The following is a 68,139-nucleotide window of genomic DNA, read 5'->3' as shown; positions in this document are numbered from 1 at the left end:
TAACAAACACTAGAAATTATATTTTCTAAGAATAAATAACCTACAGGCTATAATACAAATACAGCTAGTAGTTAACAGAAGTTGCTACAACACACGCTAGCAGAACTGCCTTAATATAGATTATAAGAAGCATTACAGTATAAAGGGATTTAAAGGATTGAGTAAAGAGGGGACTTTTTTAGGCCAGCGCCTATAAGCCCTAGGGATTAATCTATTAATAGTATTAGGAACAATTACCTTATTAAGCTACCTATTAAACTAAATAGGGTAGCCTTAACAGCACTCTTTAACTTAGGAGCATAAGCAAGTTATATATCTAGAACAGCAATATAGTAAGCTAGACTTAGATTATATTATAAGGAGAACCCTTACTTACTCTAAGTAGCTAATAGAGAATCTATACTAGATAAACTGCTAATTATACTTAAAGTAATAGCAGCACCCCTATAGATATAGGGGCACTATAAGGAAATAAACCTAGACGTCTTTATAAAGGCCACGCAAAATGTTATATTAGGACTTCCCTAGTTATAAAAGTATAACCTAAAGATAGACTAGGTATAAGAAAGACTTTTATTAGAAGGATGTAAATGTGGCACTAATATATCTACGCCTACGCAGCGCACGCAGTAGCTAGTAGATAAGAAGGAGATTAATAATGTCTCTTTAACATATAAGACGTGCTAAGATAGAGTAGTTAACTCTATAGATGCTAAACGCCCTACAGATTACAAAGTAAGAGTTAAGGAGGAAAGAAGTACACCTCCTGCTATCCCTAATGTGTATAGACAGTACGCAGAGATATTAAGAGAAGAGCTTACTGTAAAAGCCCTACCTAAGTATAAACCCTAGGATTACAAGATTAAGCTCTAGGAAGGAAAGATACTAACTTTTAGGCTATTATACTAGTTATTAGAAAAGGAACTTAAAGTACTTTATAAGTACATTAAGGAGAACCTTAAGAAGAGATTTATTAGAAGATTAGAATTACCTACAGGGTACCTAATTATGTTTGTTCCTAAGAAGGATAGTAAGCTATAACCTTGCATTAACTTTAGGAAGCTTAATAAAATTACTATTAAAAACTGCTACCTGCTCCAAAAAATCACAGAGTTGCAGGACTAGCTAGCAGGAGCTTAGTACTTTTGTTAAATGACAGGTATTGGAGAAATGGGTGAGGCGATATACCTGCTAAGAAACTATGCAGAGGCCTCTACTAGAACCTAGATAAGACAAAAATCACCCTTATGTAGAACAAGAACACAATATTAATACATTGTTATTAACTTATTACTATTACTATGTAATCTAACAATTAAAAGTTTTACTGCTGCTACAATAAGCGCTAATAACAAGCAAAATAGCAACTAGCTAAAGCTAGAGGGACGCAACAGTTATTCTCACTAACTTAAGCGACTAGGTCTCCTAGTACTGCTAACTTAAAATTACGTGCTAGTTGTAAGATATATAGCTGCTAGCAGACCCTAAAGGGGTATAACTCTAACACATATAACTAGAGGCGCTACTACCTCTAGAAATTACATAATATAAACTAGTAATAAGTATAAGTAACACCTTAACTACGTTATTATAGACTATCTAAGCAGGTTAAAGCAGAACACGCAGAATAATATAGAAAGTAATAGACATGTTAATAACTACGCTGTAAACACCTATAATGCTAATATAGGTATTAGACCTCTTAGAAAAGGGACAAGAGGTATATAAACAAGATTGTAAAGACTATAAGCTTTGCCTTAAGTTATATAAGATACTTAAGAAAGACTATTAAGATAAGAAAAGTAAAATATTAAGAACAGTTAAGTACATTCTTATAACAGTAACACTACATCTGCACCTAAGCTGCTACGCAGAAAACATAACGCTGCGCAAATAGATACCTACTCTCTAAGACACTATTAGAGTAGATATAGACAAAGAACAGGTATAAGTATAAGAAAGATACTACACTATACTTAGACTAATATAAACAACTATAAATCAGGAGATATAGCTAAGTAAATATAAATAGGCACTAACTTAAGCGAAGACCCTTAAGGTAGCTAAGGTTATGTAAATACAAGCTGTTATTAATAATTTTCTAGGCTCTCTATCTAAGATGGCATTAACCTAGACTGTAGTGTTTTAAGGGCTAGGATGCTATAAGAAAGCTATAAACAGGAAAAGAATAATAAAACTCTTCTATAATTATATAAGCCTTTAATATCTACTAAGAGGGAAGCCTAAGAGTGCCTTTATAGTAGAAGAGGCATTATACGCAGTAAGTAGTAAATCTAACTTAAACCTATAAAGGGACGCCTTTAGTAGAGAACTAAGAGCGCTATCTAACAATAATTATTAAGGCTAGGGAAACCTTAGGTAAAGCAAAAGAAAGATAGATAGCTAAAGTGCCAGAACTATGTAGCTCCTAGAGAGGAATACAGTAAGAGCTAAAGATATATATCCTGCCTATAAATAGTGTTATAATATATCTAACAACTACTACGTAAATACAGCTAAGGCACCTAAGTAGTTTAAGCTAAATAGAGGCGTTGTAAAACTAGTAACGTACTCTACGGGTAAGCGGATCAAACGGGTAAGCGGATCACTCTGCCAAGACCACACTAAATTTCTACCCTATTATAGCTTATATTAGCCCACTTTAGCCTTGTATACAGTAGTGCAGTACATAATATTATTTAGAAACATCTTCTACAGCCTTCTTACATGTACGTAAGTTATGTCTAACGTTGTAGCACTTTGTACAGCGTCTTTAGGTTACTTCCCCTCCTTTAGCGCGCACTTGCTTCTTTACCTTCTTACTATCACCATGCGCCCTAAACTTAGTTAGAGTAGTTAATTAAAGGCCTTCCTTAGCTGTTAGGACTCTCTCCTGCTGTAATTGCTTTCTTTTATGCGATTTACGTCGCGTAGCAGCCTTATTTACTACTTAAAGCCCAGTAATCTCCCTTTAAGCTAACACTAGCTTATGCGCTACTATAGCTGCGCCTTTAGCAAGCTTTTTAAAGGCCTTAACAATTAAAGTTAGTCAGCTGCTTGCATGCCTTTGAATCCTCTCTTAAACCAGCGTTAATTACGACCCTAATTGCAGGGTAGTGCTTAGGGTTTAGGACTGCTAGGGCTTATCTTCTACAGTAGGTAGCGGTAAGGTACGTAGGCGGACATCAAGACCCATTATAACCCGTTCTGGGTTAAGGGGGACTATTCTAGCGCCTTAGAAGCCTTCTTAGATATTGCTAGAAGTAAATGTCTCCTTATAGGCGTCTATAAAGCATAGTAGAAACTTAGTTTTAGTAATATAAGTAATATAGTTGTATATAGGATTCTTAGCTTAGCGCCTATATAACTTCTTTAGAGGGGCAAAACAACCTACATCTAGTGGTTGTAAGAGGTAAGATAAGTGTAGAGGCATACACAGTGTAACAATCTTTGCTTCCTTACAGTATTATTAGAAGTTAAGGGAGTTGTAGCTCTTGTAGCTGTTAATAAGGAGCAGCTAGTGCACTCCTTAGGTGCGCGTCTTTGTATAGGCATTAAAGTGCTTTAACTAGTCTAGACTAAGCTTGTTAGTAGTCCATCTGTTCTTAGAGACTCTAATAACCCAGTTATAGGGCAGATTGTCCTCTTTGTACTAGGCAGAGAGGTAGTTACAGCCTTTAAAGATAATAAAGGGTGGAATAGCCTACCCTATGCTATTAATGCCCTATATAACTATTATCTACTTATAGTTACCCTACTACACTACCTTTAGCTATCTTTAACGCTCTAAGCCTGTAATAACTACTCCTGTTAATATCTAGCCTATTATAAAGCCTGTCTTATTAAAGTTATATATATTATTATCTTAGATACTATACTTAGCTTTAACATTTGCTACAAGCCTAAACCAGCCCCTAATAATCTCTAGATCCTTACAGAGGGCTCTCTTGTAGTTGTACTTACAATTAAACCTTACTTTAAGGTTAGGGCGGCGCTGAACAAACGTGTTAGGCTAGTTTATACTAACATAACCTATATTGTGCTTAGCACGTAAAGAATTAGCTATATTAGCTATAGCAGCCAGCTAAGGGGCAAATCCTTATGCATCTAGCTTAAGGATGTACTCAGCAATCACGTCCTCCTTAGTCTGGTCCATAATCTGTTGAACTGGCGTACAATTAGCTTGTGTAGGTTGTCATGTGTATTAAGCGTGTAGTATGCTATAAGGCGCGTTATATATAGCTGCAGCGCGTTACAGGGTAAGCATTACGTCTTATTTAATTGCCTAGAGCGCAAGCTGTATCGCAGCTTCTCTTAAGGGCGTAGATTGATGTTGTTGTTGAGGCATTGCGTGGTAAGGTGGAGGTTTGGTGTGGTCTTGGCAGAGTGATCTGCTCACCCGTTTAATCCGCTTACCTGTGGAGTACGTTACAGTATAAGCTTAAATATAACAGTAACTTATAAAAAAGAACACGACACAACAAAGCAAAATTTCGACATAGGGCCCTGCACACCGGAGAAACATTAGAATCTATCTTAACCTAGCGAGGATATACTATCCTAAGCTTCCTAGAGCCTTTAGGCGTCTAGTTGCTGCACGCTGCCTGGTTATCCAACCTAATCTGTTGTAAAAATTTTCGGATTTGCAGAGCACAGACCTCCCCTACAACAACATTCTTATCTTATCTTATCTCCTAAGATCTTACCTTAACGAACACAACAACCAACAAATCCCACCCCTACTAGATAGCAACAAGCCTTTCCTTAGCTTTCTGCTTTCAACCCCTTCTTTCTACTCCTAGAGGTCTACTAGTTAGGCCAGTAAGAATAGAAGAAAAGGCAAGAATAGTAAAGCTAAGACTGCCTTTTCCTTGTTTTTTAGCTCTAAAAAGCGGATAGAGACTAGGTACCTCTTTCTGTGCAAAAACAAGCTCTCTTCTAGTCATTTCTTAGTTATTTCATCTTAAAAAAGAGAAGGAAAACCCCACCCAGGACCAGGACCCAGGACCCAGGACTATGGAACCGGAACCACCACCTAATAGAGACCAATCTCCAAACACAGGGACAATGGAAATAAGCCCCCCTAGCTCCCTAACCCCTCTAGAAGAGATGTACCAGCCTATACTAATCCTAAGACCTATATCTATACCCTCGTCGTCTACACTACACCTATAATCTACTCTAGGAATACACTAACCTAGTATATTCAACAGAACTAAAACGTTACCTCTACCCTCTGCTCCCTCTAAACGACCAGCTAGTAGACCTGCTACTCTAACAGCACCTAGGCTTCCCCCCTTCTAGTTTAACATAGCTACTAGGCCTATAAACCAAGCTCCTATTGCTAAAACAGTAAAAGAAGCTCTATCTATTGCCAGGACAATGGTTATCTAGGCTTCCTCCCTAGCTACCTTAAACAAGGAACAATTAAACCTCCTAGACCTTCTAGAAATCTTTTAAGACTACACAGAAAACAACAGGATAAACAAACAAGGCCTCTCTATCCTAGCCTCCTAAGTATCTAACCTTAAAACAGTGTCTAAATCAATTGAAACAAGAGCAAAACTCCTTTAGAAACCTACCCTAGCTACTAAGACTCCTACTATTTAACCTTCTACTTAGCCTACTTTATACGCATCTGCAGCTTTAGCCAACCTCCCTAAGAACACAGACTAGCAAACAGTTATAAAGAAGAAGCAACCTACTATTATAAAGAACTCTCTAAGTGCACGCCAACTAGTTCTTACACTAGAGCAAGAACTACCCTCTTTTACCCCCCTAGAGATGCGTAATACTTTTAATAAGGCCTTTATAGATAAAGGAGTAAGCCTCCCTGTAGTTGCTTCTGCTAGCCTAAGTAGGAGGAACAACATTGTTCTTACTACAACACCCTCCTTCACTGCAAAATACCTGCTTGAAAACTAAGTAATCTAGCAATTAGTTACTACCTACAAGGAAGCCCTTCTAATAGAACTATGGCACAAAGTAATCCTACACAACATCCCCACGTCTCTAGAAACAAACCAGGACCTAGAGGTGCTTAAGTTAGAGATAACTACCTTTAACAAAGGCCTAACAATAGTAGGAAACCTATTCTGGCTAACAAGCTATAAAAGGAGACAGAAGCAACAACTAGGATCTGTCTGTGTAGCGTTTGTAATAGAAAAAGAAGCACAACAAGCTATACGCAATAGACTATACCTACTAGAAGCTAGCATAAGAACAGAGAAGTTTGTTCCTACGCCTCCTACTATACAATGCTAAAAATGTCAGCAATTTAGACATACAGAGAACAGGTGCCTTAATAGCACTATATGCAAAATATGCGTAGATAAACACCCTACAACACTACATAAGTGTAATATGTGTAGTACTACTAGTAAAGCCTACGTATATACTATACCTAAGTATATAAACTATAAAGAAGCACATACAGCAGATAGCATTTAATGTGCAGCCTATAAGGCTATAATAAACGCACAAACATACCTAGAATGCTAGACAACCTAAGGATTCTATAAGTAAATCTAAACAAGAGCGCACAAGCTATAGAGAGCGCCTTACAACTTGCAGTAGAACTTGCTATAGACCTTGTCTTAGTACAAGAACTGTAGCTTACCCCTACTTAATAACAACCTTTAGACTACTTAGACACACGCTCTGTAAACCACCCCTCCTTTATATAAATCCTACCCCTACTACAGGACTATAGCATAAGGCCACGCGTTCTAGCCTATGTCCTACGCTTAACACCAGTACAAATTACCCCAACAGCAGATGTAAACCCTAACCTAGACTTTCTAGCTATTATAGTCTAGCAGTCTAGGTTAAACTTTATAATCTATAATATATACAACTAAACAAACGCATAAGGAACAATAAGAGTAGAAAGAAAGCTTCTAAATAGCTAAACTCTGCCTAACTTAATCCTACTAGGGGACTTTAACACCTACTACCCTTAGTAGGACCCTACTATAACTACTATAACACTAAAAGCCAGTAGCTTTATTGCCTAGATAGAAGAGTAAAACCTAGAGCTACTAAACACTCCTAGTACAGGCACCTTCTACAGGCCTAACATAAGAAGGGAAAGTGTTCTAGACCTTACCTTTGCCACACACAGGCTTACAAACCAGATAGAAGACTAGCAAACCCTAGTAGGTATAGGCTTAGACCACCTAGGTATACTATTTACAATTACTATGCCTAGAACACAGCTTCTAAACAACCCTACCCCCCGGTTTAACACTAAAAAGGCAGACTAGGACCTATTTTAGAAGGAGCTAGCAAACAAATTAGGAAAAAGCGTTGCCCTAAACACTTTAAGCCCTAGACACTCTACTAGCACCTCTCTACTCCTAATCCAAGGAAAGGACAGAGAGCTAGAAAAGCAGCTTAAAGCAATAGGGAAGGAGCTTACTACAGCAATAACAAACGCAGCTAAAACTACAATCCTACAAAGCTCTACTAGTGCAAGAAGCAAACCTTAGTAGAACCTAGACCTAAAACTACTAAGGACAAACATGCTTAACAAACAACGCCTCCTATAGAGAGAACTAGCTAATAGCCCTACAACTACATACATATAGAAAAGGGACTACCTAATTACTAGAAACAACTACCTATAAACAGTAAAAGCAGCAAAACGCAACCACTAGAATTAATTCCTAGAAAAAGAGGACATAAAATTAATCTTTAAGGCATTATCCTATACTAGGACTGTAGGTAACTAAAGCATACCTGCTATACAAGGCCCTAGGGGAATAGAGAACTCCTTTTAAGGCAAGTGCTCAGCGCTAAGAGACACTCTCTTCCCTAAACTACCTTCCTCTCAGCCTATAGAATGGAGGACCTACTAAGAAGGTAGCTAGGAATAGCCACCCCTTACTAAAGAGGAGCTAGAACACGCCTGCTCCTCACAAATCCAAAGTAGCTCCCTAGAACCAGATGCAATAAACTAGGAGATAATTACTACAGCATACAAAGTAGAAACAGACATATTCTTCTATATATTCTCTACACTATTTAACTATAGATACCACCCTTAAATCTAGAAAAGAGCAATAGAAGTTATCCTAAAAAAGCTAAACAAACTAGACTATGCAGCCCCTAAAGCCTACAGAGTAATTGCTCTCCTTAGCTGCCTAGGCAAAGTTGCAGAAAGACTAGTTGCTAAACAGCTTAGAATACTTACTAAAACAACTACCCTACTACACCCTTCCTAACTAGGTAGAAGGGAATAAAAATCAGCTAGAGACGCCTCTATACTGCTGCTAAACTAAATATAAGAACAAAGGAAACTAAAGCGTACAACAACTACAGTGTTCCTAGACATTAAAGGAGCCTTTAACCACGTCTTACTAGGCTAACTACTTACTATCCTACAACAACTAAAGCTACCCTGCAGTCTAATAGCCTGGATCCAATCCTTCCTCTCTAGACGCCAACTACGACTGTCTTTTAATAGAGAAACAGAAGAATTCAGCAATATAAACGCTGGAATCCTATAAGAAAGCCCTGTCTTACCTATCCTGTTCCGGATATATATTAGACCTCTATTCTAGTTAATTACAAACTACTCGCTGTTCTACCTAGACAACCTAGCTATTACAGTATCATCTACTAGCCTAAAGAAAAACATCCGCCTACTAGAAAGAGATATAGCCAGCCTATTTGCAAAAGGATCTAGCTGTGTAATACAGTTTAATGCACTAAAAACTAAACTTATCCACTTTACTTTAAGCTAAAAAGCAGAAAACTACACTCTTACCCTGCTAGACAGGTCTACTATAACACTAAAAAAGACTGTTAAATGGCTAGGAATCTACTTTAACAACAGGCTCTCCTTTAAGGAGCATGCTGCCACAAGGATTAGCTAAGCAAGAAACGCCTTCTACAGAATGTGCAGACTAGCAAATAGCAGTAATGGCCTTACACCTACTGCTCTACGACAAATATACCTAGCCTGTGTTATAAGCATAGCAGACTATAGATGCCAAGTCTTCTAAAAGTAATAAGCTAGGATAGCAAAACAACTACAAGGACTACAAAACCTAGCACTTAGGAAAATCTTAGGTACCTTCCAAACCTCACCTATAATGCCCTAGGAGGTAGAGGCAGCACTAGCCCCTCCTACAATAAGGCTAAACACTGCAATAAGAAAGTACGCCTTTAGAGCGAGGAAGCTCCTAAAGAACAACCCTATCTACACTGCTACAACACAGCTAAAATCCACCCTACAAAACACGGACCTAGACTCTAGCACAGAGTAAAGAGAGGTTAACTGTACTAGGCTAAGAGTAGGACCTTCTATACAGCTTATGCAAATTATATAGTCTATAGAAAAAGCTATACCTAGCATAAGAGAAGAGAATCTAAAAGACTTCTACTTCTGCCCCTAGAACAAGGCTATTGCATACTAAACTGAAATCTTAAAAGTACTAAAAGAAGAAGAAGCAAAAGCACACAAAACACAGATACTATAGAAAGTAGGAAGTAATTTACTAGCTATCTACACAGACGCTTCCTCTGTAGAGGGAGGCCTAGGGATAGAAGTAGGAATCACAGTCCTAGACTACAACCAAGAGCTAAAGGAAATCCACACTATAAACTACAATATTAGTAAAGGCTAAATTGTATACAACGGAGACCTAGAAGGAATAACAAGAGGCATTAAAATTGCAGCTACTATAGCTACTACAGGACAGAACGTCCAAGTCTTTACAGACAACTAGGCAGCCATCCTAAGACTAAAAACTCCTTTAAACAAGCCTAGACAAGCTTAGCAAATACGCTGCATAAAGGCAGCTAAAACTATTAAAGATAAAGGAGCCACAATAAGCCTTAAATGGACCCCTGGCCACTAAGACATTGCAGGAAACAAGAAAGCAGACCTTCTAGCAAAAGAAGCAACAAAAAAGAGACCTACCTCTAACGCTACAAGCATTGCTATAACTAGAATCTGAGTAAAAGCTATTACAAAAGACAAATAGGTTTACAAACTAGTTACCTACAGAGCTAAAGCAATCCTAAGGAAAACAGACACCTATGCAGCAAAATACTGGCTAGGACCAACAAACAGGATAAAACTACCCAAAAATACCAAACAAGAGTTAGCAAGTGCCTACTACTAACTAAAACTAGGACATAGATATAATAAAGCATACCTCTATAACCTACAGAAGGTAGATAGCAACAGATGTATCTGCGGCCACACACAAACAACTTAACACCTCCTACTTAGCTGTAAAGAATACAAACAAGCAAGAAAAACAATACAGGACAACCTACAAGGACAACGACTCTTAATAAACCTACTACTCCACACAACCTAGGGAATTCTAGCTACTCTAGCTTTTATTTTAGACACCAGAGTAGGCACCCGCAAGTAGTACCTACAACAAACAACAGACACCTAAAAAATGCTGTTAACCCCCTAGAGCACAGGCTCTCACTACAGGACTCTGAACCCATATTTACTACCTTTTACAACCACGCTCCTTAAACTACCAGAGTAGCTTAACTGCTCTCGTCTTATATAGTCTTAGACTTACACAGGACGTTAAACTTATTAATTAATTAATTAATCATTATAAAAAAGAATATAGGCAATGTCTTAAGGGACTAAGTAACTGTAAAAAATAACAGCGTCTTAATTAATTACTCTATATATTAAGACGTCTTAAACACTAGACAAGATTATTAAGTAACTAGATACCTGAAAAATTGCTTAGGTTAATAAAGGTAGTATAAGAGTAGTATGTAGTATAAGTAATTAAGGATATCTATTAAAGGAGGTATTTCTTCTAGATTCTAGCTTAACTACGTATATCTGCAATAACCTCTTAAGACTTAGAGACGTACGCTAGCTAGCAATAGAAGATTATATCTAGACTAGGAACTCTAAGGTCTAGATATAAGGATATAGTACTGTTAATACATTAGCAGAGGGATCTTAAGGTAAATAAGTACTACGCTTAGACAATGTTGCGTAGTGCCTAGATTTCCTCTGTAACCTGGTATTATTTAGGTTACTTAAAAGACAAGGAATATAGTAGGATAACTAAGAAGATCTAACAACGCTATGTTAAAGAAACAGCAGCATTATAGCTATCCTAATAGAAAGCTTTAGATAGTAGGTTATTAAACAACTAAATATAGCTATAGCAGCACTCTATGTGCGTATAAATTGTAATAGAAGATTACTATAGAGAGCAACAGCTATAATGTAGCATAAGAGGCTTAGATATCTAGGACTATCTGCAATTAAGCACCTTATGTATTCATCTAAGGTGTAAAGATTAAAGGTATTATAACAGTGTAATATAACGTATGTAAATAATTAAAATTAAAGTATTAAATATAAAGAACCCTATAATCAAGTAATAAAGGCCTAGGTAAACAAATAGCTACAGACTTCTATAAATATAAAGCAGGAAGCTTTAACAAGGAAAAGAGTTAAATGCTTATTACTTGCTAACACTCTTAGTACCTGTAGGACTTCTACTTTAAGGACAACAGGCCTGTAAGATCTATTATTTGTCTACTTAGGATCTTTATCTAGTTCTTAAAGAAACAGTTAAATATTACAGTTAAGGTAATTAAGACAGATAATAAAATTGTTATAGTTAAATAAGAGGTTAAGAGATAGTGCATATCCCTCTTAATAAAACTTAAGCCTTCTGCTCTAGACATACAAGCTTAGAATAGAGGAGCTAAATGCTTAGGGGGTGTAATAAAAGAGAAGGCACGCATAATTTAACTAGACGCAAATCTACTATAGGAACTCTAGCTAGAAATTACTAGAACAGCAGTATACCTATACAATTAGACGCTAAATTATCTAAATAAGTAGAGATTTCTGTATAAAATATTCTTTACGCATATAGCCACTATAAATAGTATAGTTACTAGACCTTAAAAACTAAACTAGGCTTACTTAAGAGTATATAGATGCAAAGCATTCGCTATAACTAATAACACTTATTAAAAAAATTAAGGCTATAAAGACTAGACCTAAAGGTATAGATTAGATACTAAGTAGGATACTAGTCTACTAACATATACTAAATCTAGGTCCTATTAATAGCTAAAGTAATTAGTACCTGTAATATAGTGTTTAATAAAGAAACAATATTTAACAGTAAAATAGAGGATATTATAGATAACCTTATGCATAGTATATTAAAGAAAATTACAACTTAGATTAGTATAGTTAAACTTCTAGCTATATAGAGCTATATATCTAAAACTAAAATATTCTATAAGAATAAGACAACGTAGGAGAATACTCTGCGTGCTAAACAACCCTAATATTACTAAGGCAGAAAGATTGTAGAGGTATACCCAACGCCTCTACTAACTCCTCTCCTTGCAGTATTCCTAACTAAATAGATAAGCTATAATAAGACAACAGACTAACTTAAATAAGACTAAGGAACGTCTGTAACAACGCTGTAGGCAGCTGCATTTATAGCAGGCACTAAGGCAGGACACCTTAGTTAACATAAAGGAAAACCTTTTAATAAAGCTTAATTAAAGAGGATTATAGCGAAGGGAATTAAGCTGTATTAGAATAAACTTCTGCTATTACCTACAGCATACTTAAAGCTAGAGAAGCACCCTCTCTATAAGATATTTAAACAAGCAGAAAACAAACACCTGTAAAGCTATAAACAAATAGAGTTATAGACTAAGGTTCTAGCAGCTCTAGTTTAGAAGTCTGGATAATCAATACTTAACTGTATGTAGGTCTATATATATAAGTTTAACAAACACTACTACCTTAACAAGTGCAAAGTAAGGCTTGTAGTTAGAGGAGACTAACAAGGTAATATTATGTTATAAGACATATATACAGCAAAACTTACAGGCTAATTACTTAGAATGCTAATAGTAATTGCTGTAAAATATAATTTTAAACTAAAATAATAGGATGATATAAATGTGTTTATCTATACAGCTATTAACTGCAAAATATACATAAGCATGCTAAGAGGATACTAGAAGACAGGCACCTTACTAAAGGTACAGAAAGCCTTATATAAACTCTACATCTCCCCTCTACTATAGTGTAAACAGTGTATAAAGCAATTACAAGGGAGGATAGGGTTAAAGAGGAAAGCAGGTGTATTAAGGTACGTAGTGTGTAGTAACAAGACTAATTGCTAGAGTATTAGCGATAACCTTCTACACCTTTATATAGTCTAGGCTGGCTAGCACTATAGTAGCTTGCTAAGACAGGCAGAGGTACCTCTAGGCCCAGCGCCTAACAATACCTCCCTTTTCTAGATTGTTTGGCTTAAATAATGGTATAATTAGTAATACTGTATTATTTTAGCCTAGCTTTAGACGTGTTTACTCTGTCTGTCCCATTATAGCTAATTCTAACTAGGTTTAGGCGTTTTAGACGCCTTGTAAGGCTAGATAGGGCTTAATACTAATTCTGCCTTTACCTAGTAAAAGTTAAACAGAAATCCTCTCTTACCTCTTACTTTACCTCTAGGGTCTAGGCAGCCGTCTGTGCAGGCTAAAGCTCTAACTAGGTAGCTAGCAGCATATAAGATATCTATACCCCCAGTTTTATTAGTCACTACTATATCCTACTTTATTTTAGTAAGTACTAACCTATTCTGTCTAGCACTTTTGTAGGGATAGCTAAGGGATTTTCTAGGTCTTTCTAGCACGTTCTGACACGTTTTAGCAGATAGTACCGCACAACACGCCTTAGTAACTTTTTTAGACCACTCCTAACTACTACCACCTACTACTAACTGTTACTAACTGTTGCTAACTGTTACTAACTACTATTTACTATAGCTGTTATGTCTATGCCTGCTTACTGCAAGATTAACATTGCTAAGAACAGTAGGACTGCTAAGCAGTGCTGTATGCTCTGTCTCTACTACATTGCTAATAGTAATATCTATAGGGACTGTTATTTCTCTGCTAACCTAGCTTTATAGGGTAGCCTGCGTTATAGGGACACCTAGGCCTACTACTATAGAAAGTGTTATAATAGCAATAAGAATTGCCTATTAGTACGTGTTTTGTCTTCTTTTAGCTTATTTTAGCATCTTTTAACATATTTAGGGCCCTAATAAGTACACTAACAGCTATTTAAGGCTTTCTAGCAACATAGCGCGCCTTTACTCTAGTTGCTGCCTAGTTACTGCTGCTTATGCTGCTATTATTAATGCAGCTATCGTTAAGATTACCCCTACAACACCTGCTACTACTGCGCCTATGTCTATTAACAAGAAGACTATAATAGGCAAGTCTAATATTAACTAGGCCAGCTTGTTACTAGGTATAATTTAAGAGTATGCTCTATCTCTTTTTAGCTTATTATAGCATAATCTAACCTTTATAGGAACTATTTACTATAGAAAGAGCTACTTATACTCTATAATAGCAATACTTACACACGTAGGTTAACCTTATCTAGCATCTACATTAAAAAGTAAGATTAATCTAAGGCTAGCGCTGTTAAGGCTAAGATAAAGCGAAAGAAGATGTTAGAGGAGAGCAGTAGCAAATCTAATCTAGACACGCCTATTACCCCCTGCAAGAAGGAATTATAGCACATTTTAACCTATTTTAACAATATCTAACTTCTTTTATAGTTAAAGTACCAGATTATAGGTACTAGAAAGACCCTTAGCTAGCTCTAGGAGGAGCAAGAGGAGTAGGAGGCTGCTGAGCAGGCCGCCGCCGACGCTGCTGCTGCCGCTGCTGCTGCTAAGAAGCCTTATAGTAGTCGCAAGGCTGCTACTTATACCTATAGTAGCAGTTATAGTTAGTAGATATTCCTTATAATAGAAGGTTTAGATTAATAATACCTAAGTTTGTAGTTAGTAGACAGTTTTAGGCTAATATAGCAATTAGGTGCATTACACTCTTAGATAGTCTAAATAATACTAGAAAGGTGGTCTTCTATACTAATTCTCTTATATTTCCTTATAATTATAACTTTATAATATAGTATATAACTTTCTTTATCTTCTTATATTAGAAATAGCTATAATAGGCTAAAAGATGTCTGCTTTAGCTAGTCTGTATTTCTTAGGATAAGGTAGGGTTATATTTTCTCTTAGCATAAACTATTAAATACTTATTAATAAAAAAACCCCTATAGGGAAAAATCATAATCAAGTAAAGGTATTTAGCCTTTTTAGTCCCCCTCTTTTCTAGACTTTAACCTTAACGTCTTATTACGCAGTCTAAGCAGTTACTTTATTATTTTCTAGTATTGTTTTAGCGCTTCTTTAGATAGATTTATGCTAATTTCCTAGGAATTTTCTAAGTTAGGGAATTTGTCCTACTTAATAAGGTATTCCTACTGTCTCTTAGGTAGTTGCTTCTGTTAAGGACTTTTTCTACATCCTATACCTTCTCTTCCCCTTTAACTATAGGTTCTTATATTTATCTCTATATAATTAGGAGTTAACTTCTCAGTGTGTATAGGTCTAGCAGTAATACGTAGAATACTAGATAGATCCTCTTTATTCCTAGCAGGTCTACTCTGTATGCACTAGTGCCAATCTAGGCCTTAATAGTCCCAGGTCCTAGGTATTTCTAGTCTAGCTTCTTTTTTAGGCGTACTGTCCTAATATTCTTACTAGAGACTAGTACTTTGTTGCCTACTTTAAAGGGTGCTAGTATTTGTTTCTTGTCTAAGTGTTTCTTTTAATACTTATTTAACTTTTCTATGTTTACTTTACAGGTAGCCTATAAGGCAATGACTCTAGTAGCTAATTCCTTTATAAGGGGAGATTCTCTACCTTTTAATGCCAAAGTAGGCTAATCTATGCTCCTTAGATCTAAACTGTAACAGGCTTAGAAAGGTGTTATATTTATAGATGCGTAAATACTATTATTATACGCAAATTCCACAATTACAATCTATAGGGCCTAATTACCTTATTCTAGAGTATAATAGCAACGTAAGTACTGTTTAAGAGTCTAATTTTACCTTTCTATTTGGCTATCTGTCTAGGAATAATAGGCTAACATTGAGACTTGTCTTAAGTTTAAATAGTAGTTAAAGGTTTCCTACGTCTTTAAGTTTATTAGCAGCCCCTAATCTAAGATAGTTTATGCTAGCGCGCTGTGTAAGCAGATAATTTCCCTAATCTAGAAGTGTGCTAGATCTTTTCTATCCTAATTAGCCCTAGCCAGTATGTAGTGTGACATTTTAGTTAATTTATAAACTACTACTAGTATAGAGTTATACACTAGCCCAGCCACCTTACTAGAAGGTAATTCTGTAATAAAATCTATTATTACGTCCTCCTATAGTTAGCTTAGCACTAGTAAAGGTTGTAATAACCTGTACAGTTTGTGTTAGGCAGCAGTTAATCTCCTATATACTAAGCAGTTATAGTAGTAGTTAGATATATCCTTAGTAATGCCCTTCTAGGTATATCTGCGCTAAATCTTCTCTAAGGTCCTTTGTGCTCCAAAGTGTCCTAACATTAGGTTATTATGACGTTCTTTAATTACTTACACTTTATCTTTTAGCCTTATAAGCAAGATGCGCTTCTCCTTAGCTGTATTTTCTTTTCCTAGGTTATTTTGTCCTATTTTAACGCTGCTTAACTCTTTTTTAGTACTAGAGAGTTTGTCTGTGTTGTCTAAGTCTGTTATCAGCTCTATATAACTGTTCTCTCTTAATTCTTCTCTTTTAAGATTCCTTATATCCTTTCTTTCTTTTACAGACAAACAAAGGGTTATAGCCGCTACTAAGGGAGTATTAGGGTTTCTCCTAGTTAGGATCTCCTAAAGCAGTTATATAAAAGCCTTGTTATACTTTTATAAGAGGTCTTACGCCTCTCTTATATAATTAGGACGCTGTAAGGGTCTATCTGTAGGGTTTATAGACCCTAGGTAATAAGTAATTACAAAGTTAAACTTAGATAACACTAAGTATACCCTTACTTACTAATAGCTAAGAACCTTTATCTCTATAAACTATTTTAGGTTTTAGTAATCTGTTAGGATCTTAAAGAAGGTACTGTCTAAGTATCTTCGCTAATGCTGTAGGCTCTAGACAATTACAAGAAGTTCCTAGTTGTAAGTATTATAGTTGTACTCTACTTAGATTAGCTTCTTTAAATAGAAGTCTACAGGCCTCTATTAGGCCAGCTTCCTCTCCCTAGGGACTAGTTAACTAAGGATTTTTAAGATAGCGCCTCTAGAGGCATCTACTTCTATCCTAGTCTGTCTCTTAAGTATAAAATAAACTAAGATAGGTATATTAATAAATAAATCCTTTATATTCTAGAAAGCTTATAGGGATTCTTTGCTTAGCTTAAGAGGCTAACTCTCCTTCTTCCTTATTACTTAACTAGATTTAGCCAAATTTAGCCCTTTCTAAGTTGATTAGGTCAATAGCAGGGCTAATTTAGAGAACCCTACAATAAACCTCTAATAGTAGTTTATAAAGCCTATAAATTCTTAGATGTTACAAACTATGCGCAGGATTAGATATTCTTAGATTGTTTTAACCCTGTCTAGGTTAATGCTTACCCCTTTAGGCAAGACTATGTACCTAAGGTACTCTATATATTAACAGTACTATTTACACTTATCTAAGCGCATATAGAGGCTTGCTTTACAAAGCCTCTCTAAGACCTCCTTAACGTGTCTAACGTAGTCTTCCTCTGTCTTAGAGTATACCAGTATGTTGTCTAGATACACAATACAAGTTACATTAACTAATCCTATTAGTGCCATGCTTATATAGGCCTAAAATTAGGCAGGAGTATTTGTAAGTCTAAACAGCATTACTGTGTACTTAAAATGTCTATACCTAGTTTAAAAAGTAGTCTTCTACTTATCCTCTTTCTTAATTTAGATACAGTAATTTACCTTATATACATCTAGTTTAGTATAGAGCTTAGCTTACGCTAGTTATTCTAATAACTCTGTAATTAGTAGTAATAGATAGCAGTTTTTAACTATTATCTTGTTTAGACCTCTATAGTCTACACACAGTCGTAAGTTGCTGTCTTTCTTTTTTAAAAAGAGAATAGGCGCCCCTGCTAGCAACCTTAAGTGTTGTATCTAGCTAGATTATAGATATTCTGCTAGATACTTTCTAAGTATCTCTAATTCTATTGCAGATAGCCTGTATAACAGTTAGTAGGGGGAAGTAGCTCCTTCTATAATATTAATTGCTAGGTTGTGCTCTCTATACTCTAGTAACACCTAAGTATTATCCTTTAATCCTAAGTACGCATATTTGCGATACACTTCTAGAATTAGGCCCTTTTTAGCAGATATTAGGTTGTATGTACCTACTAAGTTTACTATACATATATAAACGTCTACTAAGGAACTTCTTATATTGCGTTTAAACTCTTTAGCATCTTCTAACGCTATTTTCTCTAGTTTAGGAGAGTTCCTATACTTCTTCTCTTAGAAGAGCATACGCTAGCCTAAAAAGCTTAGCTTAGGGTTTGTCTAGTTAATCTAGGGTAATCTAAGGTATATCTTGTACCTTTATAGGTCTGTAACCACAAAAGGTATCTGTTAGACCTCCTGTCTTCTACAGGAGTTAACAATAGATACTTCTGCTGTAGTTACTCTATAGATAGGCAATTCTACTCTGCCTACACCTTTAGCCACTATTTTATTTAATAGTGTAACCTCTAGATCCTGCTCCTTTGCTAGGAGAACTAAAATTAGGTTTAGTTGTAACCCTCTATTCATTAAGGCTTCCACGTTCTCTGCGTTGCCTATAGATGCTTTAACTGTAAGTAGGCATATATATTCAAGGTACACTGCCTTATAAAGAGAGATATTTTTCTTCTTCTTCTTAGATAATTTAATATAGGCTACAAGAGAGGAGATTAGCTCTTAAGTCCCTTGTCTTTTCCTAACTTATCTAGAGCAGGGTCTTTCTAGTTTAACTTTAGCTTTAGGTAGTTAGGGTAGTAGTAACTAGTTTCTCTACACCTAAGGCATGTGTTTTATGTCTTATATAGCACGTCTTAGCCCTTTTTACCCTTTACTAGCTCCTTACAGAACTTCTTAGACTTAAACAACTTTTTTAGGGTTTTTATGTTCCTTTCTAACCTAGAGTTACTAAATTAGCGCTTCTATAGTCCTTTGTTAGTTATCTTACCCATAGCTAGAGTCTTCTTAGGTAGCTGTTAGCTATAATAACCCAGTCTCTAGTTAGTAATATTAGCTCGTTCCTCTACCTTTAGGATTGTGTCTTTTTAATTATAGAGGATAAAGAATAAGTTCTTTTATATGCTAGGGAGTAATATAGTAATATATTCTGGGACTTAAAGCTCTAGCGTATATAAGTTGCCTAGTTCCTCCTATAGTAGATGTATAAAATCTAACAGATATATAGGAGACTAAGATTTCTACTGCTTATATTGCTTTAAGGATTTGTACGCCGCTTACTTACGTTTAGCTAGCATTTCTAGAGCATCTAGTATAATTTTTTTTAGCTCTTGCTACGTTAGTTCTTAGGTTAGCTAATTACAGTAGTTAGTTGTGCAGTAGGCCTACTATAACGTCTTTAGGTTCTCTAAGAGGTACCTTATGCTAAAGTTAATCTTTTATTCCTCTATAAGGAAATTAACTAGAGATTTAAGGACATATCTCTTATAATCTCTCTTCTAATAGTTATATTTAGCGCAGTTGGGCTTTATATACTTCTGTAGAGGTTTAGGTTATAGAAGATTTACAGATAGGGAAGATTATAGTTTCTCTACCTTTTCTAGTACTTTTTAGAAGGATAGAATTATTACTAGATTTCCTTTGTTGTATTTACGTCTAAGTTTATAAAGAGAGGAAAGTTCCTTATAGTTTTTTGTCTCTTACAACTATTTACGCAAGTTTTCTAACTCCTGTTATTAATTACCTACTTCTAGGCTATTCTAGCCTTCTTTAGCTGAAGCTGCCTTATAGACGCAAATTCTAGGGTAAGATGTACTACCTAGAGGACCTACAGATCCTCTTAAGGCACTATAGACACTTGGTGTCTGTTAAGGTATCTCCTTATCTGCAGAGGGAGGTGTTACCTCGCGCTCTACCGGCTCTCCTACAGATAGGTTGTCTTAGTCCCTCTCTAAAGACAGTAAGCCTAGATAATTTAGTTTAAGACTTATAGTAGCTTAGGTCTATCTTTAATTATGATATAAGAGTAATTAGAATGTAAAGAGTATACAAAGCAATTATAAGAGAGGATAGGGTTAAAGAGGATAGCAGGTGTATTAAGGTACGTAGTGTGTAGTAACAAGACTAATTACTAGAGTATTAGTAATAACCTTCTATACCTTTATATAGTCTGGGCTAACTAGCCCTATAGTAGCTTGCTAAGACAGGCAGAGGTACCTCTAGGCCCAGCGCCTAACATATAGCAGAAGGAAATTATAGCAACATTAGCTAGAATTAGATTTAAATAAGTACTATAAGAGCTTTACTGTATAATTAATGATAGAATAATTATCTTCTTCTATATAGACAATATTATAATTGCGTACCACCTAAAGCACAAACAAGAGGCAGATAATGCTATTAAACAGATATAGGAGCAATACCTATACACTAGAAGAGAGAATCTTCATAGTTCCTTAGTGTAGAAGTGTAATATAATAGATATTAATAGATAATTTAATTATTACAAGCAGCATACGTTAATAAGATTAGTTAATTAGCAACTATATAGGACGTAAGGCATAATACACTAATATCTAGAATGAAACTTAAGCCTAAGAACAGTCTAGCTAAACTACTAGAGATTAATTAATATCAGCAAAAGATTAGATCCCTGTTATTTGCAGTAGTAACTACTTAACCTAACATAGCGTTTGCCACGTTGCAACTTGCACGCTTTCTAGTTAACCTAAGTAACAAACACTAAGACGCTGCTAACTAAGTGCTTCTGTACCTATAGAAGATAAGGAATCTATTACTTTACTTTAGACAGGGTAAAGGACTTCAAGTTGCAAGCAATGTATTATTTACTAATAATACTGTAGACTAAAAGAGTTCCTAAGGATACGCTATTAAGCTATTTAGAGGTCTTATTGCCTAGAGAGCAAATAAACAAGATACTGTTACAACGTTAACTACTAAGGCTAAGCTCCTAGCACTGTCTTAAGTAGCTAAGGAAGTAATATTTACTTCTTAACTATTAAAAGAGCTTTAGGTAACCCTAAGTAATCCTATAATAACAATTAAATGTAATAATATACAGAGAATATGTCTAGTTACTATAGACGTTACTAAGATATAAACTAAACTTTAGCATATTAATATATATAACTACTAGTTATAATAAGAAGTTAACTGCAAAATAATTAAAGTAGAATATATCCTATCTAATAACATAATTGCAGATAGATTTATAAAGTTATTACTAATTAGCAAATAGGCTAGCTTTCTTAATTAGTTAGGACTTGTTAAGGGCTAGAAGGGTACATTAAGGGATATCCTGCTTAAGAAGATGCAAGAGCAACTAGAGGACCTTATGTTAAAGAGTTAATTAACTAGTTTGCGCAGCTTGCAATAGGACTCTAAGCTAAGGGGGTGTGTTAAATAAAAGGTATTAGAGAAATAGGTTAGGTAATATACCTGCTAAGAAACTGTGTAGAGGCCCCTACCAGAACCTAGATAAGACGAAAATCACCCTTACATAGAACAAGAACACAACATTAATACATCATTATCAACTCATTACTATTACCATCTAATCTAACAACTTTTTAGTGTTAGACCTATAAGGCACGTACAACCTTATACGCATAAAGGAAGGAAAAGAATAGAAAACAGCATTTAGAACGTAATATAGACTATATAAGTACCTAGTTATACTATTTAGTCTAACAAACACACTAGTAATATGCTAGGAGTTAATTAACATCGTCCTAAGAGCACACTTTAACAGAACTATAGTAGCATACCTAGATAATATCCTAGTGTACTTAAAGACACTAGAAGAGCATAAACAATATGTTACAGAAGTACTAGAATGCCTAAGGCAGGCAGACCTATAACCTAAACCTAAAAAGTACAAATAGTATAAGGAGGAAGTTAAATTCCTAGGGTACATTGTAGGACGATATAGAGTTAAGATTAGTCTAATAAAAGTAGAAGTAGTTAAGACCTAGCAGACGCTAAAAATAGTTAAACAGATATAGGAATTCTTAGGATTTGTTAACTTTAACTAACGCTTTATTAAGGACTACTCTAAGATTATAATCCTGCTAATAAAGCTTACGTAGAAGGATACACTATTTAAGTAGAGATAAGAACAGAATAATATGTTTAAGGCACTTAAGCAAGCCTGTATTAAACCTCCTATATTAATTATATTTTATAGTAGCAACCTAATACGTATAGAGACTAACGCCTTAGATCTTATATTAGGCGCATATATTATATAAGAAAAGAATAGACTATAGCACCCTATTACTTACTACTTATATAAGTTCTTAGGACCTAAAGAACACTATAATATGCATAATAAAGAATTACTTATAATTATATTAGCTCTAGAATATTAGCAACTATACGTAGAAAGCTGCTTAGAACTTACTTTCTACACTACCTATAAAAACCTAGTATACTTTACTACTACTAAGGTCTTAAATTAATAATAAGTATGTTAGTCTAAGATACTTAGGTAATATAAGTTTAAGATATTATATACGCTAGACAAAGATAATAGTAAAGCGAATACGCTTAGTAGATAATACAACCTTACTAGAGAAAAGACAATAAACTAGTTCGCAGTACTAGGAATTAACAATAATACGTTACTTAGACTATTGCAGTAACTAAATAATATAATGCAAATTAAAAATAAACAGCGTATTACATCAGACGTACTAGAGGATCTTTAAGATAAAATTATAGCTAATTACTACAATAACCTGCTATATAGACACCCTGGAATTACATATATAATAGAACTTATTAAGTAATACTACAAGTTTAGTAATATAAAGGACAAGGTTACTGAATATATTAAGAACTGTGTTAACTATTAGCAAAATAAACACAGTACACACGCAAAATACAGAGAAATGTAGGTAATAGAGCTACTAACAGCGCTATAGACAAACATTATAAAAGACTTTATTACACAGCTACCTATCTTAAGAGATATAGTAACTAGATATAACTACAACTTAATCTTTGTTATAGTTAATAGATTTACTAAGTACACTAAGATAATACCTTTTTATTATAGCTATACTGCAGAGCAGCTTATATAAGTGTTCCTAGATTAACATATAAGGCATTATAGTATACTAGAATTAATTTATAGTAATTAAGATAAGTACTTTATGTTAAATTATTAGATTACGCTCTTAGCAGCTATTAGTACTAAGAAGAAGCTTTTAACAGCCTATTAGCTATAGACAGACAGATAGACTAAAAGAAGAAATTAGACTATAGAAACATACCTACAGATATAGAGTAACTAGTAGTAAGATAACTAGGTTTTACTGTTACCTATAGCACAAATTGCATACAACAATAAATTATTAGAAGTAATAGAAGAATTACTGTTCTTCCTATATTATAGGATACACCTAAATCTCTTTACTAGAAGTCTAGACACGCTAATTTAGACTAAATTAGTAATATCCTTAGTGGTAAGACTAAAAGAAGTGCATAAGAAAGTACTAGAAAATATTAGTAAGGCTTAAGAATAAGCAATCTTATATATTAACTAGAAAAGAAAAACATAACCTTAGCTAAAAAAGGGGGATAAACTCTATCTCTTTACAAAAAACCTTTACATGTAAAGACTATTAAAAAAACTAGACTACGTTAAGGTTAGACCCTTTTTTATTTTAAATTAGATAAGCCTAGTTAACTATAAACTTAATCTGCTAGAGGATGTAAAGATCTATCTAGTGTTCCACATATTACTATTAGAACTAGCTAACTCTAGAACGCCTATCTAGATAAACTTCTATTACTAAGCTAATAGTAAAGACTAATAGGAAGTTAAAAAAAATAATACAACACTAAAAGGAAGGTAGCTAGGATAAATATCTTGTTAAGTAGTTAGGATACCCTAACTTAGAAAACACATAGGAACTAATTATATACCTTACAAACTGCTAGTAGTTATTAAAGCAATTTAAAGAGACTAATTAGGTAGTGCTACATTGCTCTCCTAGTACTTTAAGGGATAGCCTTTAAAGGCACCCTAGGTACTAGGCAGCAACAAGAACTTATTAGACAGATTAGTTAACTTAATAGTCCCTGTCTCTAACTGCTCCTGCTCTTCTATACTGCGCTCCTCTACTGTAATAGCCTTCTTAGCACAACAGTCTAACAAATCTATTTATTATTATAACTGCTTCTTGCGCGTATAAGCTCTACGCAAGTCCTCTTTAGCTTTTTCTAATATTTAAAGCACTTTAGATTATGCTTTATAACTCTCCTTTATACACACACACAATTTCCCTTTCTTAGACATTAGCTAGGTAAACTTAGATTAAGTTACCTTTATATTACAACATTGCCTAAAGCAAACGTACTTACTACACTTTCTAGATTAAATATAAACCTTACACACACAGTTATGCTTTATATAAGTTTTATATTTTTACACTATAATTTCTCTAAAGGACTTAACAAATTTATATAGATAATAACAGCAAGCTAAACTTAAGATAGTTAGTTGTTTTAGTATTGTTAAAACTGCCTACTAATTAAAAACAGGCCCTGCGATATATAAATAAGCTTAAGAGACTAGGTTAAGACAGAAGAGGGTTAGTGTTACAATCTACAGAACATAGGAAGGATATAAGCTAATTACAGTGTATAGGGTATAGTAATTATAATAAGTTATTAAGTTTAGTATAAGCAAACATAACAGCGTTAGCACTTAGCAAGAGCCTAAGGATTACGTGATATAATTAGGCTTAGCATAATTAGTACAATTAGTAATTAGTATAATTAGTAATTAGTGTAATTTGTAATTAGTGAAATTAGTAAATAGTGTAATTAGAGGATCCTTAACACTAATTAGTCTGTATTACTACCACTACTATTAAAGTATATAGTTAGTAGGAACACAACCCTTATAGTTTATATTTAACCTTATTAATTAAGTTTGTCTTTAGAATCTTAACCTGCGCTTAAATTAGACAGTCTACTCTGTACTATTCAGTGCACCCTATCTTCACAAGCTTTGCTTAGTTGATAACCCCAACCAATCCACCAGTACTCATCCCCAAGAACCAATAGAATCAGTGCTTACGGTCTTTAACTAAAGTACGACTTCAACACTAGGTCGGATGAAAATAGAATTAAATGTAACTATCTATTGTGTGTGTTGTTGTTCTGTTGCTGGTTCATGGATAGGTGTTCTCCAATAGGTTATCGCCAACCCCTAACAGAGTACTGGCTGATTACATAACCTGCCTCCAGCTACTATTCAGCTCTTAACAGTGTTAACACCATGTTTCTCCACCACACTATTAGGAGATGCTGTGCTAGGCACAAGGCCTAGCGTAGAAGAGCTTAGGATCCTTACAGCAGCAGTATAACACTACCTCTTATATTCTACTAGCAATAAACGCAGAAGCCTAGGTCTTAAAAAACAATAGTCTTATTAAGGGATAGGGAGAGGCAGGCAGCAGTAGTGGCGTCTTAGGCCTAGTTGCGCGCATTGCAGCGGCAGCAGTTCTACTTATAGTCGTTATTGTTGTCTTTCTTCTTTTTACTAATAGTAACGCTACAGGCCTATTATAACTAGGCTGCAGAACAAGGGGTAAGTGCTGCAGTGCCGCGCTAGGGGGTGCATAGCTTAAGGGGGGAAGGTAAGCAGCAGTAGCAGGGAGGCAAGCAGATCTAGCAGAGAAAGGGGCAACGCTTGTTAGGGAAGGCAGAGCAGAGACAGCAGGACAAGCAAGACAATAATAGGTACTCTAGACAGCGCTAGAGCGTAGTAAGTAGAAGCTCAACTTAGTTAATAGCCTCCTTTTAGATAGATTAGTTACGTACTTGATATAGGCACAAGATGTTAGGCTCTCAGCCTTAGACTCTTAGCCTCAGGCATGTGGCGCGTCCCCCTCTAACCTGTGATGGCAAGCCTCAGGCATGTGGATGCGTCCACCTCTGGAGTCTGACCTAAGGGCAATAAGTACTGTTCTGGCCACAGTCTCACTATCTAAGTGAGCATTGTTACCTTTTGGATGCTTGGCACGGTGGGCAGAGCCGTGGCCTTGACACTAGCGCTAGGGAGACAGTTAGCTGCAGACAGAGTTAGCCAGCGGCAGGCCTATAACAGGCATAAGACACTTACTAGGCTAGCTAGTAAGGATAGTAAGTAGGCGGTACAGGCAGCATAGAACAGCGCAGGCAGAGACAGGGACTAAATCCTTGTTTTCTGAATTGCCCTTAACCTTATAGTCACTAATGCGGCAGTAGTAGACTCTTTATAGACACAGTTAGACTCCGCAACCAAACTAGGACAACTAAAAAAAATAAAACACTAGGGGGACGTGGTAGGCGGATAGAAGGGAACGTGGTAGGCTATAGCTACCTCTGCTAGAAAGACCACTAGCCCTATAGCTAGTGGCCTGATAACTAGAACTAGATGCGATAACAGACATAGCGTAGGAGTTAAACAGGCAGGTACAGACAAATAGACAGATAAGACATAGGTAGGTTAGGTAAGGACGTAGAGTAGTACAGTGTCTAACTTAGGAAGGTGCGCTAAGAAAAACAAAAATAACCTAGGTGCGTGTAGGGGCTACACTAGGTAAACTATAGACTAGAGCAGCAACTAACACGCTGAACAACTACACCCTTACCTACCTACGCCTAGCCCTAGGGTTTACCTGCTATTAACAACCCCCTGCCCTACACAGGACAGCAAAGGACTTAGTTAAACATTAAAGTGCTTGTAGGAGACAGGGAAAGGGTGTATGTTATAGGCTTAGACCTTGTCTAAGCCTTAAGCGAGATGGGATACTTACGTGCCCTACAGACATGTTAGAAGAACACGCAACATGTTACCTCCTTAAGAGATACAATACCATATCTACCCTTATTGCATCCCACCCTAAGGCCAGTCTATAACAAAGGCGTAGGTTAATTAAGGGTTATTAATAATAAAGGGGTAGGGTTATATATTTTGGAATACTTTACTATTTATATAAGCTAAGAGCTTTCTCTATTAAGCTAGAGCTTATTGTTTTTAATATTTAATGTTGATAATATAATAATAAGATTCTAGATTAGTTATAATTAAAGGGTAGTTGCAGAACTTATGCCTATTAAGAATTAGGTGTAACTACATGTATTAGTTTACTAGAGTTGTATTCCAGTCTTAGAATTCTTAAATAGTAATCTTAAAGGGTAGCTTTTAGATAGGAGTCCTAAGTGCTACAGACACAATGGAAGCAATTTTAGAATTTAAAAATAAAAATCCTTAGGCACTAGTGTTAACTAAGAAGTTAAGTTGTACACCTAGCCCTTAGTTCAATAGAATAGAAGAAGTAGGAAGGTAGTGTCCACTAAATTAATAGGATAAGGAGAGGTTAGATAGGTTATATTATTTTAGGTCTAGGTAAGAACCGTAAGGTTATCCTCCTAGGCAGGGCTTTTTCCGTTAGGTATTAGGTTCTTTTTAAAATCTTCTTTAGCGTTAACATATTCTTTAGTATCCATATAGATCTCTTAAACATAAGGACTAGTGCAATCTTTTACAAAGTAACGTACCTTACTACAATTATAACAGTCGCCTAGGGTTAGTTCTAATATTAATTTAACAAAGACAGATGACCCTACAGGCTATTATAAGAACTCTAGGCCAAAATAGTATTCTTGTTATTACTAAATAATAACCTAAGAACGTTGTTAAAATTTTATTATTAAGGTAGGTGTGTTTACAGTAAGATATAGTGTCTCTTATATTAGGAAAGATATAGAGATTAACTGTTTAAAATCTTATAACGTGTCTAGATAAATATTAATAATTATAAACTAGGTTGTTATTAGAAGACAAAGGATACAGCTTGTTTTTACTGTTAGGACACGCCGACACGGCTCTGTTTACCGTACTAAGCATCTAAAAGGTAACAATGCCTACTTAGATAGTAAGCAGGTAGGCTAGAACAATACTTATTATCATTACAGGTTAGAGGTGAACGCTGTCACATGACGAAGGCCTAACAGTTATCTTGGACCTAGGTAATTACATAAACAAATAAAACCAAGTTGTCTTAACTTTAGATGAAAAAATATTTAAAAAGAGGAGTATAATATACAGTAAGTTGACAGTGTACTAAAACAACGCTAAATAGGTAGCGTAACACATATTTTACACTTATCTAGAATAATCCACTATATAGAAGAGGGGTAGTATAAAGCTCTAGCCCCTTAGAGGGTTTATACCCTAACTTATATCTAATTTAGTACCTTTCTATTATATTTCTATTCTACACCCTAGTTAGTACATTTTAACTTTCTCTATACTTAAAGGTATAAATGTAGAAGAAGAATTAGTCTTAGATAGTAAATTCTTAAGTAGCCTTTATATAAGACCTATAGGAATAGAAGAATCCGTATGTTACCTATTCTAGTGCTTCTATACACCTCGTAGCGGATACACACGGATTTTAGAGCCTTCTATTATCCTATGTCATTACATAACTAGGATTAGACTAGGTAAACAGACTAATTACAATTCTAGACTAGGGATTAGATAGCAACGTATATAGGCTTAATTGTTTACTTAAACAATTAGATAAGGAAACTAATTAAATCCTTAAAACATTAATACTTTAATCTAGTTATCTTAGCTCTGATAATATGTTAAATACAGATAAGGCTAGGGTCGTCCTTATGGTATGTACATACACCAGAGTCCTAGCTAGCTCATCTAGGAAGAAGGATTATATGAAATCGCCAGAGGACCGTTAGTAGGTATCGATAGTTAAAGCGATGCCCGCCACAGGTGTCAGGCCTCAGTGCCTCGTTATTTTCAAGGGCAAGCATCTAAAAACCACATGGTTTCTAGCACAAGGAGTACTTGATTGGCTATATACAACTTCAGAAAATGGATGGACGTCAAATCAGATTAGATATGAGTGGTTACAGCGTATATTCCTACCCAACACTACTCCACGCCAAAGCACGTGGAGACACCTCATTCTGGACGGCCACGGCTCTGATATCCCTGTTGACTTTATGATGGCCTGCAAGGAGAATAAAGGTTGGATGCTCTACCTCAGGCCTCACGTCTCACACGTGCTTCAGCCCCTGAATCTTGCTCCTTTCTCTGTTGTCGAGACAAAGGATCGATCTGATATCCGTGCTCTCTCTGCCCCGAATGACGCAGCACTCATCAGGAAGCAGCGCTTCGTGGTATCATAAATTAAGGCAAGAGAAGAAGGTCTGAGCGAGTAATCTAAGCTGGGTGGTGAGCCTTAGGTCTCTGCCCATGTAACCCAGATCTTGTCTTACTCTCATTCCAAGTCTCCAGCCGTCTAACAACGCCATCTCGTGATACCCAAGTCTAAGAAGAGACAAACTCGATCCCCAGCACGCCTTAGAGCGCACAGGCTCTATATAGGGCTTGATGGTCCTTCCCTTGGCATAGCTTTTATGAATATACATAGGGGTTCTGCGCTAGGAGTAAACGTTGTTGCCAACAACGTCTGACCGAAAGAATAATACAGTGGCAGGTGAGACGTTCGTGATATATCACTATAAACCGTCGATGGCAGCTATTCTCAGTAGTGTAGTCGTTCACTGGCCTTCTTGATTTGGTCTATGAACGGCTGGCACTTGTCTTCGTAGGCTTTCAAAGCAGCAAATATGTTGAGAATGTCGGATTATCTTTCCTCGGCCTACCTGCGTTGAAGTGTCCACAGCGCTTCCCTATAATACCGGCCAAACCATCTACGCCAAGAACGCTAGAGGTTGTTCCCGTTCTCATATTTGCTGATGGGCATACACAGCAGTACTGCCAAGTGCCACGCAGCTTAGCATAATAAGGTAGTCTGAATAAGCCTAGGCGCTCGACGCAAAAATTTTCGTAATTCTTGAGCGATTTCAAGAGTCGTTCACTCTGCCCGCCCGCAGCATGGAAGTTCCGTAATATGGCATATTTCTGTTCTTGTTCCGCTCCACTCATGAGATTCTCCTGACTTCTTCATCAGATCTGCTGCAAAGGTATGCTCGCATGACATGCAGGCTGCGCTGTCGGGTGAAGACAAGTCATTTTTCCCCAGGCACAAACTAAGTCATCGCGATGAATTGTTCCGTTTTCATGAATATACGGGGGATTATGAGGTACACAATGTAGAATCCGAGGCGATAGACAGAGTTTGTGGTGTAATTGACGGGAAGCATCTTGCGGGTGCTCGTTCAACTACCATCGGCGCATACCAAGAGATCTAGCATGTTCGTCTTGCCATCAGAAGTGAAATTTCACGGAGTCAAGCGAGTCCTTGAAGCCTTTTTGAAATCACGAAGAGCTATATGAAACCTAATTTGATCTTGTTGTGGAGTAGCTCAGAAAAATATCTGCTTGTAAACTCAATCTGTAACCAAGCTTTACAGGCCTTTGCTAGGTCTGCTTACCCGGAGAAAAGCCCTCTACTTCCCAAACCTACCGACGACCTGCATGATTTTTTCTTTCAATAGTCTAGCGTGAAAGTTCTTGTTGCGGAATCTTAGGTCTGAGGACGTCAATGCGATCTCCTTGAAGATATGACTGCAATTCTGTGGCTCACAAAGTGGGGATGGGCTTGTTAACAGTATATAGTCTTAATTTTAACCGTGATTCTGGATCTGACTTGAGTAATGGACCACAAGTTTACTACAGCAAAAGGATTACATAGAAATACCAAATACCCATACTATATTCATTAAGCACTCAAAGTGCGAATACTCCGGTTTTTACTGAATCCAGATCAATTTGACTAGCAGAACGGATTCAGGAACTCCGCCTCCCATAAGGCTCAAAAGGCAGAGCTACAGACAAGAGCGCACTGCAGAGAAACAATGCAGCACAAACATATAATGGTGCGCTACTTCCTGTACTTGCAGTAGCTCCTACTACAGCTGACAACATGCCCATGAGGCGATTGAGTGCTACTGCAATACCATTACCAGTTGCGCGGCTACCAGAGGGGAAAACCTCAACGGTGTAGGCATATAGAGTTCCGTAATAAACATTAATGGAGCACGCTAAATGGGTCAGAAAGCAGTTGAGTAGAGTTTTCGAATGACAAGACTTACATATAGCGCAACTAAACGCCAACTTTTGTACAGCAGTATGGACAGCCGTGTATGCAAAGAAGAACGCCATAGTTATTATAGCACCGATGGACATCGTGTACTTCCGTCCGAGGTACCTGAAGTTCACAAGAATACCTGCAATTGCAGGACCAGCAACTCCGGACACGTTTGTTAGTACAAAATCTCGCCAGGTAAGATACACCGAGGTTGTTTCGTGTGGAATGCGGTGAGCGATGATAGTTCTGCGGCAAAGAAGTTAGCAGAAGTGTAAGGAGTGTAAGAATAGAGTTCTGTACACTCACGGGAGAAATACGTAGAACAGGGGGTAGGCAAGACCTATCATAGTCCAGGAGAGCCACACCAGGGAAGTGGATAATGCGAGCTTCCTTGTTGCGAATAGTCCAGCCACATGGTGGGTTAGCTCCGCCATGATACCCCGCGGTGTCCTCTTCCTGATCGAAGATCGGCTCTCCCCGCAAGCCTTAAGCTGCTCAATAGTCAATGAGCAAGAACGACCGTACTTGGCTGCAAGGCCTTGAAGGTTCTCAACGAGCTCTTCGTCACGACCTGCGTTGACAAGGAATTTGGGCGTCTCTTGAAGGCGGATAATCACGAGCCGGAGCAAAGACAGGACGAAGAAGAAGGCACCGGAGATGAACATGATAAGTCCCCAACCCTTGTTGTTCTCCCAGGTGCAATGAGAGGCTGCAGTACAGCTCCAATCTGAACGAACTAGCAAAAAGATTACAAAGTCAGCTTCTAGCTCATCGCATTTTGGCCAACAGTGTGTTGAATACTTACCGAAGATCCCCCAGGCGATAAAGCCGGGAAGAGCCTGACCAAGACCCCACCAGCCGGCAAGGGCGGTGATAGCCCACTGCTTGTCGGATGGGAGAAATTCGAGAAAGACAGTCGAATCAAGGATGAGATTACCACCGGCGCCAAAGCCAATGAGCGATATAAAAAAGCCCAAGGCCCCCCAGTTAGGAGATGCACCGGCAACAATACATGCCATAGAAGCAATAAACAACGTGATGTTGAACGCGATACGACGGCCAATGATGTCGGCTCCAAAACCCCAGAACAGGGCACCAACTAAGAGGCCAGCGTAGAGAGCAAACGTTAGGCCAGTCTGGTAACCGCCGTCACCAATTTCCAAGTATGCCTGGTTGGCAATAATTCCCTGGAGTATAAGTACCATCGAATCGACAGCATAGCCGAAGCCGTTCAGGAAGAAGAGCTTCCAGTGGAAACCGGTCCAGCCAATCTCATCAATAGCCTGCATTACGTAGTCAGCAAGCAAATCTTTACCGAGGCCATGTGCTCGACAGTGTTCTCGTCTTTTTGGAGTTAACTTACATCGTTGATTAGGTGAATTTTAGCAGCAAGAGCGGGATTGTCATCCTCGCCTACCAAAAGGTCGATGTTCCCCTCTGCTGCGGTTTCTACGGTGCCGACTATGTTCGATGTAGGACGCTTCAAAGGTTCTTCTGGATAGTCGGTCATTGCTTGCTTCTTTTCAGATTTTACCATAGCTGGACTGGATGACATCCTCCCAGTTGTATTGAGGCCACTGCTTCTGGAGTAGTATATCAATTGGTTCCGGTCGAGACAGACAGCTGCGATAAAACCTATGACCACTGCCTCAAGACTAGCAATGTTTAAATAATCTAGCTCAAAGCCAGTATCTAAAATTCGCTCAGCGATAGTCTTCCGTGTCTGTTCTGCCCCTAGGTCTGGTTCCGATAAAGACTTCAGCTCCAGACATAGATTGGCCCCGACCTCGGGTCTCATTTTCCCCACATGATATACCCACCCATGCAGGCCTGGGTAAGTAAGCCCGATATACTCCGTTAGGCCAGCGTTTCCAGACACGGATCCGCAGAGGTCCCCAGGATTTCGATATTGTGGGGCCAAGATGAGTGGGGGTTAGCGAACGACACGCGCCACCAGACTGGGCTTGATACCGCTAGTAGATAACGGCACATGCCTTGGACAAGATTATTCACAGTCTTGCCTTATGCTCGGCAGGACCTTTAGCGGAAGGTCTAACTACCTTTGACGTTGTTGACACTCCTATCTCAGCTGTCGGATGCGGGACACCGGCGGATCTTAGGTGAACGACATTTCGCACAGATGCACTGCATCATGGTTCCATGTACTAAACTGTCTTTTATCGATGCGAGGACATTAGTGGGTCGAAGATAGGGCCCAAGCTCAGTGGGCGTCTAATGGCCGGAGCGTGCATCTCGATGTGACTGAATAACTTTGGTGATCTTTCGCGCCAGATTGAAACACGCTTTCTACTTCACAAAATTTCATCACGTTGAGGACATACTACTCGAAGATATTCAGCTCGATTGTTGAGACTATGACACGGGAAACAACAAATGGCAATGGTGCGCACAAGGCCAGATCTACCAAGACGCGATGTATTGTCATTGGTGCCGGGTATGTCCAGATGCTCCTTTTGAAGAGAATCGCACAATACTTACCTCCATTTGCTCGGCAGGGTTTCTGGGATATTAATGTGTAACGTGCCCCCCTAATACCACTTGTTGCACCTTACTCATGACTTTTGTGTCCGCCAGTATACAAATTGCAACTGCACTTGAACGACCACATAGAATTTCAGGTCTTTGAGAAGTCACCGGATCTTGGAGGAACCTGGTACGAAAATAGATATCCAGGTGCGTGGTTCATCCATCGCAGAAAGCAAAGATCGAGCACGCACACTGATACCACTCCAAAGGCTGTGCGTGTGACGTGCCGAGCCATGTTTACCAATACAGTTTCGCACCAAACCCTGACTGGTCACGGTTGTGAGTTATGTCAAGCATGGGTTGCGGTCCTGACGAAACTTGCTCTAACTTCCAAGTAGCTACGCAAGTTCATCAGAGATCCATCAATATCTCAAGCATGTCTGCAAGACATTTGGGCTCGACAAATACATCACCTATAACAGCCGAGTGACAGAGGCTCGGTGGGACGAGGAGGCGGGAATCTGGCACGTAGGTGTTGAAGGAGATGCTGCGGGAGCGTACGAGGCCGAAATTCTCGTTAACGCAGGCGGCATACTCAATAATTACAAGCTGCCAGACATCCCAGGCATCCATGATTTCTCTGGAAAGATCCTACATTCTGCTGCATGGGACAACAAGGCAGCTTTGAAAGACAAACGGATTGCTATTATCGGTGCTGGTGCGAGTGCCGTGCAGATCCTGCCAGCGATCCAGTCAACATGCAAATCTGTAGATATCTACATCCGCACGCCATCATGGATTGCTCCACCAGTCGGCCTACCTCCTGGCCGTGGTGCTAATCCCTTGTATACGGCAGAGGAGAAGCGTCGCTTTCGCGAGGATGCAAACCACTCTCTTATTACTCGGAAGGAAATGGAAGCGAACTTCAACGGCATGTTTGCGGCGTTTTTCAAGGGCGACCCAGCTCAGAAGGTTCTGAAGAATCGCTTCGACGAATACATGCGAGAATTGATTCGCGATCCGGAACTCCAGCAAAAGTTGATCCCGGAATTTGAGGTGGGCTGTCGCAGGATCAACCCTTCGGCGCCGTATCTCAGTGCCTTGCAAGAGCAGAATGTGCAGCCTATCTTTGACCCTATCCTATGTATCAAGCCGACAGGCGTGGTGACTGTAGGCACATCTGACGGAGCCAGCGAGACCTCGAACACATTGCATGAAGCCGACGTACTCATTGCTGCGACTGGTTTCGATACGAGCTTTCGACCTCGCATTCCTGTTGTAGGAAGGAATGGAGTTGACCTACGTCAGCTATGGGAGTCCGATCCCGTCTCATATATGGGGACCGGAGTCGCTGGATTCCCCAACTATCTGTCTTTCCTTGGGCCAAACACTCCTATATCTAATGGGGGCCTGATGGGTATGTCGAAAGAATATTCTACGCAAGGCAAAGTCTGACAGGAAAATGTAGGAGTTCTTGAGTCGACAAGCGACTACTTCATACGGCTTTTGACACGCTTCTGCCGCGAGAGGGTCAGGTCTTTCGATGTGACCCAGGGGGCCCAACATGACTTTTCGGAACACACGCAGCGCTACATGCAAGGCATGGTATGGACTGGGACCTGCCGAAGCTGGTGTAAGTGGACTCAAAGACCATCCTGGCCAGATCTCAGAGGAATTGATGCCAGTGTTTGGGCCAGCGGGTGCAGAGCTTTGCGTTTACAGGGGTAGCGGGGTAGAGAGTTAGTAAGCAAGGGAAAATCACAACAGTAACAGGAGTGTAAATAGCACTGTAAACACTGTTTCATTCATGTGCAGACCTGTTTACTATTTAATCCTCATCATCTTCATCACTGTCCTCTAAGGAGGAGGAATCTATAGCAAGCTCTAGAGCCGCTACGGACTTCTTTACGTCCCGTACGCACTTACGGACCTCTGTAAAAAATGTTAGCAGCCAGTAGATTTCTTTTACAGGCCTGTAACCTACTCTTCTTCTTCCTCTTCCTCTTCTCCTTCTTCTTCTCCTTCTTGGAGGCGGTGGCGGTGGTGGCGGCGGCGGCGGCGGCGGCGGGGGAGGCAGCAGGGGTGGCGGTGGTGCGGCGGCGCTTCTTGGAGGGGGTGGCAGGGGCAGCGGCAGGGGCAGGGGCAGCAGCAGCGGCAGCGGCAGCGGCAGCGACCTGGCGGCGGGACCTGGAGGGGGTGGCGATGGCGGGGACAGGGACAACGGGGGCGGGCGTGGCTGTAGCAGGGTTAATAAGGTCTGTATGGGGAATGTGGAGGCTGTAAACTTACAGCGGAAGGAGCAGCGGGCGCCCTTACTGCCATAGTGGCAGTTGGCGCACAAGTCAAGCAGCTGGCCTGTAACTACCACGCAGGTAGTATACGGGCCAGCTGCTCGCTAGCAGGAGTTGCATTCAGTGGGGGCGACGCGGCCGACAACCTGCGCGAGCGCAGATTTGAGGTTCTACTGCCGAACTGCTTACTGTCAGTACAGGGCTCTACAGGACACTTACAGGGGGTTACTTACTAGCAAGGTTGAACTTGCTAGGCTCGTAGCCCGCGCGGAACTCTAGCTGGCGCTGGACTGGCTGAGAAGCCAGCCTTGTGCAGGCCTGCGAGGCGGGCGGCATGGCGAGCAGGGCGGCGGCGGTAGGCGGGCCAGGGGCAGGGGGGAGCGGCGGGAGGGCGGGGGCGGCAGCGAGGGCGGCGGCGGCAGTGGCAGCAGCAGCAGTGGCAGCAGCAGCAGCAGCGGCGGCGTTAGCGGCGGCGGTGTTGGCGGTGTTAGCGGGGCGGTGTTGGCGGTGTTGGCGGGGGCGGCGAGGGCAGCGGCGGCGTCAGCGGCGGCGGTGTTGGCGGGGGCGGCGACGTCGTCGGCGGGGGCGGAGGAGTCCATATTGATGACCTAGAGAGTAGTAAAACGGGGGAGGGCGGCTGCCTATATAGTATATCGCAGCCAGCTAGCAGCTGCCAAGACCTGCGATATTTTGGTGTTGTAGCTCACCATGAATAGTATATTCTGTTTGTCGGGCCAAAACAGTGAATAGGCAGCCATCAAATAATGTTATAGGGCCTGTGGCTATACTGTATCTGGATTGTACAGTCACTGTACGTGGCCTGATTGGTGCTGGATACTGGTACGCGGGGGGTTTGTAAGCTCACGGTGAAGGTCAACCTGCGGGCACAATAGCACCTGTAACGGCAGAATAACTAGGCGGTGACGTACTATTGATAGCTGTTAGCCCGATATACTAGTAGGTTGTGGCAGTGACGTTAACGGGCTAATATACTGGTAGCGGCGACGTTGGCGGGCTGATATACTAGTAGGTTGTGGCTGGCTACAGGAGCACCTCTGGGTATACGATATTAGGGACCGTACAGGATGGCTCATCGCTAGTATCAGGTGCTGGCAGCAGGATTGACAGGCCTGCAAGTGTAGTTACACGGGACATAGCTACGTATAGCTGGCCATGTGTAAACACAGCGTAACGCAGATCAACGCCTACAACAGAGAGTGACTGGCCCTGTGACTTGTTTACAGTGATTGCAAAGGAGAGGCGAACTGGAAACTGGACCCGGCTGACGATAAACAGGAGCTCTCTACTGGTTGAAGTGAGCCTGATACGTGGCAGCAGGCGGAGCTGGCCTGCAAACTCGCCAGATAGGATGCGGGCCTGGATACAGCGGGAGGATATCTGTGTAACCGCTAAACGGGTACCGTTGCAGAGCCCCTGGCTTGGGTACAGGTTCCGTAGAAGCATTATTGGTACGCCTACCTTGAGCAGAAGGCGTGACGGGGGCAGTGACGGGGGCTCAAAGGACTGCAGCAGCTCTACGGGAGGCAGATCCTGTGTTGTATTGTCCTCAACCTCAGCAGAGTCCACTGCAACCAGCTCTACTAGCTCACCAGGGAAGGCAGCAAGCATTGCGGCGTTGATTACAGCCACTGCGTCGTTCCGTACGGCCAGTATAGCACGGCCGTTGAGGACCTGATAGTCCGCAGCAGCCTGCTGGAGGAGGTGCGGCGGATAGACGTGATCCAGGAAGCCCTGTAGGCTGTAGTAGACGGTCATCCAGTCTGGGATGGAGATCAGGCCATCCATCTCACGGGTAGCCAGTCCCCGGCACCAGGCTGCAAAACAGGTGTTGTCAGCCCCAGATAGCACCCGCATATTCTGACGCAGGTGCAGTACGGTCATGTGCGGCCATATGAGCGTAGACTGCTGCAGGCAGGCGTTGACGATGGCAGGCCGCTGGCCCCGGCGGACGACGGGTAGGATCTGGGCAAAATCGCCGCTGGCAATTACAGGGAGGCCGCCAAACAGGGCAGGGGAGCTACGGACGTCCTGCAGCATACGGTGGACTGCCTCAAAGCAGTAACGGTGCTGCATAGGCACCTCGTCCCAGATAACTAGAGTAGCGGCCTGCAGCAGCCGCCCAAGCTCCGAGCCTGGAGCAACAGGGCAGATGGAATCGTCGTGGATATCCAACGGGATCCGGAAACGGGAGTGGGCAGTGCGGCCGCCGGGCAGCAGGACAGCAGCTATACCCGACGACGCAACGCACAGGACCACCTGGCCTGTAGAGCGATAGTAGGCACATATACAGCGCCAGAGGAACGTCTTGCCTGTGCCTGCTAGGCCCTGTACGAAGAAGTGGGCAGTGCTGTGGTCAGCCTCAATAGCGGCAGTAACGGCATTAAATACGGCGCGCTGGTCCATATTCAGCCCTGTAACAGTGTCCCAGAAGGCAGTGTCCTGCCCGTCTGTATCGTAGGCCAGCTCAGCGGCAAGAAGCTGATTCTGCAGCCGTACTCCCCAGTTGAACTGGCACGCAGGGAGTGAGAAATCCGTAAGACGTTTGCCAGACTCTGCCAGCAGCCCTTCTATCAGATACAGGCCGTAGTCAAGGTACGCGTCTGGATCTGCGGATACTAGCAGGGCAGCAGCAGCCTCAGGTAAGTCGTCACACAAATCCGCCTGGAAGGCTGCCCAGATAGCAGCTGGATCTGTAACAGGCCCATTTAAGAGAGCAGCAACGAAGAAGTACCGTAACGCCTGGCCTGTGGCAAACGTAACGGCGTCCTGGAAGCAGGCTACCCAGTCTCCATCGTGTAGCAGTAACCCGCGGGCAGCTGCGGCGGCCTGGAAAGTAGGATACTCTGTGCCGCTAAAGGTACGCAGGTCCGCGTAGGACTGTGGACCCCGTACGGTAGTCAAGAGAAGCCGTAGATAGAACCGTTCACCCTGTAGCGGGCTGCAAAAGTACATGCGGCCAATCGCAGTGCCGCGCTGACGCACGTGCCAGGTCCGTGACGGGAGGTGCTAAACAAACTGGGATGGATAGTCCTGATATAGGACCTCACGGCCATACTCATGGTCAGCGTTGCGCTGGAAGAACGCCGTAAGCGTAGTTACAGATCGCTCCAGGCAGGCTGATAACTCTGCAGTGGTAGCGTTAGCAGGGAACGTAACTATCTGCTCATTCGGTAGGTGGACCGCTAGGGGCACTACAGTGGGCCGCTCCATGTGTACTGGGTACTCAAACAGCCGCCAAACAGCCGCCAAACAGCCTCAGATGGACTGATATATCGCCCGTTTAGATGCTGCTTAACCTCATCTGCTTCTGAGACGTTTAGTACTGCCCTGTCAGTGCCCTTGTAGATGTACTTGTGGACGTATTTGATAGCGTGGATAGTGCCGCAAACCTCTACATTGATATGGGCCCAGTACTTACGGAGCAGACCAGGGTTATACGGGACAACCCAGCTGTTATTAAGGTGTACAATACGGCCCTTACACCGTACAGCAAGCGTGCAGCCATTATCCCGGCGCTGATACTCAGGGTACCCGTCCTTATGGACCACTGTAGATAGGCAGTAACGCTTAGGAAAGTTCTTAGAGCACTGCGGCGGGGCGCTGTCGCGCTGAGGCACCATACACGGGGCCTGCAGATTGTGCTCCCTACATGGCCTGTGAAGCATGAAGGTCCGTACAACCTCTGTAAGCAGGCCGTCTGGGTCATCCACAGGGGAAGGGATCTCAGCCCGGATAGTGCTATCAATTGTTACAGGATCCGTGAACGCCTTGCGGTTGTGTGGGGTCAGGAACAGCAGCAGGTGTATATGGGGCAGGCCCCGTTTCTGGTACTCAATCGTGTACACGTGGCCCAGATGGGTGCCGAACAGGTTGCTCTTCACATCAGCTACTAGCTTCTGCACCTTCAGATGGAAGGCCCGGCAGATTAGATCAGGCCGATTCAGGCCTGTCTCCCCAGGGCGGAGCTCACGGGCAACCTCTGGCCAGTATGGGCTAGCTGTAAAAGTGATAAACAGGGTAGGGCGGCCATATCGACGGACGATAGCCATAGAGTCCTGATAGCACTGGCTGACAAATCGTGAGCTGCCTAGATAGGACGACGGCAGGACAACGCGGCGTCCAACAGGGCCTGCCTGGGCGTCGTTGTTGCCCATAACGGCATCAGCAACACCGCTATACAGGTCTGCCCGCAGCTGTGCCTGGTTTGCTCGGATCCAGGCCAGCCGGGCCTGGTCGCAGATAGCCCAGATATCCACAACGTACTGCTGAAACAGCCTGTAGAAGCGGAACGGATTTGTAGTCTGCCCAGGGCGGGGGTGTAGATAGTATCGATAGTAGGTTTGCTGGGTCAGCGACGTCTGCAGACGGGATCCGTCCTGGTTACGGAGCGTTAGCCCCGGCCGCCACCCAGAATCCCCGTGGGGAAACATCAGTACGTAGTGTAGCGGCATGTAAGATGGGTGGGCGGCGCTGATAGTAAACAGGGCGCTGGAGTTACGGGCCGCTAGGACGATGGGACGGGACGTCTCTGCACCTGCTGCGTCAGGTATCACTAGGCCTAGCTCATCGCTAGTAGGTACGTTCTCCCTGCGGCGGTCCTGCCCAGTCTCTAGGGCTAGTGTAAGCCTGCTGGTTAGTATGACGCGGGCGTCTGCAGCGCTACTGTTGAGCTGATCCTGGGCCGTGCGGTATATAGATATATATGGGTTATTGATCTCATATAGCATTGCCGTTAGATCTTGGAGAATCTGGAGCTGTAAGTGGCTGTTCCGCTGGTGGCGGGCGTTGGCAGCGTACTGTGGGTCGTAAAAGTATAGCTGAGCGTACTGCGGCAGGCTTCCCTTGAGAACCTCTACAGGGCCGCTGCGGTGGTATAGGGCCCCGTGGATCTGAAACACCTGCACGCCAGGGCCCTGCGCCCCACGGCTGGTAGGTGTACAGTCTACCGAGGTAAACGCAAAGGCAGCGTTGTAGGCCCGTAGCTCCTTACGGAAGTGCCGCGCTGCTAGAGTATTCGTGTTGAGTAGCTGATACAGGTACGACGGCAGCGGTGTGAGGGCTGGCAGGTCGACCTCGCCGTCCAGGCAGCAGAGAGTAAATCGCGGGTCTGTTACAGAGGTAGTGCTCTTCCGCTCATCTATCCAGTGTAAGGCGCCGCAGGCTAAACAGGGCACCTGCACGCTGCCAATATTGTAGTATACACCATCAGGACGACGTCACAGGAGCGGGGTGGTGTCCTGTTGGAGCCCTACAAGGACTGTCTCGGGCAGGTCGTCAAACGGGTTATTACTATACTGGGAGCTAGGGGCAGCAGCTGGAGCAGCAGCAGCCGGGTTATTAGGAGTATTACTGGCACTGCCCTCACGGCGTGAGGCCTGTTCAGGGGCGCTAGCACTGGGCGCTGGCTGGGAGGCAGTTAGGCGGTCCCTCTGGGGGCTTGATGGACGTGGAGGTGTAGAGAGACGGCGTCGCCGGCGGCCTGCACGGGACGTCTACTGACTGTAAGCGTAATCAGAGAGAGGGGGAGGTAGTAGTTACGGCACTGCAGTTGCTACATGGCTGGTAGACGCCCCCTATCCGGTTGCGGCGGAAGTTAGCAGATGGGAGATAGGTCCTACAGCTGCTGCAAAATACTTGGGATGATGGCTGGCTGACGGCTAGGGAAAAGACTGGAGGGGGGGGGGGGCTAGAACACGCCGTGGACGGGCCATACGAACCTGTAGCGAGCCTGTACAGGACCTGTAAAGCCTTTTACAGGAGTTTACAGGAGCAGATTACTGGAACAATATAGGGCTGCTACAGGCGGTGTAGGACGTCAGTATAGCTGAGAGTTGACGCTAGAGGGTGCACGGCCAGAAAACGACAACTTTACACGTCTGCTGCGCCCGCTACAGGGCTGATTAATTTGTCTCAAGCAGATAGGCAGGTAGCGGCGAGTTTTATCAGCTATCTGGCACTTATTTCAGGGCTTACAGGGGCTTTGTTGGGGAGATCACTTTAACCTGTTTATATATAAGATGTGCTGATTTCACTCATTCAGTCAAACAAGGTACGAACGGAAAGGTGTCGGCACTGTGGCCTGGGAGCTCGCTGCAGTACATACAGACGCTAGCTGAAGACAGGTGGTTCGATTACGAATGGACATATCAGGCCAACCGCTTCTCATATTGGGGCCGAGGGTTTTCGTGGATTGAGCGGCCTGACTTGGATCCGCTCGGGACCATGTTGGCTGAGGCCCAATCCCAGACGCATACACTGCCTGGCAGAGACTCGGATCTGAGCTTTTATCTTACTGAGTGTGTGCCACTCCCTGTCTCTCATGGCACCAAGTCGGCAGAAACGAGGACTCCAGGTGCTATCTATGCAGCTGTGTAATGCTAGAGCAGTGAGATGAATGCGAATGACAGAATCTGTTAAGAATGAAAGTCCACATATATATACCAATGGAGGCATCGGCATCTAGGTGATCATCATTTTGCTTGTAGTTTCTTCAGAATCTTGTAGCTATAGGGTTCATGTACGAAGTTGCGAATGGAAGCCATGTCTGGTGCTCTTGTAAATCGTTGCTAGCCAGAGTTCTTATGCACGGGCCACAAGAGAGCCAACACCACTAAAGCTGGTGCTCGTCGTGCTTATCTACTATTTTCACTAAGCCGAACCGCCCCACCTACCGTTTTCTCACAGACAAAGAACACCACAAAGTTTGCACTCAACCGCACGTTCTCGTGAAACAAGCACAACACGTCATCAGGAGGCATACATCTATCATGGAAGCAACTTGGTGTAGTCTCGTCACTAAGCTGGAGGATATGCTAGAAATACTCAAGTCATGCGAACACCCAGGGCAGATAACACGTTCGCGCCTTGAACACTCTATCGCGACTATCATCGATACCTCTTTACAGCTTCGAGCTCAGTATCCAAAGCTTTCACAGCCAATTGAGCCGCATGAATCTACTTCTGCCGCCAGTCCTCAGCTCGACCCTCCAAACGACCGGAGCGTGCAGGACCGACTTCTCACTGCAGCATCGTCTGGCGATAGTCAGTTACCAGGGACTCAAAGCAGGAAGCCTACACCGTGCAAACCGGTAGAACGGCAAGTTATAGCCAGTGCGAAACGCAAGCAAGACAAGGATTCGGACATCAGGGTGGCAAATAGCGTACTGCATTTGAGTAAACGAGCTTGTAGGAGCGACAAGACAAAGGACCTCGGTGACTCTCATATACCAGAGTTGCGCAAACTGCAAGACAAATACAGCAAATACGACAAGCTTTGCAGAATGTCGGTGTTTGAGAAACTCGATGATAGCCTCAGCTCAAGGATGTTATGCCGGATAGCGGCCATGCAGGGTGGACCCGCGATACGGCAGTTCTGCACTCTGGTACATCATTCACGAAGCCGCGAGACAAACACTGGCTTGTTGCAGGTCCAAGGCGAAGGAATTGAGCGTGCGCTTTGCCTGGCACGAAGCTTGCAAGTCATCGTCGGAAGAGCGGATTTCGACAACTATCTGACGAGGATAGCGCAGCTGCAAATGGCCATGGCCATTGACGGAACCGACGGATCCAAGACTGGACGTATCCGTGCTGCCAAGGAAACGATAACGGACTCTATGGACAGGTTGGGTTGGCCGCACGAGGCCCGACCAAAATTCCACTGGCATCTAAAGAGAGGGCGCCAATGGAATCGGCTATGCGGCAGCCGTCGTGCATTGATCGTATTCATTCCATTTCGCGCTCAGGAGCCATACAACGTTAACGCCAGCGATTATCTAGCCATGAAGGGCGACGAATTAGATCGTTTCCACCAACTGGTAGACACTCCCTTCGAAGCAGCCATCTGTAGAGCCGCTGAGTGGTTCCAGGACTCGCTGATAGGGAGCTCGGACGACGTTGAATTCTGTTGGGAAAAGCAACATCCCAATCTCAGGAACGGGAGTGAATTCATCCGCGAGACCGAGCTTACGACGTTGCTGCAGCCTTTCCCCTTCAACCAAGAAAACCTTTTCGATCCAGCCGCATATCCAAGTTGGCCAAAGCCACCTAAGTGGCCAAGTCATGTGCCCTGGCCATCACATCCACTTGCCGTCCAAAGCTCAGAACGCCAATGCCACCTCTGCGATAAGACCAAGTGCGACTGCGCTTCTCGGATAGTCGTCAGACACAACTTACGTATTAAAAGTTACGCGCAGCAAGGCTTAGGCGTGCAGGCCACCGCATCATACGAAGGCGAACTATCCTTCCGGAAAGGGGATGTGATAGGACAGCTGAGTGGCAAGCTCGTTCCGCCTGGAACGTACAGCGGTAAGTCTTGTGATTTTCTCCTTGAACTGCTATTAGGTAGTATGTCAGCTGGGATGATTGAGTGCGGGGTACCCCCCTGTTTAGTACTAGCATTGCAGGGTGATGAGACAACCCCCACTCTTTGGCTCCTGCATGCTCAATCGTGTGAGTGGCACACCGATAACTGACAGAGGAAATCTTAGTCTCCTGGACTCTTGACGTCGCGCGGCCTGATATCTCAGGTGAGCCCACTGTGTGCCAGATCTACGCTGGTGAGTCATCGAACTGCCTTCGCTTGGTCAATCATTCCTGTCGAGCGTCTGCTCGGCTACGATTAATGAAAGTATCTGGGTTTTGGAACTATGTCATTGAGGCAAGTCGCGACATGCGACATGGAGAGCAAGTCACTGTGAATTTTGGCAAGAGATTCTTACGGGAACAGGGCATTAAATGTTGCTGTGAAGCATGTAATTAGTTGAAACAAAATCCATTCGGAGAACAATAGATGAGCATTGTCTACGTGCACTCGCCCCTGGTCCGAACATGATGGCTGCAGCAAGCTACCAAGCAAGAGGGCCGCCTTCACTAGCGCTGCCACCCGCGCAGTCACTATCAGCTTCCAGTTCTGCGCAAAATTGTTCTTCTTCAGACAATTTGGCTGTTTTCATTATCCCTTTTGGTTTTGGCGAAGCCGGCCAGAGTTGCGCGCCGTCATTCTCTGTCTTCTCAATCTCTCGATGCGCCATGACAAGCTTTCGGTGGACTTGTTGGAAGTACAAAGGACCCTGATATCAAGCATTGACAATCAGTACCGGATTGGACATTGCGTTTGTGGAAGGAGCATTTGTATACCTTTTCCTTTTCTGGGTGCAGCTGCCCATTGATGAAAATGCCGCCATTGAGATTGGCCTGGGCGGCATTGCAAAGCTCCTTGTCCTCTTCCAAAACCTGCTTGTAAAGCAGATGTATCTTGTTGAATTCCTCGTCGGTAGCTGTTTTACTGCGGTATACTTCGTATTCCATCCGGGTCTTAGAAGCAGAGACGGGAACGCAGCGCATTATGTAGAAATAGTGAGGTCTGGCAAATTGTAAGCTTAGCTTGAGTGTGAAGTGGAAGCAGTAAGGGTGAATCTTACGACACTGTAGTAGATGCGTTGGGGAAGTAAAAAGTGCTGGCGATCTGATATGTATCTTCGTTGGGGTCCTTATTTGAATTGTAGTGCTGAATGTGCCCACCGTTCGTCTCTACAAAGTATTTTGAGAGATCTGATATTGCGGCGACACCCGGATGACCCGTTGGGCAATGATAGCACTCGTTGTAGTTGTCGGCTAGGGTCTTCCAATTAAAGTCACCGTCCATGGCCCATTGGTGATCAAATTGATAGTTGTCATCAATCTTGAAGATTTGCAGGCGCTTCTGCGTATCGATCCCAGCAAACTCAGAGTCCCAGCTGACCGCTGGTCTCTCAGAGGCGTCCAAGTTGACCCAAACAAACCCGAGCATATCGATGTAAGTATGTACGGGGAGAAGCCCTTGCTGCGACTTGTCAAAGCCAGCAACTGTATCAAACTTGGGAGCTTTTGCCAAGTTGCCTTTAAGGCCATATGACCACCCGTGGTACTTGCATGAGAGAATCGCGGTGCAGCCACTCTCCTGGCTTACCACCGGGTATGCTCGATGCCGACAGATGTTGTGGAAACCATTGATCTTGTTGTCGCGATCTTTGACGAGAAAAAAGCTGAAACCAGCCTCTTTGAACGAAACATAATCGCCGGGCTTCGTAAATCGTAGTCGGTGTGTCACGAGAATCCATCTACTGGAAAAAATGGCACGACGCTCGAGCTCGTAAAGAGCAGGTGACCTGTACCAGGAGGCCGGAAGACCACGCTCTGCGCTGATAGACTCTTTAGACTCCTCTGGCTGGCTCTTCCCCGTCACTCGACCGAGTATGTTGAGCATGTTGAAGTCACTGTCTTGTAAGGAGACAGTGTAGGGCGAGTTTGATAAGCTTTGGTTGATAAATGATTTCGCTCGTGCGTGGAAACTTGCAGCTCTGCACGTCTTTGTCGATTGTCTTATCAGAACGAAAAGCTGGGAAGTGCTTGCAGCAAATTATGCAGGTTTCAATTACCTCATTCAAAGCACGACTCATCCGTCTCTCGGAGCTACCAAGGGCACTACAGATCCGACGGTCTAATCTCCTGCTAGAGTTCCGTTGCAAGTCTGTTCTGCAACCACTTGAACTGGGTCCTACAGCTAGCGTAGATTGAAGGCTGTAATCAGTGGCCTGATGCCCCTGTCGAGAGCTGAACTTGGTCATGTTCCGGAAATCGGAACGTGCACAGGCTAGCCGAGGCAGAATTTGGGTAGCCTCTTCGAGTTTAACGACACGTGACCCGCCCCACCACAGCAGTATCTGCTACTGGGTGGCGGAGTTTTGGTGGTAATCCTTCGGAGGCCATATCACAGTACTGGGGCATTTTCACATGTTTGGTAGTGGGCGAAGCGGCTCGTTTGTTGGGAGTTTTGCGTTGGATCATTTTAGTACCTATGGTGGATTGCTGGTGCTATTCGCGGCTCCGTAATCAGCTGCGCCATTACTGGCGCCTACTATAACATGGCTTTCTCACGCCTCGCGGCGTTCCAGAGCCCCACCAGCGGACCCGATACCCCATAGACAGGATCTTCGGGAACGACCACATTTCTGGCTTCAGTACCGAGAGCACTGCCTATGATCCGAGTTTCTCCCAACTCATTGCGCCATTTAGGGGCATCTTTGGGGTATACGCCTATGTAGCGATACATTTGCCCTTCGGGCGTGTCTTTGCTGTCAGGAGCTGCGGAAGCATGAGCTACTCCGGCTGGAATAACTACTACATCACCTTTGTATACCGTGCGCCTCACCCCAGTTCCCGGGACATCTGACCCACCCTCACCGAAAATCAGTTCTGACTTGCCTTGAATTACACCTAACAAAGCGTGTGAACATGGTTCCCGTCAGAGTGAAAGAGGAAGGGTGATAGAGAAGAAGTCAGGACTGACCATAGCATTCGTGTGTATTAGGATGAAAATGCTTGATTGTGATAGCTCCCCAAGTTCCCTATAACCATCAGCGACAGGAATGATGCGATGAACGCCGGGCTGCAGAAAAAAAACCCACTTTTTTGACCCAGCCATACCGCTGCAGGAAGATTGATGTCTCTGTTTCGTCCTGGGGCTCTGGGATCACATTGCGGTATATCAATACAGGATACTGGCTGTTGGGACAATGTGGTGTTGGTCTGAGAAAGTGGACCTCTGGTAGAGCTAGAGATGACATTATCCTGGTTGTTAGAATGGCAGTAGGGTGTCGCAGGCAGAACGCGATGAGCTTGCAAATTTCACGGTCATACACCCTCAATAATAGTGTCGTGACAACGCCAAGACAAGGAAGAGGTGGAGAAGTTTAGAACTATTTTTCAACTGAGATTAGCGGCTCGCACAAGACAACGGATGCTGGGTCAACAGCGTGGCCAATTATTGACGGAATTTAGATAGGAACGATGCGCTGGGGCTATCCGCGGGGTCGGCAGATAAGCAAAGCCGTTATCGGCGACAAGAGGCGAGATCTTGTTGCAACGTTCCATGCAAGCAGACCATGCTTTCGCCGCAGTTAGTCAACAAGCCGTTGCTTCGCTTCTTGTCATATTGCATGGCCGCTCAAGCTTGTAGGGTCGATTTCTCAGCGCAGTCACAACAGCCAATCTTTCTTGCCGACAACTCAATATGGCCTCATCACTAGGAAAAGATGATTCTATTATCATCGTGGGAGCAGGTGTTTTTGGGCTCAGCCTGGCTTACGAGTTAGCGAGTGCCAGGGGATACACGGAAATTACGGTGCTTGATCGATCACTTCCCCCTGTGCCTGATGGCAGCAGTGTCGACATCTCGCGCATCATTCGAAGTGAATACGCCGATGAGGTGTACAGTCGTATGGCTAAGGAGGCTATGGTGGGCTGGCGTACCGACTATTCGCAACATTACCACGAGGACGGCTTTGTGCTTCTGGCTGAAGGTGACAATCATCCTTACGTGGAGAAGATCCTCGAATATGGCAACAAGGACCCAAACACCAGAGCGCGTGCTTACAAAGTCAAAGAGACGCCTTCTGCCATTAAGCAAGCATATCCCGCCGTACATGCCAAGATTGAAGGCATGAGCGCCGTACACAACCCCGAGGGTGGATGGGCCGATGCTGCGGGCAGCGTCAATTCTTTAGCCGAGCGCGCAAGCCGGATCGGCGTCAATTTCGTTACTGGAAGACGAGGTACCGTCGTTGGCTTTGAATTCAACAAAAGCTTGACACAAGTAACCGGCGTGCGGGTTCGGTCTGGACCCTCATTGCGGGCTTCACGAATTGTCTTGGCCACCGGGGCTTGGACCAACACTCTGGTTCCCAATATAGGCCATGCCATGTCAGCCTCAGGTCAGCCTGTCGGGTTTATTCAACTGAGTCCAGAGGAAGCAGCACAGCTGAAGCCCCACCCTGTACTGATCAATATGACCACGGGCGTCTTCTGCTTCCCGCCGTCGCCAGACAACATCTTAAAACTGGCTCGGCACGGTTATGGTTACGCTAATCGCGTACCTGCATCCTACGGCGCCAAGCTGCCGCAGAGGCCTATGGTTTCTGCTCCAAATCGAGATAAAGATAATTCAAGGTCAGGCTATCTACCGGACGACGCCGACCAGGCCCTTCGTGAGGGTCTTCAACAGTTCTTCCCAGCATTTGCAGATCGACCCTGGTCTAATCGACGCCTATGCTGGTACACGGATACACCCGATGGAGATTTTGTGGTGGACAATCACTCTACGGTTCAGAATTTGTTCTTTGCCACAGGGGGTGCTGGACAGTAAGTACCATGAATATACCTCTGCTTAAAGCTATGGCGAACGCAGCTAACTTCTCGGATAGTGGATTCAAATTCCTTCCAGTGCTTGGGAAGTACCTTGCCGACTGCTTCGAAGATAAGGCGCCAAGCGACCTGCGACATAAGTGGCGGCTTCGTCCAGTGAACCAAGAGCAGCATGGTGATAAGTTCGGAGATGGAAGTCGAGCTGGACCTCCTTTACGCCAGCTTACCGCTATTGAACAGGCAAACTTATAGTCTTTAGCAACCCTGTATATAGAATTGCTTTCTCTAAATAGAAACAATATACTAAAACAAACTTCCCTATAACTTCTATAAGCTCACTCATTTAATCTCTTACTAAGAACTACCATTTAACTAGTTATAAACCCTGTAATTTCAAATCTAGCTAGACTTATTATCTTAAAGTTAGTATTGTTTCTACTATTAACTTTAATATAGCTGGCTCTCTAAGCTAAGGGCGTACAACATATATATATATATATATATATATATACACTCGTTACTCTTTTTAAAATGTAGAGGTAAGAGCTAAGAACCTTAGTTTTCTTTAACAAGGGCACTGTTGTCAGGCGCTGGCATGTGACAAAGTCCACCTCTAACCAGGCCATGTGTCGACACAGGATAATAGAAGGCTTTAGAATGTGCGTGTATCTGCTACGAGGTGTATAGAAGCACTAGAACAGGTAAGACAAAGAATCTTCTATTCCTATAGGCTATAGGTCTTGTAAAAAGGATACTTAAAACTACGCTGGCAAAAGGGTAGGGGGTACCCCGGGGTTGGGTAGGGGTTAGGTACGGTCCGCACGGACGTTAGGTAGGGGTAGGGTAGGGGTAGGGTCCACATGGGGTAGGGGTAGGGTAGGGTCTGCACAGATGTTAGGTAGGGGTAGGGTAGGGGTACCTCTAGCGTGGGGTAGGGGTAGGGTACAGTCCGCATGGACCAGGGGTAGGGGTAGGGGTTAGGTAGTGTAGAATTAGGTAGGGGTTAGGTAGGGGTTAGGTAGGGGTTGTAAAGAGTGTACAAAGCGATCACGAGGGAGGATAGGGTTAAAGAGGATAACAGGTGTATTAAGGTACGTAGTGTGTAGTAACAAGACTAATTGCTAGAGTATTAGCAATAACCTCTAACACCTTTATATAGTCTGGGCTAATTAGCCCTATAGTAGCTTGCCAAGACTAGCAGAGGTACCCCTAGTCCTAGCGCCTAACAATGCCTCCCTTCTCTAGATTATTTAGCTTAAATAATAGTATAATTAGTAATATTGTATTATTTTAGCCTAGTTTTAGACGTGTTTACTCTATCTGTCCCGTTTTAGCTAATTCTAACTAATTTTAGGCGTTTTAGACGCCTTGTAAGGCTAGATAGAGCTTAATACTAATTCTGCCTTTACCTAGTAAAAGTTAAACAGCAATCCTCTCTTACCTCTCACTTTACCTCTAGGGTCTAGGTATCTGTCTGCGTAGGCTAAAGCTCTAACTAGGTAGCTAGCAGCATATAAGCTATCTATACCCCTAGTTTTATTAGTTACTACTATATCCAACTTTATTTTAGTAAGTACTAACCTATTCTATCTAGCACTTTTTTAAGGATAGCTAAGGGATTTTCTAGGTCTTTCTAGCACGTTCTAACACGTTTTAGCAGATAGCACCGCACAACACGCCCTAGTAACCTTTTTAGACTGTTCCTAACTGCTACTGCCTACTACTAACTATTACTAACTGTTACTAACTACTATTTGCTATAGCTGTTATGTTAATGCCTGCTTACTGCAAGATTAACATTACTAAGAATAGTAGAACCGCTAAGCAGTGCTGTATACTCTGTCTCTACTATATTACTAATAGTAATGTCTATAGGGACTGTTATTTCTCTGCTAACCTAGCTTTATAGGGTAGCCTGCGCTATAGGGAAGCCTAGGCCTACTACTGTAGAGAGTGTTATAATAGCAACAAGAATTACCTATTAGTACGTGTTTTGTCTCCTTTTAGCTTATTTTAGCATCTTTTAACATATTTAGGGCCCTAATAAGTACGCTAACAGCTATTTAAGGCTTTCTAGCAACATAGCGCGCCTTTACTCTAGTTGTTGCCTAGTTACTGCCGCTTATGCTGCTATTATTAATGCTACTAGAGTTAAGACTACCCCTACAACACCTGCTACTACTACACCTATGTCTATTAACAAGAAAACCACAATAGGCAAGTCTATTATTAACTAGGCCAGCTTGTTGCTAGGTATAATTTAAGAGTACGTTCTAACGCGTTTTAGCTTATTATAGCATAATCTAACCTTTATAGGAACTATTTACTATAGAAAGAGCTACTTACACTCTATAATAGCAACACTTGCGCACGTAAGTTAACCTTGTCTAGCATCTACATTAAGAAGCAAGATTAATCTAAGGCTAGCGCTGTTAAGGCTAAGATAAAGTAAAAGAAGATGTTAGAGGAGAGTAGTAGCAAGTCTAATTTAGATGCGCCTATTACCTCCTGCAAGAAGGTATTATAGCACGTTTTAGCCTATTTTAATAATGTCTAACTTCTTTTATAGTTAAAGTACCAGATTACAGGCACTAGAAAGACACTTAGTTAACTCTAAGAGGAGTGGGAGGAGCAAGAGGCAGCTGAGCAGGCCGCCGCTAATGCTGCCACTACTGCTGCTGCTGCTGCTAAGAAGCCTTATAGTAGTTGCAAGGCTGCTACTTATACCTGTAGTAGTAGTTATAGTTAGTAGATGTTCCCTATAATAGAAGGTTTAGATTAATAATACCTAAGTTTGTAGTTAGTAGACAGTTTTAGGCTAATATAGCAATTAGGTGCATTACACTCTAAGATAGTCTAAATAATACCAGGAAGGTGTTCTTCTATACTAATTCTCCTATATTTGCTTACAATTGTAACTATATAACATAGCGTGTAACTTTCTTTATCTCCTTATATTAGAAATAGCTATAATAGGCTAAAAGATGTCTGCTTTAGCTAGTCTGTATTTCTTAGGGTAAGGTAGGGTTATGTTTTCCAGCGTAAACTATTAAATACTTATTAATTAAAAAACCCCTATAGGGAAAAATTATAATTAAGTAAAGGTATTTAGCCTTTTTAGTCCCCCCCTCTTTTAGACTTTAACCTTAACGTCTTATTACGCAGTCTAAGCAGTTGCTTTATTATTTTCTAATATTTTTTTTAGCGCTTCTTTAGAAAGATTTGTGCTAATTTCCTAGGAATTTTCTAAGTTAGGGAATCTGTCCTACTTAATAAGGTATTCCTACTGTCTGTTATCTAGTTACCTTCTGTTAAGGACTTTTTCCACATCCTATACCTTCTCTTCCCCTTTAACTATAGGTTCTTATATTTATTCCTATATAATTAGGAGTTAACTTCTTAGTATATATAGGTCTAGCAGTAACGTATAGAATACTAGATAGATCACTTTTATTCCTAGCAGGTCTACTCTGTATCCACTAGGGCCAATCCAGGCTATAATAGTCCTAGGGTCTAGGTATTTCTAGTCTAGCTTCTTATTTAGGCGTACTGTCCTAATATTCTTACTAGAGACTAGTACTTTGTCGCCTACTTTAAAGGGTGCTACTAGTTGTTTCTTATCTAAGTGTTTCTTTTAATACTTATTTAACTTTTCTATATTTGCTTTACAGGTAGCCTGTAAGGCAAAAACTCTAGCAGCTAATTCCTTTACAAGAGGAGATTCTCTGCCTTTTAATGCTAAAGTAGGCTAATTAGTGCCCCTTAGATCTATACTGTAACAGGCTTAAAAAGGTGTTACCTTTATAGATGTGTAAATGCTATTATTATATACAAATTCTGTAATTAAAATCTATAGGGCCTAATTGTCTTATTCTAAAGTATAATAGCAATGTAAGTACTATTTAAGAGTCTAATTTTGCCTTTCTATTTAGCTATCTGTCTAGGGATAATAGGCTAACGTTAAGACTTGTCTTAAGTTTAAATAGTGGTTAAAGGTTTCCCACGTCCTTAAGTTCATTAGTAGCCCCTAATCTAAGATAATTTGTGCTGGGGCGCTGTGTAAGTAGATAATTTCTTTAATCTAGGTATACGCTAGATCTTTTCTATCCTAATTAGCCCTAGCTAGTATATAGTGTGAAATTTTAGTTAATTTACACACTACTACTAGTATAGAGTTATACACTAGCCTAGCCACCTTACTAGAGAGTAATTCTGTAATAAAATCTATTGTTACGTCCTCCTATAGTTAGCTTAGCACTAGTAAAGGTTATAATAACCTGTACAGTTTGTGTTAGGCAGTAGTTAATCTCCTACATACTAAGCAGTTGTAGCAGTAGTTAGATACGTCCTTAGTAATGCCCTTCTAGGTATATCTGCGCTAAATCTTCTCTTAGGTCCTTTGTGCTCTAAAGTGTCCTAACATTAGGTTATTGTAACGTTCTTTAATAACTTGCACTTTATCTTTCAGCCTTATAAGCAAGATGCGCCTCTCCTTAGCTGTATTGTCTTTTTCTAGGTTATTTTGTCCTATTTTAATGTTACTTAACTCTTTTTTAGTGCTAGAGAGTTTGTCTGTGTTGTCTAAGTCCGTTGTTAGCTCTGTCTAACTGTTCTATCTTAATTCTTCTCTTTTAAGATCCCTTATGTCCTTTCTTCCTTTTACAGACAAATAAAGGGTTATAGCCACTACTAGGGGAGCATTAACGTTCCTCCTAGTTAGGATCTCCTAAAGCAGTTATATAAAAGCCTTATTGTACTTTTATAAGAGGTCTTACGCCTCTCTTATATAATTAGGACGCTATAAGGGTCTATCTATAGGGTTTGTAGACCCTAGGCAATAAGTAATTATAAAGTTAAACTTAGATAACACTAAGTATGCCCTTACTTGCTAATAGCTAAGAACCTTTATCTCTATAAACTATTTTAGGTTTTAGTAATCTGTTAGGATCTTAAAGAAGGTACTGTCTAAGTATCTTCGCTAATGCTGTAGGCTCTAGACAATTACAAGAAGTTCCTAGTTGTAAGTATTATAGTTGTACTCTACTTAGATTAACTTCTTTAAATAGAAGTCTACAGGCCTCTATTAGGCCAGCTTCCCCTCCCTAGGGACTAGTTAACTGAGGATTCCTGAGATAGCGCCTCTAGAGGCATCTACTTCTATCCTAGTCTGTCTCCTATTTACAAAGTAAATTAAGATAGGTACGTTAATAAATAAATCCTTTATATTTTAGAAGGCTTATAGGGTTTCTTTGCTTAGCTTAAAAGGCTAACTCTTCTTCTTCCTTATTGCTTAACCATATTTGGCTGAATTTGGCCCTTTCTAGGTTAATTAGGTTAATAGTAAGGCTAATTTAGAAACCCCTGTAATAAACCTCTAATAGTAGTTTATAAAGCCTATAAATACTTAGATATTACAAACTATGCGCAGGATTAGATATTCTTAGATTGTTTTAACCCTGTCTAGGTTAATGCTTACCCCTTTAGGTAAGACTATATACCTAAGGTACTCTGTATATTAATAGTGCTATTTACACTTATCTAAGCACATATAGAGGTTTGCTTTGCAAAGCCTCTCTAAGACCTCCTTAACGTGTCTAACGTGGTCTTCCTCTGTCTTAGAGTATACTAATATGTTGTCTAGATACACAATATAAGTTACATTAACTAATGCTATTAGTGCCTTGGTTATATAGGCCTAAAATTAGGCAGGAGTATTTATAAGTCTAAACAGCATTACTATATAATTAAAATGTCTATACCTAGTTTAAAAAGCAGTCTTCTACTTATCCCCTTCCTTAATTTAGATACAGTAATACGCCTTACGTACATCTAGTTTAGTATAGAACTTAGCTTGCACTAGTTAGTCTAGTAACTCTGTAATTAGTAGTAATAGATAGTGGTTTTTAACTGTTATTTTAATTAGACCTCTATAGTCTACACACAGTTATAGGTTGCTGTCTTTCTTCTTTAAAAAGAGAATAGGCGCCCCTGCTAGCGACCTTAAGTGTTATATCTAGCCACGTTGTAGATATTCTGCTAGATACTTCCTAAGTATCTCTAATTCTGTTGCAGATAGCCCGTATAACAGTTAGTAGGGGGAAGTAGCTCCTTCTGCAATATTAATTGCCAGGTTGTGCTCTCTGTGCTCTAGTAGGATCTAAGTATTGTCCTCTAATCCTAAGTGCGCATATTTGCAATACACCTCTAGAATTAGGCCCTTTTTAGTAGATATTAGGTTGTATGTTCCTACTAAGTTCACTATACACATATAAACGTCTACTAAGGGACTTCTTATAGTGCGTTTAAACTCTTTAGCATCTTCTAATACTATTTTTTCTAGTTTAGGAGAGTCCCTATACTTCTTCTCTTAGAAGAGCATGCACTAGCTTAAATAGCTTAGCTTAAGGTTTGTCTAGTTAATCTAGGGTAATCTAAGGTATATCTTGTACCTTTGTAGGTCTGTAACTACAAAAGGTATCTATTAGACCTCCTGTCTTCTACAGGAGTTAACAATAGATACTTCTGCTGTAGTTACTCTATAGATAGGCAATTCTGCTCCGCCTACACCTTTAGCCACAATTCTTTTTAATAGTGTAACCTCTAGATCCTGCTCCTTTACTAGGAGAAATGAAATTAAGTTTAGTTGTAACCCTCTATCTATTAAGGCTTCTATGTTCTCTGCGTTGCCTATAGATGCTTTAACTGTAAACAGGCGTATATATTCTAGGTACACTGCCTTAGAAAGAGAGATATTTTTCTTCTTCTTCTTAGATAATTTAATATAGGCTATAAGAGAGGAAATTAGCACTTAGGTCCCTTGTCTTTTCCTAACGTATCTAGAGCAGGGTCTTTCTAGTTTAACTTTAGCTTTAGGCAGTTAGGGCAGTAGTAACTAGTTTCTCTACACTTAAGGCATGCGTTTTAGGTCTTATATAGCCTGTCTTAGCCCTTATTACCCTTTACTAGCTCCTTATAGAACTTCTTAGACTTAAATAACCTTTTTAGGGGTTTTATATTCCCCTCTAACCTGGAGTTACTAAATTAGCGCTTCTGTAGTCCTTTATTAGTTTTCTTGCCCCTAGCTAGAGTCTTCTTAGGTAGCTGTTAGCTATAATAACCTAGTCTCTAGTTAATAATATTAGCTTGTTTCTCTACCTTTAGGATTGTGTCCCTTTAATTATAGGAGATAAAGAATAAGTCCTTTTATATGCTAGGGAGCAGTATAGCAATATATTCTAGGACTTAAAGCTCTAGCATATATAGGTTGCCTAGTTCCTCCTATAGTAGACGTATAAAGTCTAAAAAATCTATAGGGGACTAAGATTTCTGCTACTTATATTACTTTAAGGATTTGTACACTACCTACCTATGTTTAGCTAGCGTTCCTAGAGTATCTAGCATAATTCTTTTTAGCTCTTACTACGTTAGTTCCTAGGTTAGCTAATTACAGTAGTTAGTTATGCAGTAGGCCTACTATAACGTCTTTAGGATCTCTAAGAGGTACCTTATAATAAAGTTAATCTTTTATTCCTCTATAAGGAAATTAACTAGGGATTAGAAGAAGTATCTCTTATAATCTCTCTCCTAACAGTTGTATTTAGCGTAGTTGTGCTTTACGTACTTCTATAGAGGTTTAGGTTATAGAAGGTTTACAGATAAGGAAGATTGTAGTTTCTCTACTTCTTCTAGTACTTTTTAGAAGGATAGGATTATTACTAGATCTCCTTTGTTGTATTTGCGTCTAAGTTTACAAAGAAAGGAAAGTTCCTTATATTCTTTTGTCTCTTATAACTATTTACGTAAGTTTTTAACTCCTATTATTAATTACCTACTTCTAGGCTATTCTGGCCTTCTCTAGCTGAAGCTGCCCTATAGATGCAAATTCTAGGGTAAGGTGTACCACCTAGAGGACCTACAGATCCTCTTAAGGCACTATAGACACTTAGTGTCTGTTAAGGTATCTCCTTATCTGCAGAGGGAGGTGTTACCTTACGCTCTACTAGCTCTCCTACAGGTAGGTTGTCTTAGTCCCTCTCTAAAGACAGTAAGCCTAGATAATTTAGATTAAGACTTATAGTAGCTTAGGTCTATCTTTAATTACAATATAAGAGTAATTAGAATATAAAGAGTATAAAAAGTAATTATAAGAGAGGATAGGGTTAAAGAGGATAATAGGTGTATTAAGGTACGTAGTGTGTAGTAACAAGACTAATTGCTAGAGTATTAGTAATAACCTCTAACACCTTTATATAGTCTGGGCTGACTAGCCCTATAGTAGCTCGCTAAGACTAGCAGAGGTACCTCTAGGCCCAGCGCCTGACAGGGGTTAGGTAGAGGTTAGGTAGAGGTTAGGTAGGGGTTAGGTAGGGGTTAGGTAGGGGTAGGGTAGAGTAGGTTAAAGTTACCTAATCTTCTATAATACTACAGACAACATACTTAATATTATACTACTTAGAAATGCTGTATACATAAAGAACTTAATTTTAAAAGATTTAAATAGAGGACAGAATTCTGGGATTTTCTCTATTTATAACAGCTATTTATTACAGAACTATGTATCCTAACACTATAGTAGCCTTGCTCTCTTTTGCAGCCGCCGTTCTCGCTAAGATAGAGTTAATAGACCAGTTTCTTTAGTACTACTACTGTGTTGCTCTTCTTCTATAACCTCTGTTTCTAGACTAGGACAAGCTAGTAGCTTAAAGAGATTATCTAGCTTATCTAAAGCTGCCTCCTCCCCTTCTTATATCTGTGCTAAAGCAAAAGAATCCTTTAGAATTATAATCTGGCGTATTGTAGTAGCAGATAACCTATGCTGTTAGTCCCTAATTACATCCCTAGCTGTGTTAAACACCTGTTTAACTCTAACTTCTGTTATTAGTACTGTAAGTATATCTTTTGCTACATAAGCAAGTTGTAGATAAGTTGCAGCGTTAACCTTCTACTAGTCTAGTAGATTAAATCTATCTCCCTGTTGTATGCAAGGGGTACTAAGATAGGCCTCTCCTTCTTAGCGGGTGTAAGCCACCTCCTTGTTATTATTAGACAGGTTTAAACTCTAACTATAGGATAAGAAGCTCCTATTAGGTTACTAGACTAATATTACAGGTTTTTAGAACTAATTATCTTCTACTAACTGTTAAACAGGGTTATAAAGTACTTGTGTGGAGTAACCTAAATTATTGTTATTATAACAATCTAGGTATTATAAGAATTGCTCTTAGTACATATACTTAGCTTTAACTTCCTAGGTATTATTCTTATAATATAGTTAGTAATAGTATATAATAAACTGCTATAATAACATTACCTTATACACAGTAAGCTTCTAGCTTAGATCTAAAATAGTTGCACAGTTAAACAAGAACCTGCAACTACCCTCTGTTTTTAAATAGTACTTAGACAGCTTAACACAACCCTTTTACGCAGCTGCTTTTACAACTTATAGCTATTCTAAGTTATTAGCGTGACCTAGGTTGTTGCTAAGCTCTTTAGTTATCTAATTTAAGAAATTAAATAGATAGTTGTACATTAGCTAGATGTGCTAGATAAGGGGCTTATAAGTCTTGCTAAGGGCACTAGATGCCTTCTTAAATTGCTGTAGCATTATTGTAACAGCCCGCAGGTGCTGCCACTTAGTTGCTGCTAGTTAAAGTTTCTTAAGATCTTTAAATTTAGCTTCTGCTACCTTATTATATGTAGAAGCACCTTCTCTACAGCTTAGTGCCTTTAGTGCAATTTCTTGCTCTAACTATTTGTTAATGTAGACCTAAAGCTTTAGTGCGCACTTACACATATTATAGGTAGAGTTCTACCTAGTCCTAACATCTTATATAACTAATAGTTAATAATTTGCTAGAATATTACTCTATAGTGTAAGAAACTTCTTAAATTATTGTGGTAATAGATCTATTGCAATTCAGATAGCTTAGATCTGTATTACACTTAGTATATAATAAAATAATGTAATAAATAATTTCTACCTTATAGAGAGAGTTTAGAACAGACATGCTGTTTTTAATACCCCTAATATAGCGTTGCTGCAGTCTTTATGCATGCTCTAGTTGTAGTAATACCTTAATTTAGAGATAGTAAATAATATCTTATATAATAAGGTTAATTATATATGCAAGATAAGGAACAGTGTTCTCTCTACTATCCTAAGTAATGTTGTTCTGCTGTAGTAACCTCTCTAAGGTCTGTAATAATGCACTGTTATTACTAGCATTATTGCAAGTAATAGCAAGTAGTTGTTTTATAGTTTTAGTATCCTAAAGAAGTTAAAGAACTTACTATGCTATAGAGGATCTTATATATTTTCTGCGTATAGGAATAAAGTCTAAAAGGACTTCTTATAATTTCTAGCTCTTGTTTATATAGTAACCTTTAATAGCTAGGACGCTAAGGTAATTACTTGCAGTCTAGGCATCTAATGTAATAGACAATTTAGTACTAGAACTAAGATCATAGAGAAGAGCGTGTTCAGCAGCCTTAAATTGGCTCTAGAACATCTAGCTAAATTTATAACAGGTAGTTATTACAGCTTCTAGCCTTAGGAAGTAGATAAATTGTTAGAATAATAGCTGTTTAATTATTAAAAATTAGAGGTTGTTGTTAACAACTAATTGCATAAGCTCTGTTTTAAAGGCTAAAGCAGAGTATTCAGGATTAGAAGAAGACTAGTTTTTATTTTACTAGCGGGCAGTGTATAGATATGATAGGAGGTTTAATAAAGCATAAGCAGGATTCTTAATTTGTCTGCAGGCTTGTAAACTAAGGTGTTAGACAAGATGCTTAGTCCTACAGCCTTTTATAACTAGGTGCTAAAGAACTAACCTACAGTTATAACAGTATATGTATAGATAGCTATCTTATACCTAAGAGGCTTTGCTATATCTACTCTAGATCTAGCCTAAGCAAGTTAGTGCATCCTAATATAGCTTTTTAGAAGCAGGATTGCTTCCCTATAATATAGTTGTCTACTACTAATCCTATGCTATAATAGTTGCCTTACTATTACTAGTATTAGGGTCTAGGGATACTAGCCGTTTAATAAGATATAATTGTTTTAGAAACGCCCCTTTAACAAGTTGTGTAGCAGAGAAAGTAAGAGATAGAAGAAGCTTAGGTAGAGTAGAAGGTGTGTCTACTGGTAGTAATAACATATATGTTATATATAGACGTAACAAATATAGATATTTAATCCTAAGGTAACAGGATAATAGAAAAACTTTTTAACAAACTGCCTAGCGCAAGCCTAACCCCTAACAGCAAGATTGTTATATTTAGTGCTAGGAACTAGTTATTTTACTATTTTCTTAGGGTTAGCTTAGATATCTTAAGCGAGTTTCTAATTAGGTAGAGATACAAAATAATAAATTAAACAGAAATCAGCAGATCTTGCAAAAGTGGCTATGTATATGTTAATTAGCTGTTATTTCAAGCTAAAATATTAGCTCTATATCTAATCTAGATCTATCTTATTATTGTTGTTAGATCCTTTAGATCCTAATTCCTCTATATCTTTTTTAGCTAACAACTTGTAATTTTACTTATTAGTCTTATACACATTTGGCATAGATTAATAGTACTCCTCTAGCTTAGAATTAGACTATTTATTCTCCTCCTTACACTTATTATTGTTAGGTGCTAGAATAAATAGGCAATAGCTAACAAGCTTAGTATCCTAACTAATCTTATCTAAGAGAGATAGAGGTTTAGTTTAACTATAGCAATTAGTTAGTGTATGTAATAATATAATATAATAACTTACAGCTAGGTATTATTAGTTGTAACTGCTATGCTCTTAGGTAACATATTATCACAGAAGGCCTCCTATTCTTCCTTCTCCTTCTTACTCTTAAAGGTGTTATCTTTAAGTTTTTAAAGACCTTACTAATACTCTTAGCAGAGCAGTTTCTTAACAACGCCGCTATTAGAAAAGAGCTGTTTGTTACCTTAGCCTACAGTAGTCTAACTAGCAGTAGAACTGTCTTAAGCAAGTTCTGCATGCTTTCTAAGGGCCTGTTAGTGTGCGCAACGATCTATTTTATGCTTAAGATCATCGTACTTCTTATAAACAGTCTTAAGCTTATTTTTAAGCTACTTAGCTGTTCTTAGTTAGTAAATGTTTGTAATAAGAAGCTGTAATAACTAACTACTAGCAGATAACTTAAAGTGTCGCCAATCTACATCTTCTTTAGTCTAGGCTACAATTACAGCTTAAATATTAAGATCTGCTAAAGCATAAGACTAGTCTTAACCTAACTTTAGCCTAGCCTAGTATTTTGCTGCACAATTAGCAGCCTTTGCCTTATTAATAATTTCCTTCTCTTTGCTACGCAAGGTAGCTTAATTTCTTTATTAAACTGCGCGGATACTATCGCTAAGCTCTCCCTTAAATAAGACTTTTGTGCTAGTCTTTTAGCCTACAGCCCTAATCTAACTACAAGAATTAAGGACTTAATTAATCTTATAGTCTCTTAAATAGAAACCCTAGTATTATTAGCACTAACTGTTATAACAGGCTGTAATAACTACCTTATTTAGTTAATCCTACTCCTTAGCAGTAAAGCTAGCTAGTATAGTAGTACCTGTAGTGCTAGTAAAGGTTAGTATATCTTCCTCCTCCTCCTTCTTAATATTATTAGCGTTAAGATTAATTATGCTAACTATAATAGGAGGTAGTAATAACGTATAGTATTATATAAACAGAAGGTATTATAGATATTAAAGGTGTTATAGAAGAGCAGGGCAGTAGTAAGCTTTTTAGCAGCTAGTCTGTGCTTAACCTGTCCTAGTTTTGCTAGCGCAAAAGCAACAAATACTAGCGCTGTTACAACAAAATCCATTAAAACCTCTTCTAATAATATTAAAACAGCTTAGAGCTAGGTGCAACATATGTTAAAAAAATGCGCTTAACGTACCCTACGGGCGAGCCGCTCAACAGGCGAGCCGCTCACTTTTGCCAAGCCCCCACCAAACTTCTCCTCCTACACCAATGTCTTCTTAACAACACCATTTAGACGCGTCAAAGGAAGCTTAGATACAGCTTGCGCTCCAGGCTCTTAAATAAGACGCAAATCTCTCTTAGCGACGCGCTGCAGCTATCTACAGGGTCCCTCAAAAGACACTAAGCAACTAACACACAGGACAACCTTTACGCGCAGATTCTATAGCTAACTTACAGAAGCTAGACAACAATAAGGAGGAGGTGATTATTAAGCATGTTCTTAAGCTAGATATGTAAGGATTTTCTTCTTAGCTCTTAGATGTAGCTACTATAGCCAATTCTTTGCGCGCTAAGCGCAATCTAGGCCCTATTAGCGTAAACTGGCCTAGTACGTTTGTTAAGCAACACCTAGAGCTTAAAGTCAAGTTTAATCGCAAGTACGACTATAAGAGAGCCCTCTGTGAGGATTCTGAGGTTCTATAGGGCTAGTTTAGCCTAGTAGCTAACATTAAAGCTAAGTATAGCATCTAGGATGAAGACACGTATAACTTCAACAAGACAGGCTTCATAATAGGCCAGATCTCCCCAGGAGCAGTTGTTACAGCTTTAGAACGACAGGGTCGGCCAAAGGCTATCTAGCCAGGCAACTAAGAGTGGGCTACAGCTATAGTAAGCATTAATGCTAAAGGATAGGCTATTCCAGCCTTCCTTATCTTTAAAGCCTACCACTACCTCTCTGCCTGGTATAAAGAAGAGGATCTGCCTTACGACTGGGTTATTAGAGTCTCTGATAACGGCTGGACTACTAACAAGCTTGGTCTTAACTGGTTAAAGCACTTTAACAGGCATATAAAGGAGCGTACTATTAGCACCTACTGTTTGCTTATTATTAATAGTTATAAGAGCCACAACTCTCTTAAATTCCAGCAATACTGCAAGGATAACAAGATTATTGCTCTCTGTTTGCCTCCTTACTTATTACACCTTACACAGCCCCTTAATATAGGTTATTTTGCTGCTTTAAAGAAGGCGTATAGGCGCTAAGCTAAAATACTTATATATAACTAGATTAACTATATTATAAAGACAGAGTTCCTGCTATGCTTTATACGCGCCTACAATGCTGCAATTACTTCTAAGAATATCTAGGGAGGGTTCTGAGGTGCTAGATTAGTCCTATTTGACCTAGACTGGGTTATAATGGCCCTTAATGTGAAGTTGCGCACTCTATCACTACTACTACCTGTTAACAACAAGCTCTGGCAGTCGCAAACCCTAAGCAACACCCTTAAACTTAGGTCGCAATCAACGCTTGTAAAGACAAGGATTTAGAGGTATATAGATAGTTCGCCTACCTCTATAGTTAAGGCGTTTAAGAAGGTAGCAAAAGGGGCAGCAATAATTGCGCATAAGCTAGTGTTGGCGTAACAGGAGATTACTTAGCTTTAAGCTACTAATAAGGCAGCTACACAACAAAAATTACACAAAAGAAAGCAAGTTTAGGTAGAAGGGACCCTAACAGTTAAGGATAGCCTGTAATTAACAACTCTAAAGGAGTTTAGGGCGCGTAGTAATAGGAAGAAGGCAAAGAAGCAGGTGCGCGCTGAAGGAGGTGAGCCCTCCCAAAGACGCTGTGGACAGTGCAATCAGACAGGACACAACGCGCGAACATGTCAGAAAGAGGTAGAAGTAGTTTCTAAATAGTATTACAGGCCATACTGCACTTTACAGCACCAAACTAGGTTGTTTTGGGCCATAATAGGGTGGAGTTTAGTGGGGGCTTGGCAAAAGTGAGCAGCTCGCCCGTTGAGCGGCTCGCATGTGGGGTACGTTAGCAAATATGCAAAATCTGTAGGTTATTATAGTTTAGTATTATATAACTATTTATGCATTATAGTTGCAATAATCCCTACTTATAATAGATTTTAGTTTTCTTGCGCTAGGTAGTAGCCTCTACTAGCGCTTAAACAACAAATGCTAGCGCTAAAGTAACAGGAAACATTTACAACGCGTCTTATAATATTAAATTAAATTAGAATTAGACAAAGCCTTAGCTAAAAGAATATGCTTAGCGTATTTATACTATCTGTAAGTTATTACAGTTTTTTATTATATAACTATTTATGCATTATAGTTGCAATAATCCCCTACTTGCAATAGATTTTAGTTTTCTTGCGCTAGGCAGCAGCCTCTACTAGCGCTTAAACAACAAACTCTAGCGCTAAAGCAACAGGAAACATTTGCAACACTTCTTACAATATTAAATTAAATTAGAATTAGACACAGCCTAGGCTAAAAGAATTTACTTAGTATATTTATATTACCTGTAAGTTATTATAAGCTTTTATTACAGTTACGCTAGTGTATAATAGTTATAATAACTTTCTACTAGCTATAGATTCTAATTTTCTTACGTTAGGTAGTAGCCTAAGCTTTAGCAGTGTACAGACCTCTGCACGCGTTATTACACTAACCTATTAATAAACTCTACTGTTACCTTTTACACTATAATACTACACTATTATAACAGCTATACTACTACAATTTTGCTGCGCAACTTAGGCGTACCACAATATTACAGCCTACTATTACAGCTATTACAGCCTGCGAGCTATTACACCTGCTATTACACTTGGTTTTACAGCCTACTACTACAGCCTACTATTACAGCTAACTATTACAGCTAACTACCTAATTGCTAACATAGCTAGAGGTTGCAGGAATAAGGCTGTCCTAAGCTAAGGATTAGCTGTAACTAGCAGCACGCTGGTAAGGAAGCCCTTAGCAGCTAAGCCTGCCTGCAAGGCACCTGCTCTGCTACTAAAGCGTAGGTACTGTTATAAGGCTAGTAGTATGTTATTATATTCTATTATTATATTTAATAACTAATACTAAGGTAGTAGTTGCACTACGTAATATGTGTTAATACTAGAGGTTAACTAAATTATTAATACCTAAGATGCTATTCTCACGCATAGTTTAGGAAGTTGCTCTTTACCTAAGGAATAATCTTTAGTTCTAGGCTAGCACTCTAGAGGCTCTTTAGGAGTCTGCTAAGTCTTTTCTTATTAGTGTCTTTAAAGGTATATGTTAGTTTCTTATAGAAGAATATAAAACTAATATTTAAAGATATAAATACAAACGCTATTTATGCAAAGTAATTTACTATATAGGTAAAGGATATAGCTCTTACAAAGCGATACTACTAGAGGCTTATTAGTGCCTTCTACTAAATAATTATATATTATAAGAGGGAAAAAAGAGAAAACTAGGGTTTTATAGAATGTTTATATAATATAAACTACTAATAAATAAACACACTTATATATAATAATTGTCTATAATAATATTTAAAGCTTAATAACTAAAATATTTAACGTAATCGGCCATTAAGTCGGCCAGGCAATTGAGCCGGCCACCTTTGCCAAGATCACACCTTATTCCACCTCTCATCTAATGTCTCAACAACCTAATCTTAGATTACTTCCTTGTGAGGATAGGATAATTCTTGCTATTTAAGCTATAAAATCCGACGCGTTAATAAGCCAACAGCGCGCTGCTGCTATCTATGACGTTCCTCAATTAACCCTCTAAGACCAACGCGCCAAAACCACCTTACAACGCGATTCCTACTACAGCAGATTAAGGCTTACTAAGCCTAAAGAGGAGGTGGTTATATAATATATAAGGAAGCTTAACACGCAAGGCTTTGCCTCTACGCTAAGCTACGTACGTAATATGGCTAATTAACTACTAGCTGCCTATAGTGGTAGTAAGGTTAGAGAAAAATAGGCCAGGCACCTTGTAAACCAGAAGCCTAAGATTAAGTCTTAGGTAACTAGACAGCGCGATTACTAGAGAGTCTTATGCAGTAATCCAGCTATTATTAGCCCCTAGTTTAACCTTATGCGCAACGTCAAAGCCAAATATAGCATCTAGGACCAAGATACCTACAACTTTAACAAGACTGGCTTCTAGATAGGTGTTGGAGGGTCTGTTAAGGTGGTGACAGCGTCTAAGAGGCGTCTTAAGCCACTTAGAGTCCAGCCTGGCGACCGTGAGTGGGCGACGTTGATTGCCGCAATTAACGCTATAGGGTGGGTTATCCCACCCTTCTTTATCTTTAAAGCAAAGAACCATAACCAGGCCTAGTATTACAACCTAAAGGATTGGCGTATTAGTGTCAGCAAGAATGGCTAGACAACAAATAAACTAGGCCTAGAGTGGCTGAAGCACTTTATCCAGCATACAACAGCCCAGACAGTAGGTAGCCACCAGCTGCTGATTATTAATAGCCATAAGAGCCACAAGTTGCTTGCCTTTTAGGATCTGTGTAAGGAGAATAAAATTATTACTCTCTATATGCCTCCTTACACCTCCCATATCCTACAGCCACTTAATGTGGGCTGTTTTGCCCTATTAAAACGAGCATATAAGACAGAAATTAATGTCTTAGCAAACAGCCACGTCACTTATATTGACAAGAAAGCATTCTTGGCTGCCTTTAATCAGGTGTTTAATAAGGCGTTTTCATCTAATAATATCCAATTAAGCTTCCGAGCAACAGGCTTGGTTCCAGACAACCTAGAGGTGGTGCTATTAAAGCTTGAAGTAAAGCCTTGTACGCCAACACCACCTTTACCAGGGCCTACTACCTGGCAACCTAGAACACCAAGCAACGCTGCTGAAATATTAGCTCAATCAACGCTGATATCTGACCGGATTAGGCGGCACTACAGTTCATCTCCAGCTTTAATTATTGAGATAGTGCAGCAGTTCAAAAAGGGAGCTAATATGATGGTGCATTCCCAGGTGCTTATAGCGGCTGAGATGGTTAAGCTTTAAGCAGCAAATAAAGCTGCTTCTGAGCGTAAAGTATGTAAAAGGAAGCAGATCTAGTATAGAGGAACCCTATCACAGCAAGAGGCAGAGGAAATAATAGCTGCACAAGAGGTGGTGGTGCAGGCAGAGGCAGAGAGGCGTGAGGAGAGGGTGCGAACAGGTGGTAGTAGAGAGGGTTCTCGACGCTGTGGGATGTGTGGTCAGGCTGGGCACAATAAGCGCACATGTAAGCAAGATACTGTAGACAGAGTGGATTAATTTGACGTACTGTGAGCTACAGCACGACGTTGTGGTGTTGAGTTATCTGCGTGTTAAGGTGGGTGGCTGCATAAGGTGGCCGGCTTAATTGCCTGGCCGACTCAATGGCCGATTAACTACGTTAAATAAAAAAGGCTTTAATAGGACAGATGTGTAGTTACGTAATGTACCTAACCTCTACCCCTACCCTATGTAGACCCTACCCTACCTATACCCCTACCCTATGTAGACCCTACCCTACCCCTACCCCTACCCTATGTAGACCCTACCCTACCCCTACCCCTACCCTATATAGACCCTACCCTACCCCTACCCCTACCCCATATAGACTCTACCCTACCCCTACCCTCTTAGCATAGAATTAGCGTAGGTAGGGGTAGGGTACAGTAGGGGTACATCACCTGATGTACCCTACCCCTACCCAACCCCTACCCTTTTACCACCGTACTTAAAACCAACTAACGTTATCTAAGATTAATTATTCTTAAGCCTTTATACCTTTAAGCATAGAGAAAGTTAGAATGTACTTAAAGGTACTAAGTTAGATATAAGTTAGGGTGTAAACCTTTTAAGAGACTAGTACTTTATATTAATCCCCCTTTTACATAGGTAGATTATTCTAGAAATGTATAATTTAAAATTGTTAGTACACTAGAGCAGTGATATACCTATTTAGCGTTGTTTTAGAAGGCTGTTAATTTATACCTAACCTCTACCCTCTTAGTAAGAAATTAGCGTAGGTATAGGTTAGGTAGGGGTAATGGAAAATACCTAGATTCTGAGGCTGGAGGAAGGTTATTAGAGGATAACAAGAAGATAGGAGCGCCTACTTTTGTAGCAAGGCCACAGTATCTTAGGTGATTTTCTT

At 40.7% G+C, this 68,139-nt stretch overlaps 9 protein-coding genes across 9 annotated transcripts, besides 104 other annotated features; 3 read left to right on the top strand and 6 right to left on the bottom strand.

Moving 5' to 3' along the window:
• Window positions 1-1,153: part of a mobile genetic element that runs on past the window's edge.
• Window positions 1,147-1,962: a mobile genetic element.
• Window positions 1,267-1,318: a tandem repeat.
• Window positions 1,963-2,566: a mobile genetic element.
• Window positions 2,552-4,431: a mobile genetic element.
• Window positions 3,356-3,465: a mobile genetic element.
• Window positions 4,432-4,473: a mobile genetic element.
• A 2-nt stretch (window positions 4,474-4,475) lies between these two features.
• Window positions 4,476-4,986: a mobile genetic element.
• Window positions 4,676-4,710: a tandem repeat.
• Window positions 4,987-5,015: a tandem repeat.
• Window positions 5,016-10,589: a mobile genetic element.
• Window positions 8,055-8,182: a mobile genetic element.
• A 50-nt stretch (window positions 10,590-10,639) lies between the features above and the next one.
• Window positions 10,640-13,093: a mobile genetic element.
• Window positions 11,322-11,366: a tandem repeat.
• Window positions 13,067-13,070: a direct repeat.
• Window positions 13,071-13,276: a long terminal repeat.
• Window positions 13,071-20,376: a mobile genetic element.
• Window positions 13,072-20,377: a mobile genetic element.
• Window positions 13,742-13,815: a tandem repeat.
• Window positions 14,671-14,694: a tandem repeat.
• Window positions 14,694-14,741: a tandem repeat.
• Window positions 17,584-17,714: a mobile genetic element.
• Window positions 17,917-18,035: a mobile genetic element.
• Window positions 17,917-18,038: a mobile genetic element.
• Window positions 17,920-18,041: a mobile genetic element.
• Window positions 20,170-20,376: a long terminal repeat.
• Window positions 20,377-20,380: a direct repeat.
• Window positions 20,377-21,745: a mobile genetic element.
• Window positions 21,724-23,574: a mobile genetic element.
• Window positions 21,936-25,282: a mobile genetic element.
• Window positions 25,283-25,466: 184 nt separating this feature from the next.
• Window positions 25,467-26,012: a dispersed repeat.
• A 16-nt stretch (window positions 26,013-26,028) lies between these two features.
• Window positions 26,029-26,217: a dispersed repeat.
• A 4-nt stretch (window positions 26,218-26,221) lies between these two features.
• Window positions 26,222-27,079: a mobile genetic element.
• Window positions 27,080-27,754: a mobile genetic element.
• Window positions 27,755-28,039: 285 nt separating this feature from the next.
• Window positions 28,040-28,168: a dispersed repeat.
• A 420-nt stretch (window positions 28,169-28,588) lies between these two features.
• Window positions 28,589-28,648: a dispersed repeat.
• A 154-nt stretch (window positions 28,649-28,802) lies between these two features.
• Window positions 28,803-29,576: a dispersed repeat.
• Window positions 28,924-29,276: a mobile genetic element.
• Window positions 28,927-29,360: a mobile genetic element.
• Window positions 28,948-29,279: a mobile genetic element.
• Window positions 28,975-29,279: a mobile genetic element.
• Window positions 29,577-31,543: 1,967 nt separating the features above from the next.
• Window positions 31,544-32,751, bottom strand: EKO05_0000011 (Sugar (and other) transporter; the record flags this gene model as incomplete). The annotated part of the gene is made up of 3 exons (XM_059635357.1): window positions 31,544-31,977; window positions 32,047-32,524; window positions 32,605-32,751. 3 exons carry the CDS (start codon window positions 32,749-32,751, stop codon window positions 31,544-31,546), a joined length of 1,059 nt encoding a protein of 352 aa, XP_059491340.1.
• A 1,889-nt stretch (window positions 32,752-34,640) lies between these two features.
• EKO05_0000010 (uncharacterized protein) lies at window positions 34,641-35,183 on the top strand (the record flags this gene model as incomplete). The annotated part of the gene is made up of 1 exon (XM_059635356.1): window positions 34,641-35,183. One exon carries the CDS (start codon window positions 34,641-34,643, stop codon window positions 35,181-35,183), a length of 543 nt encoding a protein of 180 aa, XP_059491339.1.
• Window positions 35,184-35,407: 224 nt separating this feature from the next.
• Window positions 35,408-35,845: a mobile genetic element.
• EKO05_0000009 (uncharacterized protein) lies at window positions 35,557-36,050 on the bottom strand (the record flags this gene model as incomplete). Its single annotated transcript, XM_059635355.1, has 3 exons — window positions 35,557-35,660; window positions 35,713-35,902; window positions 36,018-36,050. 3 exons carry the CDS (start codon window positions 36,048-36,050, stop codon window positions 35,557-35,559), a joined length of 327 nt encoding a protein of 108 aa, XP_059491338.1.
• Window positions 35,713-35,755: a tandem repeat.
• Window positions 35,756-35,830: a tandem repeat.
• Window positions 35,846-35,900: a tandem repeat.
• Window positions 35,901-42,058: a mobile genetic element.
• Window positions 36,344-36,611: a tandem repeat.
• EKO05_0000008 (uncharacterized protein) lies at window positions 37,061-38,992 on the bottom strand (the record flags this gene model as incomplete). Its single annotated transcript, XM_038944587.1, has 1 exon — window positions 37,061-38,992. The coding sequence occupies one exon, from the start codon at window positions 38,990-38,992 to the stop codon at window positions 37,061-37,063; it is 1,932 nt and encodes a 643-aa protein (XP_038802552.1).
• Window positions 37,067-39,027: a mobile genetic element.
• Window positions 37,067-39,033: a mobile genetic element.
• Window positions 37,136-39,033: a mobile genetic element.
• Window positions 37,139-37,299: a mobile genetic element.
• Window positions 37,139-39,003: a mobile genetic element.
• Window positions 37,247-39,027: a mobile genetic element.
• Window positions 39,050-39,282: a mobile genetic element.
• Window positions 39,050-39,291: a mobile genetic element.
• On the bottom strand, window positions 39,232-40,767 carry EKO05_0000007 (uncharacterized protein; the record flags this gene model as incomplete). Its single annotated transcript, XM_038944586.2, has 1 exon — window positions 39,232-40,767. One exon carries the CDS (start codon window positions 40,765-40,767, stop codon window positions 39,232-39,234), a length of 1,536 nt encoding a protein of 511 aa, XP_038802551.2.
• Window positions 39,256-40,145: a mobile genetic element.
• Window positions 39,274-41,198: a mobile genetic element.
• Window positions 39,274-41,249: a mobile genetic element.
• Window positions 39,277-41,207: a mobile genetic element.
• Window positions 39,601-39,878: a mobile genetic element.
• Window positions 41,348-41,370: a tandem repeat.
• A 749-nt stretch (window positions 42,059-42,807) lies between the features above and the next one.
• On the top strand, window positions 42,808-44,798 carry EKO05_0000006 (uncharacterized protein; the record flags this gene model as incomplete). The annotated part of the gene is made up of 2 exons (XM_059635354.1): window positions 42,808-44,344; window positions 44,527-44,798. 2 exons carry the CDS (start codon window positions 42,808-42,810, stop codon window positions 44,796-44,798), a joined length of 1,809 nt encoding a protein of 602 aa, XP_059491337.1.
• An 85-nt stretch (window positions 44,799-44,883) lies between these two features.
• EKO05_0000005 (uncharacterized protein) lies at window positions 44,884-46,283 on the bottom strand (the record flags this gene model as incomplete). The annotated part of the gene is made up of 3 exons (XM_038936822.1): window positions 44,884-45,108; window positions 45,176-45,401; window positions 45,460-46,283. The coding sequence occupies 3 exons, from the start codon at window positions 46,281-46,283 to the stop codon at window positions 44,884-44,886; spliced, it is 1,275 nt and encodes a 424-aa protein (XP_038802549.1).
• A 651-nt stretch (window positions 46,284-46,934) lies between these two features.
• EKO05_0000004 (uncharacterized protein) lies at window positions 46,935-47,643 on the bottom strand (the record flags this gene model as incomplete). The annotated part of the gene is made up of 3 exons (XM_059635353.1): window positions 46,935-47,293; window positions 47,367-47,424; window positions 47,485-47,643. 3 exons carry the CDS (start codon window positions 47,641-47,643, stop codon window positions 46,935-46,937), a joined length of 576 nt encoding a protein of 191 aa, XP_059491336.1.
• Window positions 47,644-48,089: 446 nt separating this feature from the next.
• Window positions 48,090-49,471, top strand: EKO05_0000003 (uncharacterized protein; the record flags this gene model as incomplete). The annotated part of the gene is made up of 2 exons (XM_038936620.1): window positions 48,090-49,216; window positions 49,279-49,471. The coding sequence occupies 2 exons, from the start codon at window positions 48,090-48,092 to the stop codon at window positions 49,469-49,471; spliced, it is 1,320 nt and encodes a 439-aa protein (XP_038802548.1).
• A 232-nt stretch (window positions 49,472-49,703) lies between these two features.
• Window positions 49,704-49,730: a tandem repeat.
• Window positions 49,731-49,851: 121 nt separating this feature from the next.
• Window positions 49,852-49,903: a dispersed repeat.
• A 113-nt stretch (window positions 49,904-50,016) lies between these two features.
• Window positions 50,017-50,144: a dispersed repeat.
• Window positions 50,140-50,249: a dispersed repeat.
• Window positions 50,241-50,246: a direct repeat.
• Window positions 50,245-57,541: a mobile genetic element.
• Window positions 50,247-50,447: a long terminal repeat.
• Window positions 50,247-57,541: a mobile genetic element.
• Window positions 50,462-50,512: a tandem repeat.
• Window positions 51,870-51,908: a tandem repeat.
• Window positions 53,342-53,351: an inverted repeat.
• Window positions 53,342-53,406: a mobile genetic element.
• Window positions 53,397-53,406: an inverted repeat.
• Window positions 54,750-54,868: a mobile genetic element.
• Window positions 54,750-54,874: a mobile genetic element.
• Window positions 54,750-54,880: a mobile genetic element.
• Window positions 57,342-57,541: a long terminal repeat.
• Window positions 57,542-57,547: a direct repeat.
• A 181-nt stretch (window positions 57,548-57,728) lies between these two features.
• Window positions 57,729-57,878: a dispersed repeat.
• A 451-nt stretch (window positions 57,879-58,329) lies between these two features.
• Window positions 58,330-59,653: a dispersed repeat.
• A 784-nt stretch (window positions 59,654-60,437) lies between these two features.
• Window positions 60,438-60,591: a dispersed repeat.
• Window positions 60,592-60,865: a dispersed repeat.
• Window positions 60,669-60,698: a tandem repeat.
• A 249-nt stretch (window positions 60,866-61,114) lies between the features above and the next one.
• Window positions 61,115-61,180: a mobile genetic element.
• Window positions 61,181-61,229: 49 nt separating this feature from the next.
• Window positions 61,230-62,137: a dispersed repeat.
• Window positions 62,138-64,008: a mobile genetic element.
• Window positions 62,865-63,211: a mobile genetic element.
• Window positions 62,868-63,205: a mobile genetic element.
• Window positions 62,868-63,211: a mobile genetic element.
• Window positions 62,913-63,211: a mobile genetic element.
• Window positions 62,967-63,211: a mobile genetic element.
• Window positions 64,003-64,741: a dispersed repeat.
• A 357-nt stretch (window positions 64,742-65,098) lies between these two features.
• Window positions 65,099-65,277: a dispersed repeat.
• Window positions 65,278-65,544: 267 nt separating this feature from the next.
• Window positions 65,545-67,386: a mobile genetic element.
• Window positions 66,150-66,310: a mobile genetic element.
• Window positions 66,177-66,319: a mobile genetic element.
• Window positions 66,498-66,748: a mobile genetic element.
• Window positions 66,498-66,982: a mobile genetic element.
• Window positions 66,498-67,000: a mobile genetic element.
• Window positions 66,501-66,757: a mobile genetic element.
• Window positions 66,504-66,748: a mobile genetic element.
• Window positions 67,387-67,633: 247 nt separating the features above from the next.
• Window positions 67,634-67,663: a tandem repeat.
• Window positions 67,664-67,678: 15 nt separating this feature from the next.
• Window positions 67,679-67,706: a tandem repeat.
• Window positions 67,707-68,139: the final 433 nt, after the last annotated feature.

The sequence above is a fragment of the Ascochyta rabiei genome, chromosome 1 (genome assembly GCF_004011695.2).
Source record: "Ascochyta rabiei chromosome 1, complete sequence".
Lineage (NCBI taxonomy): Eukaryota > Fungi > Ascomycota > Dothideomycetes > Pleosporales > Didymellaceae > Ascochyta > Ascochyta rabiei.
This window is presented reverse-complemented; position numbering and strand designations above follow the sequence as displayed.